Here is a 72089-nt window from a genome sequence, read left to right on the forward strand (position 1 = left end):
GTGCCCTTTTTACACCGATCACAGGAGTCTCGAGCATATCTTCAAGCAGAAGGAATTGAACATGCGACAACGTCGATGGGTCGAGCTACTTAACGATTATGAATGCGCCATCAAGTATCATCCAGGCAAAGCCAATGTTGTGGCTGACGCTCTCAGTCGAAAAGATACTACACCTAGGCGTGTATGGGCGTTACAACTTACTATTCAGTCTAGTCTTCCTGCGCAGATACGAGATGCTCAGGTCGAAGCATTGAAACCAGAAAACGTCAGGGCTGAAGCCCTACACGGCTCAAGGTAACGATTAGAACAAAGGGAAGACAACGCCTATTATGTAACAGGGCATATTTGGATTCCACTTTATGGCAACTTACGCGAGCTTGTAATGGACGAAGCTCATAAGTCTCGCTACTCGGTACATCCAGGTTCGGATAAAATGTACCACGATCTCAGAACTACGTATTGGTGGCCTAGCATGAAGGCCCACATAGCGACTTATGTTGGCAAGTATTTGACCTGTGCGAGGGTCAAGACGGAATATCAGAAACCATCAGGCCTACTTCAGCAACCAAAGATACCACAATGGAAATGGGAGGAAATTTCCATGGATTTTGTTACTGGCCTACCTAGATCTCAGCGTGGTAACGATACTATTTGGGTGATCGTGGATCGACTGACTAAGTCTGCACACTTCCTGGCTATCAAAGAAACAGACAAGTTCTCTACCTTAGCAGACATCTACGTGAAAGAAGTTGTCTCGAGGCACGGAGTGCCAACCTCCATTATTTCGGATCGTGGTGCACGATTTACTTCAGAACTGTGGCAAGCTATGCACAAAGCTTTTGGCTCACGATTAGACATGATCACAGCTTATCACCCTCAGACGGATGGGCAGTCTGAGTGCACTATTCAAACTCTAGAAGACATGCTTCGGGCATGTGTTATCGATTTCGGCAATAGCCGGGAAAAAACATCTCCTGTTAGTGGAGTTCTTGTACAATAACAGTTACCACACCAGCATTCAAGCCGCTCCATTCGAGGCATTATACGGGCGTAAATGCCGCTCACCTCTTTGTTGGGCAGAGGTGGGTGATAGTCAGATCACAGGTCTAGAAATGGTGGTAAACGCAATGGAAAGAATTGCTCAGATACGGTAACGCATGGCGGCAGCTCGTGACCGTCAGAAAAGTTACGCTGATAAAGCGCAGGAAACCGCTCGAGTTCCAAGTTGGGGATCGAGTGCTACTCAAAGTCTCACTCTGGAAGGGTGTGGTTCGTTTTGGTAAACGAGGCAAACTCAATCCGCGGTATGTCGGACCGTTCGAAATCACAGAAAGAATAGGAAAAGTGGCCTACAAACTGAACCTACCAGCAGAACTTGGTGCAGTTCACAACGTTTTCCACGTGTCGAATCTGAAGAAGTGTCTGTCAGATGAGACCCTCATAGTTCCTTTGAAGGAGCTCACTATCGACGATCAGTTGCGATTCGTCGAGGAACCAGTTGAAATCACGGATCATGATGTTAAGGTCCTCAAGCACACCAGAATACCTCTTGTTCGAGTTTGTTGGAACTCCCGTCGTGGCCTAGAGTTCACCTGTGAACGAGAAGATCAAATGAAACTCAAGTATCCCCAGTTATTTGAAAACAATGCAACTACTACTGTGGCCGAAGCTACTACGGAATTTCCTGACGAAATTCCAAATCAACGGGGGGATGATGTGACACCCCAGGAAAACCAGTAAACTACTCAACACGACTAGCTTCCTCAGTAACCGCATGCTAAATTTGGGGATGAAATTTCTTTCAACTTGGGGATAATGTGACAACTCGTGTTTTAGAACCTCCTTGCTATGCTTTGATGTACTTGTTTGAACAATACGTGACCAGTTAATGTACTTGGTTTCAACTGAATGTTACGTTTATCATGCTATGTGTTATATGTGCTATGTGAATATATATGTATATACTAAACCGTGGTCGCACAACACTAACTTAGCCGAACAAAATCTGACCGACCGCACAACACCCTCCTTGGGTCGCATAATTCCACACGGCCACACATGATTGTACTCGGCCCAAATACAACTCAACGGAAGCCCAAGCCGGGCCCGACCCTTATAACCCTCGAATAACATGTAACTCTCATTATCTTCACAATACAAGATAAACACTAAAAACCCTAAGCTCTCTCCTTCATCTCTTGGAAACTCGACGGCAGCCCTTCCCACTCGAAGCCCTTCCTGTCGATCTAATCAACCTATTCAAACATCACGGTTAGTGTTTTGCTATTATTTGTTTGATAGATGATGTTGTGGTTGCTTTGATTGTATGTGATTACACTAGGGTTGTTTATGCTAGTAAACATGATTTGAAACTATACACTTGATTTCGGTTATATGTATATATGATGAATTAATCGGCTGTGATATGGTAGAACTCGGATGATATGTATAAATTCCAGGGTTTAATCCGATTCAATGTTGATGGGTAAATTATTGTTCATGCTTTGTTTGATTAGGGTTTATGAGAAATCGTATGGAATATGCTTGTTTTGATCGATTATTGTTCATGTTAGAAATTGTAATTGTGTTGATTGATTAAATTTCAGTTAAGGAAACTGTTATAATTGGTCAAAACGAATCGATTGAAATCAGTAACTGATTGCATGGATTAAGGAATTTGTTAATGGGTCGCACAAGTCTCTTGATCACACAAGAGGTTCCGGTCATATAAGGGAATCGTACAAGCCAGTTAAACTAGAGTACATTGACTAAAGCATCTTGTACGACCTCACTAAGCACAGTCGCACAAGATGTTGGGCCGCCCAACGTAATTTATTATGATAAGCAGTTGGGCCGATCAACCCAAATCCAATTGCACAAGTCTAACCGGGACGCACAAGGCCAATGCTTGTTATTAATTGGGCAGAAGGTTCAATGGACTTCAATTCTGAATCGCACAAGATGATTGGGCTCGCACAAGCTCAACGGCCCAATCATCTGAGTCGCACAAGTTCGAGAATGTTATGTTTTGACTGTTAACGTGAAAATACGTGTTTGCCATGATCAATACGTGTTCGTAACCTGTTAGTTATGTGTAAACTTATGTGTATTACTTGAAACCAAAACCTAACTTGTATGGTAACCATGTTAGGACGTGGTTGACCACTTATAACTCAAGTAACCTTTCTGGGTATCTGCCGAGTAAACCAAGGTGAGTTCACACTCTTACTAAGGCATGGGATTCCCGAGGTAGGGAATGGGATTGATTGACTGATTGTACTTACATGGTTATGGGAATTACGTACTACTGACCTCATCTGGGAAAGGTCACTTATAGATACTGCTAGACTAGTGATACATGGGGAAGCCCCCACTACTCTTCGCCCACATGCCTGTAATGGCCGCGATACTGATACTGATCTTCGCACACATGCCTGGAATGGCCGCGATACTGATACTAAACTTCGCACACATGCCTGGAGGGCGGTGATACGAATAAAACTAGTCTACAATATATGGGAACCCCCACTAATCTTTGCAAACATGCCAGGAGGGCCGCGATGTAATTATATACGATACATGGATTACTAAACAAACGAACGTTTTACGAAATGAACACTATTACTAAACAATCCACTGTGAACTCGCTCAACTATTTGTTGACACTCTGTTACATGCCTTGCAGGTCGTTAGGTACACATGGAGCTTGCATTGGGAGGTGCGATCGTTGTAGACAAGGATCGTGATTTCTTTGTTAAACATTATGACATTTCATATTTATATTTACGATTGGGTTTACTCTTATGCTTCCGCTAAACGTTGATATTATACTTATGTTCTAAACACCCTTCATATTGGTTTAGTTAAAATTTCATTTATTTTATATATTGTTCAATATGATTGGTGGCTTGATCCTGGTCAAGTCACGCCTCCATGCGGTGATTCTCCGCGTGTGGATTTTGGGGGTGTGACAACAATAAATGTGAATCATGTGAAGAAGGAAAAATCAAACGAAAGCTTCACAAACCGAAAACCTGTTAACTCAATCCAAAAACCACTTTAACTGCTTCACATGGATCTTTTCGGCCCAATCCATGTTGCTAGCATTGGTAGGATGTCCTATTGCCTAGTTGTCACTAATGATATCTCACGATACTCGTGGGTATTTTTCTTAAAAACAAAGGACCAAACTGCTGGTATTTTAAGAGACCTGTTCAAACAAATTGAGAAAAATTATTCACTTCCTGTTAAGAAAATCCGAAGTGAGAACGGGATTGAGTTTAAAAATCATTATATGGATGAGTTATGTCGGGAAATAGGAATAGTTCATCAGTTCAGCGCTCCATATGTTCCTCAACAGAACAAAACGGAGTTGCAGAACGGAAGAATCGTACCCTAATTGAGGCGGCCCGAACTATGCTTTCTGAATCAAAATTTCCAATTTTCTTCTGGGCCGAGGCGGTAAACACTGCATGTTATGTGTTAAATCATGTGCTTACGGTCAAAAGAGAAGATAAAACGTGTTATGAATTGTTTGAATACAAGAAACCGAACTTATCTGGTTTTCAACCTTTTGGGATCAAGTGTGTTATCAAACGCACCAAAGATACTCCTAAAATGGGGGAAGTTGGAGAATTTGGGTTCTTTTTGGGTTATGCCAATGGAACTCCCAACAAATGCGTTCATAACGTTAAGAAGCGTACAATGGAGATCGTGTTTAATATAACTCCTTTGAGTTACGATCCTCCATCGTCCGAATTCGGTCCTAAAAGCGGTTATGATTATGATAAATTATTTGATTCATTTGATCTTCCTGATGTTTCAGAAGAAGAATCGGAGGTTGTCTACACACATCTTGTGAACAAAGATGAAATGGATGTGAGCTTGAGAGCAAGTAATCCTACTAACATGTCTTCGAATGTTCCAGTCGCTGATTCTTCGATCGTAAACGAAGTTGTTGCTGAGCAGATCCCCAATGCAACTACTCAAACTACAAGTGGTGATCTTTACGTTGATTTTTCAGCATATCCAAATGTTAATACGTCTTCTGGAAATGATCAAGCTTCTAGTAGTAATGCAAATGCTGAGGGGGAGATTCGATCGAATTTGGGAAACAATCTTCAAGCTCCGGCAATCCCAGTTCTAAGAACAAATATTCATCATCCTGTTGATAATATTATTAGGAATCCAAATGCGGGAGTGCAAATGCGATGGAGTATTTCAGAGATGCAATGTCTGTTCTCTACTATCAAGAAGGAATAAATCTACAATCTTAGCCTACATGAATGTTTTATCTATCAGATAGAGCCGAAGAACTATCAGATGGCTCTGAAGGATAATTCTTGGTGTGAGGCGATGTAGGAAGAGTTAGCTCAGTTCGACAAGTTAAAGGTGTGGAATTCGGTCGATCTTCCAAAGGGCCAACATGCAATCAACACAAAGTGGGTTTTCAAGTGCAAGAAAGACGATAAGGGTGTTGTCGTCAGAAACAAAGCACGGTTGGTTGTTCAAGGCTTCGATCAAGAGGAAGGGATTGATTATACAGAAGTTTACGGACCGGTTGCAAGACTGGAAGCCATTCGTCTGTTTCTAGCTTTTGCTACACACATGCATTTTAAAGTCTATCAGTTGGATGTGAAAAGCATGTTCCTTTACGGGAAATTGCATGAAACTGTGTATGTATCCCAACCACCGGGTTTCGAAGCTCCAGGGTCTGAGAACAAAGTCTATCTGTTGGACAAAGCTCTCTACAGTCTCCATCAGGCTCCTCGGGCGTGGTACGAGACTTTATCAAGACATCTTTTGTAGCACGGGTTCTCGCGTGGCGCGATCAACTCAACACTGTTCATATTGAAGAAAGGAGGAGATTTTCTGATCGTGCAAATTTATGTTGATGACATGATTTTTGGTTCTTCAAATGAAGAATTGTGTCGTGAGTTTGAGGCGGTGATGAAGTCAAAATTTGAAATGAGCGCAATGGGCGAGTTATCGTTCTTTCTAGGTCTTCAAGTGAGTCAAGAAAAAACCAGGACATACGTGTATCAGACAAAGTATGTCCACGAGATTCTCAAAAAATTTGGATTGGAAGATAGGTTACCTTATGACACGCCTCTGCCGACAAATCACAAGCTTTCACCCGATAAGCAGAAAGATCCTGAAGTGGATCCGACTCTATATTAAGCAATGATAGGTTGGCTAATTTACTACTTCACGACCAGATATTTTGTTTTCCGTTTGTTTGTGTGCTAGGTTCCAATCGAGACTCCGAAAGAGTCTCACATGAAAGCGGTCAAGCGTATCTTCAGATACCTGAAAGGGACGCCTAAGCTTGGATTGTGGTATCCAGCTGAAGGTGGTCTGGATTTGCTGGCGTATGCTGACGCAGACTTTAGAGGGTGCTCCGTGAACAGAAAGTCAACCTCTGGAGGCGCACAACTTCTTGGGAACCGTCTTGTCTCTTGGCAATGCAAAAAGCAAGTTGCCATTTCTTTATCCACGTGTGAGGCCGAGTACATTGCTGCATAAAGCTGTTGTGCTCAGGTCTTGTGGATTCAGCAGCAAATGAAGGACTACGGTTTGAATTTTACTCGAACTCCTATTCTTGTCGATAACAACTCTGCCATTTCCATAACTAACAATCCAGTTAGTCACTCACGCACTAAGCACATAGATGTTAGGCATCACTTCATTCGCGACTGTGCTGAGAAGGGTTTAATAGAAGTGGTTAGGGTAGAAACCTTGGATAATCTTGCCGACCTGTTTACGAAGACATTCGATCACGCAAGATTTGAAAATCTGGTCCGAATGATCGACATGATCAACCCCGAGTAAAATGCTTTTCAAAACTCGCATAGGAACTCTATTTTATTTTTTATGTACAGTTCTTACCGCTTTTCAAAAATTGAAAAACTCCAAAAATATTTTACTTAGTTGTAGGATAAATTTTAAGAAAAATACAAAAACATTTGAAAAATATAAAATGAAGTCGTGTTGAGATATAAGGGAAATGATAGTACATCGGCTAGTCATATCTGGTGTAGTATTATAGTAATATATAAAATTAACCGTTAACTGTAACAGCTTCATTATACGTTGCTTTGGTAGGTTTGACGCGTAAATAAGAACCTGTTTTTGGTATATAAACATAATGAACTGCGTAACTTGTGTGTTACATCTCTCGGATATATGTTCTTGGTACCGTAATTTCATTTGATACGTTGCCAAACTTCTGAGATACTATGTTTGTTAAATCTATGGGGTATTATACTTGGTATTCTGATATTGCGTGAGCAATGGCCTAGACCTCGTATAATGCTTTGCTAAGCGCTTCGTTTGTGCGCAAACCCTCTTGGTGGATTTCTTTTCTGCCACAACAATCATCACCGGATGATCTGTTCAAAATTGTCATCACCGGATGTACAACCTACAATTCTATGTTACCACCGGGTACATAGCAAAAAAAAAATAGTGCAGAAAAAGATACTAAACGATGGTACACCACCTTTAATGTCGAGCCTTCATCTCTTTGTCTGTGCGGTGGCACTAACCTGAGCTCTCAAGGCATCGCATTTTAGCCGGATACAGAGATTTTTCAGATATACTCACCTGTAAGATGTAATGTTTGGTAGCCTTGATACGGGAGTATATTCTGAGGTGGGTACACATAGTTACAATCAGTTATTAATACACTTAATCACATATCTCGAAAACAGTGTTCGAAAGCGTGCTAAAACTTAAGTGGATCACAATACCGTTGAACGTCTTGAACTATTAATATCATTGTAAGAGCTTAAACTAATAAACTATGTTCTTGTGTTGGATATTGACAGAAAAACTGATATGATCCCTTTGCTCCGATTTCACAAAAAGATAATTAGTGTAAATACGTTCTTAGGTTTAATTTCTTTAATTTTAGTCTAAACTAAAAAACAACAAAAAGATTTTGCTTTCTTGTTTCTATGTGCGAGTTATCATTCTGAATATTCTCTAAGGGTTGTGAACATTCTTTTATAAGGTGTTAAGCATCAAGTTAGGTAATCTTAAAATAAGTCTTTGTCTATAAAAATCGGTCGTGTAAGATCCATCTAAGTGTGTGGGTATTTTCCTCATTTTTTAAAAGGTGTTTGGTAAATTTGGTTCCAAGTTGTGATATTTTTCTGAAAGTATAAGTTTTGAAGTAACTTGTTCTAAATGATCATGTTTTGAAATACAAATTATTAAATGTTGGTTGTTTAATATTTCAATTTTTGTTCGGTGGTATTGGAATTTATTTTTGGGATCCAGTTGGGCCGAGAGTCTCCAGCGTTAAGATTCTTAATCTGGTGTTAAGTGTTTTAGGTCTGGATCGTTCTTCGCAAGATGGAAGATTTGAAGAAGCTGTGTGTGTCTAGATCGTTCATCTCAAGATGGAAGATTTGAAGAAGCTAAGACGTCTGCCGTTGCATTCCTTTGAAGAAGATCAATTGTTAGCTGATTAATTATGTGTGAAAAATCAGGCAGCAAGTACTCAAGCATTAACAAAGAGAAGATCCTGAGCTTTACATTGAAGATCCCGCACTAATCAAGGGGGAGTCTGTAAATGCACTTTGGGTGATAAGTGCAGACTCTCAAACTTAAGGGTCTTTTATGTAATTTGTTAAAACTATTATGTTGGTCAGGGTTTTCATGGTCTCATAGTCAGGACTTAAGAATTCAACCTAGTCCGAATTTTGGTGTTTTGTTTAGCCAGGGTTTGTTTTGTATTGGGCTTTGGGCCTTTCTATGTCCTGACTTTAGTAGTCAGGACTTCCCATTGTATATAAACTCTTAGTGATATGTTATACGCGGCGATTTCTTTTGTGGAAAGTTTGTTCTTCAAGAAACCCTAATCATTGTCACTGTGCGTGAATTGACGGCTACTGTGTGTGACGTCATTCATCATTTTCATCATTATTGTTCTACACTTTCTTGATCCAATACCATACAATAGTGATTGCTAGGTGGATTCCGCACACCTGGTGATTGTTGTCTGAGTGAGATCCTTGGGTAGGAGACTTACATGGATGAGGAATTGGTCTAAGTTGACCGAGTAAAGTGGGAAAAATATGGAGGTGAAGGCTAACGTCTGTTGCTAAAAGAAAGGAGAAGAAGAATTGGTATTTTAAGCATATGCCTTTTGTTTTATCACTATATATAGGTGTAGTTTGCAGTAGCTTTTTGTAAGTCAGTTTTTGTTTCTTTGTGAAAGTTTAATAATATAGAAAGAGTTCTTGAGTGTGTGTTTTCTTGTGTGTGTTTACGGTGTGTTTGCAAAGGGGCCTGAACCAATAGTGTGGCCATGGCCTTTTTTAAAACATGACTGGATGTGGAATAGGTAGAAATATTTGCTGATAGATCGGATTATAGGGTTGAGTCAAACTATAAGAGCATGCAATTCTGGTTGTAAGTATCCCCTTCAACTTTTATAACTGGCTACTAAGTAGCTTTATTTGTGTACTAAACCACCTCTTATAACAATTAGTATATCATGAACTCAAAATAATATCTGAAGGTCTAACTAGCGGAGGATCTAGTTGCCTAATCCTTGAATTCGAACAAACCCGGTTGTGCGGAATCCAACCGGGAAAGCAAAGCCAGATAGGAACACAAAAGCACACAGATTCAACGTTTGAACTATCAAATATATTAACACCAGAAAGTTTGTTTACAAGATTATATTACATAAAGCTCACAACTCACACTGGTGTCTCTCGTGTGTGTGTGTGTTATCTTTGTTCTATGTGTTCTCTGTAATCTCTTCTGTTTCTGTCTACTCCTTATAAAGGGACAAGGATGACGAAACAGAATGTAGGTCAACCAAACCTTGTTGAGTCGACGAATCCTCATGGCGAGGAAACAATTCAACGAAACTTCAATGTGACGAAACATGCAAGAGTTTCGTCACACTCACAAGACCGACGAAACTTGTCTTTCTTCAGCAAGTTTCGTCATTAGCATCTGTAGTTTCGTCATGATCACATTGGCAGGAGTTTCGTCAATGGTTCCATCATGAAGTTTCGTCAACAGCAAGTTAGGATCAGAGTTTCGTCATGCAGAAGTTATAAACCAACAACAGCATCTAATTGTATCAAATTAATGAAATTCTCGTTGAATGATAGCATGCATTTGAATGAAAATTCTTCACATGACATCATCATGACATCATCATGGTGATGTCATGATGATGTGTCAGCGGGAAACTGCTCACGGCTCTTCGTGCTTCGCGTGTCGAACTCTGGGGCGCACGACGGAGGAATGTCGTGACATCGGGCTTGAGCCGAACCTAACCAAGTCGAACCAAACCGAGTCGAACCGAATCAAGTCGCGTCCACATAAAGTGTACCAACAAACTCCCCCTTGGATGCTACTCGTGAGGTTCGTCTTCCATGTCTTCCATATCGGAGGATCTTCAAAGTCTTCACGTGTCGCACGCAGGAAATGTATCAACAAAATCCCCTTTTCATTTAGGAAGTGTGTTAACAAACTCCCCCTTAACATAAGCTCTCCCTTAAGTTATGCTCATGAATCAGTTGATCTTCAATTCTTTAGATCCTTGTGGTGTTGAAGAGTGGTCAGTGGCAACTCGATCATCTTTATCTTTTGAGTGCCTCCATGTCGTGTCTTCATTCTGAAGCTTGTCATCGAACATGTTCTCTTTGCCTTTAGCATCTGCACATGCAAGAAATCTAAACGCATAATGAGAACAACCGCTTGGAATATAGGCAAATTAAACAAATGACACATATGAGATCAAATCTCAATCAAACTCCGACCGACAACAGCTTGAAAGTTTAAAAATTGATCAATTTTAATCCTTTAACTTTCAAAACTTGTTAACTTCGACCATTTATGAAGATGCAATTGTTTTTGGCTTACGATCAGGATTTTAGGTAGAATAGACTCGAGTTCCAACATCGGTCAATCAAAAATAAACTAGACGCAAAATCTTTTTGGCTTTTATAAAGTTTATATTAAAACACACCTAAAATCTTTTTGGGATTTTTCATTTTTCAAATGGAAAGACGGAAAGCAATAAATAAATATATACAAAGCTTGTTTTTGTGAGAATCATATCAGTGTACGGTCACGCCAAAACGCTCTTGTTGTTCAGTTAGTTAACATTAAGATAAGCATCCTATAACGATTATCGATATTGTTGTCCACATAAGCTCAACTTATCAGATGTAATCATGGCGAGGGGATACTTTAAGGTATGATTTATACTTACCGACCGGTGTTCATCCACACACGACACATTCACGTATCAAGGTATGCACGAGAGTTCATCTTACCGGTGAGTATACCGTTTATCATCTGTTTGACCGTATAAAAATGTGAGATACTCAATTCTTTTTATTGAAAACAAGCCCTATGTGATAAAATCACTTATTGATGAGGAACTGGATTTTCATATCCATGAGGGCACATGAGCAAGTTCGTGAATAGGTCAGTACATCGTACAGCAAAGAGACGAAGTTGACTCCTAGATAAATGTGATATTTTATCACTTATTTGTTGGGACATGTGATTGTTTATCACTTATTGAGGTCGAATGCAATATGTACATGTATGTATAGTATCATGGAAGATCTAGACTTCGTCTCCGTTATTTTTCCGGTAAAAGATACAACCATGATACCCAGATGATAAGACAACATAAAGATCGAATATCTCAGAACCTCGACAATCTCTGAAACGAAATTTTGGTACCAAGACCATATGCCAATGAACGGTTCCCACCTGACTTGAAATCTCTTAGGTTTGTATCATCCTGACACATTTTAGTCTAATTGTGAGCCTACCGATACATCGTTAGTAGAGATACTTTACATTTCTAAATTTTTGTTTTTCATTATGAAGATGTTGACCAACCAAACCAGTGAATATCATCATCTTCCTTTATCCAAGAAACTCATTTTTTGGTTTTCTGATTTTTTAATTTTTGCTTTTTCAATTTTTTTGAATTTTTTATTTTTTCAAACTTAAAGACAGAAAGTAAAGACATATATTTGGATTTTTGAATTTTTGGAATGTTTTTGTATTTTCTTGAAATTTTCCCCCCCTAAAATACTAATAGTTGACGAAATTGAAAATCTTTTTGTATTTTTTGAGTTTTAAAGAAAATATTTACAAAAACGATTAGCCAAAGAAGTTACTCGGGTATCACCTTAATGCCATTGACCAAAAGTAGATAATCAAAACGTGATTTATCAAAAGCTTTTGTAAACAGGTCGGCACGTTGGTGATCGGTGTGAACTTTAACAACATCGATTAATTTTTTGTCAAAACAATCACGTATGAAGTGATATTTAATTTCGATGTGTTTGGTCTTGGAATGCTGCACAAGATTTCTAGTGATCTGTAAGGCAACATTTTTATCAACAAAAATAGGAGTAGATAGGAATTCAAAACCGTAGTCGCGCATTTGTTGTTGTATCCAAAGAACTTGGGAGCAACAACTAGAGGCAGCAATGTATTCTGCTTCACATGTTGATGTAGCAACACAGGTTTGCTTCTTGCACTGCCACGTGACCAGGTGATTTCCTAAGATTTGACATCCCGCTGTTGTTGATTTGCCATCAATTTTGCATCCGCCAAAATCAGAGTCACTGAACGCGATCAAGTCGAATCTATCATCCCTAGTGTACCAGAGACCAGTGTCTGGGCATCCCTTCAAATAGCGGAAAATCCTTTTAACAGCTGCCAAATGTGAGGCCTTCGGATTGGCTTGATATCTTGCAAGCAGGCACGTCGGATACATGATGTCGGGCCTCGAGGCTGTGAGATACATGAGAGATCCGATCATAGCGCGATAGTATGAAGAGTTAATGCTTTCACCCTTCAAATCCGGAGTAATCCCGTGATTCTGCGAAAGTGGTGTACCAATGGGTGTTGCATCAGATAGCTTAGCTGGAACCGGCTCAAGATGTCACCAACATATTTTGTCTGATGGATGAATATCCCAGACTCGGTTTGTTGAACTTGTAGGCCCAAGAAGATATTCATTTCCCCCATTGCGCTCGTCTTGAATTTTTCCTACATAACACGCTTGAATTGCCTGCACAAAGAATCATTAGTCGAACCGGATATTATATCATCAACGTATACCTGCGCCAACAGAAGATCTCCATCTTGTTCTTTGATAAAGAGAGTGCAATCAATAAGACCTCGCCGAAAACCATTCTCCAGCAGATAATTTGATAAGGTTGCATACCAAGCTCGTGGTGCCTGATGTAAACCATAAAGAGCTTTGTTGAGTAACCAAACCCGATCCGAATGAATAGGATCTTCAAAACCCGGAGGTTGTTCGACGTACACTTCTTCATCAACCACACCGTGTAAGAAAACACTTTTGACGTCCATCTGCTAGACTTTGAATCTTTTGACGAAGCATCTGCAGCTGCTCGAATGTTACTTGAAAGCGACAACGTGGCTGATTCGCCATTGGTGAGACCAATTGTTGTTGACCCTCAAGCTTCTACTTCGGTTAATAACAATACGGTTCAAAATAAGGAATTTGAAGATGCTACTGATTTCAACGAGTCGTCGGAAGATGATGAATATCATGATACAAATGAAGGAACTTCAGCTCCGGTTGCTCCTGTTCTGAAGCAACCCCTCATGAGGAGAATGTAGACATTGCTGAAGGGAATGCATCCACTTCTATGCCTATACCTGGTTTGGATTTGGTTGTCGATCTTAATCTTAACAATTTGGGTATCAAAACTCGTGTTCCTGATGTTCCTGAATCGAGAATTCACGATATTCATCTGCAGCAGAATATTATTGGAGATGTCCATCGCGGTGTGCAGACGCGTAATCAGCTGAGAAACAACCAGAATGCTGGTTTGTATTCGGCCATTAGAGAATCTGATCTTCAAAATGATTGGTCCTTTGCGTGTTACGTTTCACAAGAAGAACCAAAATCTTGGAAGGAAGCCTTAAAGGATAATAGCACTTGTTGGTCCCGATTCTCGGAGGATCGATTAACGAAACCTAATCTTGTTTATCACAAACACGGTCACTAGTGCGGAATCCCAGTGACGGTGTCAAACCAAACATAGATAATCAAGACACAATATAACCAATGAATCACAGTCAATTGATTAAGAGGATGAGAACAACGTTCAAACGGATACATACACAGTTTGACACAAAGCTTACAGACAGTTTATGCTCTCATGGTTTCAAAGTGAAACCATGTTGTGTTTATATAGCTGACCAGGCCCAACACTCGACGAAACATCAATGGGCTTGACGAAACTGCATGTGGGCCTGACGAAGCCTCCTGGACAACGAAACTCTAGGAGTTTCGTCATCCATCACGACGAAACATGAAGTTTTGGGCGTTTGGGGTTTCGCCATGTATAGCTCGACGGAACTCTAAGGTTTCGTCGAAGGCTGCATTTGTTGAATGGTTTGCTGCAAACATACAGTTTGCAGCAAAACACATAAACACACAAACATACATATAAACTTACATGCAACATGCATTGTTCATTAAACATACATAACAAACTGAGACAACTTGTCGGACACAAGTAGGATAGGAGGATATTCGACTTGGTCGACGGCGAAGACTCAATAAACATAAAAGACCGTACAAAATACATCGCTAATAAAGACAAGTGACAGACACCAAAATAATGCACCAACAATATCCAATTAAAGTTTCATTAATCTGGAACAATGATCTAACTTTACAACTGCAAAAGCTCACTACTGTCTTGTTGTTTACAAAACTTTGTCAGAAAGATACCGATCTACACAAGTTAAAATGCTCCAAAACGAGAAGCGAGATCAGTGAATACGTCTTCACTACATGGTATCGTGATCCCGCCCATGGGATGGTTGTATCCAAACTCTTGCTCTTACTGATGCAGTAACTCTTGAAATATAGGCTCGCTTAATATTGATACAGGGACCACAAACCGCTTCTTCTCTTGTTCCCCAACATAAATGGCAAAATAGCCTTTGGGGATATCGATAGATGCGGGAGTGCTGCCACCATTAGAGAGGGATCGTTTGAGAATTTGTCTTGCTTGAATGATACGAGGCATACGGATGGCCATGTTTTCAAGGAAGCTAGAGGATGTTCACGGTAAAGTGTTGTTGAAGGAAGGAAAAAAATTCAAAGAATCACTTCTTTCTTAATGAGTATGTAGATTAATTTCTAGGAAGATGTGGTTGTATTAGGCATGTAGAATGGTATATATAAGAAGGCATACCAAGGTACTAAATAGTCTGGGACATATGAACAAGAAAAGAAGCGCACATGGTATCATATCTTCCAGAATTGTATTATAGAAGATAAGTGGATACCAATCTTGGGGAGAAATCCAAACACGAGACATACATGAAAAGCTATAGGGCTTGATTTCATATGGCAGTAAGTTGTGAAGATTAGGACCAAGGTCACATGCTTTTGGCTTGATGATGGAGTCCACTATTAACATTTGTTGGACAACGTGTTTTCCAACCTAATTACCTATTGCGGATATAGTTTATCCAGTTTGGTACTAAAAAACCATCTCGGATTCATCCTTCTATAGCTCTAACTCATAACTGAGTAGTTTAAGAAAATATATATAACAAGATAGATTTCCCGCCATTTCAAGATAGCCAGTTGAGAGTATCAAACGCAAATTATCCATTTCTCGTATTATTTAGTATTCAAGTAAACAGAACCAGAACCAGCTGATAAATGTTTGTTACCCGCCTCAGTCACACTATTCATAATAAAAGTACACTACAAATTATGGAATGCATGCGTTTAAATCGTATCATGGAACCTTTATGAACTTAGGTAAAGTTTTTGTCTATCAATTTTGTTTTTGTTTTATATTTCCGAAGCTCATTCAAGGATCTATTACCAGCCTATGTGTTCACTGTCATGTGTTTATGTGGACGCAAAACGGTAATTAATCCATGAGCACCAACAAGTTTATTAGGCAGGACAATTTCTTTGACAGTGGTAATTTATATATTTGGAGTTTCAAGCAGCAGAAACATTCAAACCGACACCGTATTGTCAACCAAGGTTACAACTTATACATGTGTAACCATTGTTGGTTCAGGCCCCAAAATCACACACTCAAACTCACCAATGAAATTTGCAAGCTGTTGAAAATTATCTTACTTATTTTAATAGAATGAAAGTACACTAAAAAATATGCAATACATGCCTTTAAATAGTAAAAAAAAACAAACAAACTAGTCCTACTAATATGGTCCACATGCATAAAACAAGCCCACGTATTCCTTTGTTGCAGCCACACTCCAACGTTCGCATCCCTTCTATTTCGGTCAGTTTTGACTAGCTCTATACATGTGACTAAAATAAAATCCAGCAAACCCGTTTAGTTATTCGACCCGCAACTGACTTGACCCATACTCAACCCGAACCATTAAGATTATCCCAACATTCACCCCCTTAATCTTGATGTCCGTCTTTCTTCTTGCTACACTTGCTACTTACGATACGAACCACACGGGTCTAGTCTTCGTCTTTCTAACGTGAACTCTTTCAGTCTTCGGTTCACAACTCGGTCTAATGTGAACTCTCAGTCTTTGTTTACAATCTCAGTCTTTCTTTCGGTCATTCGGTCTACGCTTTCTTTCGATAAAAGCTTATTTCAGTCTACGATCTTTCTCGGTCTATCTTGGTGTGAACCTTCGGTCATGGTCACACTTACGGTCTCGGTCACACCGTTCGGTCTTTTGCGGCTTTTCGGTCTATAGCGGTCTTCTTTGTTTCCCACCGGAACTCTCTTTCCGGCAGTGGTCAGTCACGGTCTTCTCCGATGTAAGCTTTCGGTCTCTGGCTCACACCTACGGTCTTCTTGGCGAGAGTTCTTCGGTCTGATTTTCAAGCCACCGGTCAATTATGGCATTGTTCTTCTCGCCAACGTCGGTCTCTCTCTCGGTCTTCTGACTTCCTTAGCGATTCACATGAAATCATCCACTTTCTCATTCTTTTCTTTCTCTGCAGTTAGAGGGCTGCTTCCCTTTCTTTCTTAGGGTTAAAACCACAATTTCTTGCTTCCAGCAACAGCAGCCAAGGCTGCCGCCTATCTTGCTCGGAGTCCTTCTTTCGACTATCAAAAATGTTGGTGCACTTACAAGTGCAACAAACGGAGTCTGGGATATTCATCCATCAGACTAAATATGTTGGCGACATCTTGAGCCGGTTCCAGATGTCTGATGCAACGCCCATTGGTACCCCATTGCCAACCAATCACGGAATTACTCCTGACTTGAAGGGTGAAGCTGTTAGCCCCTCAAACTATCGCGCAATGATCGGATCTCTTATGTACCTCACAGCATCAAGGCCAGACATAATGTACCCAACGTGCCTGCTTGCCAGATATCAAGTTAATCCGAAGGCCTCACATCTTGCAGCTGTCAAAAGGATTTTCTGTTATTTGAAGGCGTACCCTGACACCGGTCTGTGGTACCCTAGAGATAATAACTTTGAATTGGTAGCTTTCAGTGATTCTGATTTTGGCGGATGCAAAATCGACGGCAAATCCACAACGGCTGGATATCAGTTTTTAGGAAATCGCCTAGTCACATGGCAGTGCAAGAAGCAGACGTGCGTTGCTACATCAACATGCGAAGCTGAATACATTGCTGCCTCAAGTTGTTGCTCCCAAGTTCTTTGGATCCAACAACAAATGCGGGACTACGGTTTTGAATTCCTAACTACTCCTATTTACGTTGATAATTCTGCTGCTTTAGATATCACTAGAAATCCTGTGCAGCACTCAAAGACCAAACACATCGAAATCAAATATCACTTCATACGTGATTGCTTTGAGAAAAGGCTAATCGATGTTGTTAAGGTCCACACCGATGACCAACGTGCCGACTTATTTACCAAAGCATTTGACAAATCAAGATTTGACTTTTTTACTATTGGTGAACGGCATTAAGGTCAAGCAAGAGTAAAACCAACATTGGAAAATCATTTTTGTAAATACCCTTGTGTTTTAAATTTATCTTAGTTTATTGATTTTAGGGGGAGTAAATCCAAAAATCTGAAAATCCAAAAACATTGAAAAATTTCAAAAACACAAAAACAATAGAAAAACAAAAATGAGTTTCCTGGCGAGCAAAAGAGAAAATGATAGTATATCAGTGGTCTATCCAAACCTCTTTAAACCTTAAAATGAAAAACGATAAGCAGCTCTATATAAGATGTATCGGTAGGCTCACAATCATTTTAAAGTGTGCAGGGTGATATAAATCTTAATCGACTGAAGACCAGGTGGGAACCATTCATTGGCATATGGTCTTAGTACCGAAATTTCGTTTGATAGATTGCCGAGGTTCTGAGATATTCGGTCTTTATGCTGCTTATCATCTGGGTATCATGGTTGTATCTTTTACCGAAAAATAACGGGGACGCAAGTCTAGATCTTCCATGATACCATACATACGTGTATATAATACATACTGCATTCGACCTCAATAAGTGATAAACAATCACATGTCCATAACAAATAAGTGATAAAATATCACATTTATCCGGGTGTCAAGTTCGTCTCTCTGCTGTACGGAAGTACTGACCTGTTCACGGACTTGCACCTGTGCCCTCATGCATACGAAAATCAAGTTCCTCATCAATAAGTGATTATATCACATAGGGCTTGTTTTCAAATCAAAATAAGTGAGAATCTCACATCATATACGGTCAAACAGATGATAATCGGTATACTCACCGGTAAGATGAACCCTCGTGCATACCTTGATACGGGAATGTGTCGTGATATGGATGAACACCGGTCGGTAAGTATAAATCATACCTTAACGTATCCCCTCGCCATGATTACATCTGATAAGTTGAGCTTAAGTGGACAACAATACCGATAATCGTTATAGGATGCTTATCTTAATGTTAACTAATTGAACAACAAGAGCGTTTTGGCATGACCGTACACTGATATGATTCTCTTACCCTCGAAACTCGCAAAAAGAATGTCTGTATATATATTTATTTACTGTTTTCAGTCTTTACATTTGAAAAATTCAAAAATACCAAAAAGATTTTATTTCTACTTTATTTTCGATCGTACGATGTTTAACCTGACTGAAAACCGAACTGACTAAATCTTCATAAACGGTCGAAATTTGCAAGTTTTGAAAGTTAAACTAAAATTGACAAATTTATTAAACTTTCAAACTGTCGGACGGTGTTTGATTGAAACATGGTCATACGTGTGTCATTTGTTTATGCTAACTATATTCCAAGCAGTTGTTCTCATTACGCGTTTAGATTTCTTGCATGTGCAGATTCTAAAGGCTAGGAGAACATGGTCGATGACAAGCTTCGGAATGAAGACACGACGTGAAGGCACTCAAAGGATGAAGATGATCGAGTTGCCGCTGGCCATCATCAACACCACAAGGATCTCACTTCATAAAGATCAAGTCATTCACGAGCATAACTCAAGGGGGAGCTTATGTTAAGGGGGAGTTTGTCAACACACTTCCTACATGATACGGGTAGTTTGTTGATACACTCTCTGCTTTCAAGACGTAAAGACTTTGAAGATCCTCCGACATTGAAGACTTGAAAGGACATTAGAGTCTTGAAGACATGAAGATCAAAGATGATCAATATCGAGACAAATTTACAACCATCGAAGTTCGAGACAAAGCTACAGCCAAGGGGGAGTTTGTTGGTGCACTTGTGTCTGTACTTTGTCTGTATTCGGTCACGATGTAAACGATGTCCTTGTCAGTCCTGTAAGTTGACCAAGTCAACCGTCCTCCTGGTTTGACTTGGCCAACAGTTAGTAAATTAGTTATATTGTTCTGTGCCGAAGGTTGGTCCATCGAAGGATTGATTCTATCCTTCGATGACCTCGAAAGATATGTTACGAAGGATGATGTTGGACTTTGAAGGATATGCCATCCTTCGAAGTATATGTGAATCCCTCGAACACTTTGTCATCGATAGATGATCCTTCGATCATCTATCGGATCCTTCGACCAGACATGCAGTGTATGGGTATATATACCCATGCAGTGTGTTGAGAACAGATAGATGCACACAGATAGAAAGATAGAGAGTTTGAGAGCATTCTGTCCGAAACACACACACACACTAGAGAGTTTGCAAAACACATTTGTGAACATTGAGCTTGTAACCGGAACCTTTCATTCGTATTAATACAAGTGGTGTTAATCGGTGAACCGTGTGTGTTTGTGTTTATACTTGTCTCATCCCGGTTTGCTTGCTAGCTTGGATTCCGCACTTGCTAGTGGGTTAGTATAACAAGGTTTAGGTTCGTCATCCTCCGAGAAGGGACCTACAAAAAATAGCCTCATGGTCTTCACCTCGGTTCCTCCTACTGCTGCGTTTTGCCTTTCAACGAAAAGGGCTGCACTTTTTCTCGCCACCGACTCTCAAAACGGCCCTCGTTTCTCACCCGCTCTGATACCAAATGTTGGTTCAGGCCCCAAAATCACACACTCAAACTCACGAATGTAATTTGCAAGCTGTTGAAAATTATCTTACTTATTTTAGTAGAATGAGAGTACACTAAAAAGTATGCAATACATGCCTTTAAATAGTAGAAAAAACAAACAAACTAGTCCTAGCTAGTAATATGGTCCACATGCATAAAACAAGCCCACGTACTCCTTTGTTGCAGCCACACTCCAACGTTCACATGCCTTCTATTTCGGTCAATTTTGACTAGCTCTATACATGTGACTAAAATAAAATCCAGCAAACCCGTTTAGTTATTCGACCCGCAACTGACTTGACCCGTACTCAACCCGAACCATTAAGATTAACCCAACAACCATGGCCTTTTTTAAAACATGACTGGATTGTGGAATAGGTAGAAATGTTTGCTGAATGATCGGATTATGGGGTTGACTCAAACTATAAGAGCATGCAATTCTGGTTGTAAGTATCCACTTCAACTTTTATAACTGGCTACTAAGTAGCTTTATTTGTGTACTAAACCACCTCTGATAACAATTAGTATATCATGAACTCAAAATAATATCCCATTAAAGTTTCATTAATCTGGAACAACGATCAAACTTTACAACTACAAAAGCTCACTACTGTCTTGTTGTTTACAAAACTCTCTCAGAAAGATAACGATCTACAAAAGTCAAAATGCTCCAAAACGAGAAGCGAGATTGGTGAATACGTCCTCACTACATGGTATCGTGATCCCGCCCATGGGATGGTTGTATCAAAACTCTTGCTCTGACTGATGCAGTAACTCTTGAAATCTAGGCTCGCTTAATATCGATACAGGGACTATAAACCGCTTCTTTTCTTGTTCCCCAACATAAATGGCAAAATAGCCTTTGGGGATATCCATAGATGCGGGAGTGCTGCCACCATTAGAGAGGGATCGTTTGAGATTTTGTCTTGCTTGAATGATACGAGGCATACGGATGGCCATGTTTTCAAGGACGCTAGAGGATGTTCACTGTAAAGTGTTGTTGAAGGAAGGAAAAAATTCAAAGAATCGCTTCTTTCTGAATGAGTATGTAGATTAATTTCTAGGAAGATGTCGTTATCTTAGGCATGTAGAAAGGTATATATAAGAAGGCATTCCAAGGTACTTAATAGTCTGGAACATATGAACAAGAAAACAAACGCACATGGTATCATATCTTCCAGAATTGAATTATAGAAGACAAGTGGATACCAATCTTCAGGAGAAATCCAAACACCAAACATACATGAAAAGCTATAGGGCCTGATTTCATATGGTAGTAAGTTGTGAAGATTAGGACCAAGGTCACACGGTTTTGTCTTGATGATGGAGTCCACTATTAACACTTGTAGGACAACGTGTTTTCCAACCTGATTACCTATTGCGGATATGGTTTATCCAGTTTGGTACTAAAAAACCATCTCGGATTCATCCTTCTATAGCTCTAACTCATAACTGAGTAGTTTAAAAAAATATGTATAACAAGATAGTGTAGGACCGTGATTCGTCGGACCGAAACCCATGAGTAGTGTGTGACTATGTTCAAGACGGGAGAGATTAGATACGGATAAACAAAACTTCCTTGTATTAAATCGGTAGCATAACATTACAAAGCGGCCTGATTGCAAGCTAACCGAAACATACCAAAGGAGCATACATCTGGGGAGAGACCAAGTGGTGATCTCACCCCCAAAGTCTAAAACCTTCATCTAACTCTTTGCTTGCAAATGAACAAGGGGTTGGTATTTATAGCCACACCCACTTGTCTTGCAAACACACACGGTCAAACACATAACCCTCTAGTTTGACCACTTCAAACGAGCGGGTCAGTACACGTTCGTTTGACCGTTTCACTAACTATTACATAATAAGCATAAAATAAAACTAATCTATTCGAACAACATCGGACACAAAAACTGCACCAACAAATTCCCCCTTGTCCGTTGCTGTCGAATGCTGAAATGCAACTGCAATCCATCTTTTGTCAAGTATTTGTTCATGTTGTCTTCTCTGTGTTAAAAAATTCCCCCTTGACCGATAGTCCAGGTAAGTAGTATCTTGACATGAGTCTTCATAGCAATACCAAAACCTTGAAGCTTCTCGTATAATATTTCCCCCTCAAAGTACGCGTATCCGTGTTGGGTGTTGTGCAATCTCCTCGCAAGGAAAAATTGACCGATCTTCCGCTGATCTTCCAATACTCCAACCGACATTTGATAAGGGTTCCATTCTTTAAAAACTGCATCAAGTCTTGATCTTGTCATAAGAACTCCATTTCATTCAAGCATACTACATTGGTAGAGTTTTCTGGTGAACTGTCTTCTGTAAACCATCTTTGTGGAATCGACCAAGTAATGCACTTTGATCATCAGCATCAACACTCAGGAAGTCAGCTAGACCGAGTATATCACTTGCAAGCTCAACCAGCATGCTTAGTTGAACTACATCCAGATCTCATTGTCTCGCCTTTGTGTAGTTGACCACGTAATGCTCTACGGATCTTCAGCATCAGTACTCAGGATGTCAGCTTGACCAAGTACATCGTTTGCGAACTCAACAAATTGAATTACACCCAGATCCCTGTAAAATCTCATAAAGATTCCCCAGGTCTTTAGTGAACAACGTTTTGAAACTACTGTAGACTTTAGATACCTGTATGTTTCCATGCAAAACCCTTCACGCTGGCTGGAGAATTAATTAAAATCCTCAAATATGTGTCTGTGCAAAACATTCCACGCAGAACCTTTGGTATCACCAGAAAATCACAAACTCTACTACCTGTGATTGCGTTTAGAAATTTACGTAAGAAATTCAACATATGAAAATTTTTATCCCCCCATTTCTTTGGTAAAATCTCTAAACCTTGACAAATTCCCTCCACTGAGCAAAGCTGTCGTCAACTTCACTGAACAGATTCTCTCCATTGAGCAGAATCTTTCAAATGTTCTTGGTTTTTTGAAAAATCACCAAAGCAACTTTCTTCTTTGCATTTTCTAGTTGATAAAGAAAGTCCCCTAGCCCCATAGGATCCAACTTGTATCCCCCAAAGTTCTGCTAACACCTAATTCGGAAACTTCCATCATAGGCATAACTCTTTGACTTTGTGAACTCGTTACGACCATTCTTGGCTCTCTAGGTTCCTTCAATCGTTACTAAATACGAGAATATGACAATAAACAAAATTCTTTCAAGCATTTATAAACAACGATAACAAAACAAATTTTCACGTGCGGAAATGATAGTTATGATCCTATCATTCCTCTATAAGTTTTTATATCTATAGGTTTTCCTTCTGGATCAGAATCAAGTTTATTTCTAGTGGCCCTGGGAGTTTTTGAAGATGAGCAGTTTTCTAGTGAATACTTTTTCAAAATTGTTCTAACATACTTTGATTGACTCAAAAATATGCGGTCACTTAGTTGTTTTATTTATAAGCCAAGAAAAAAGGTTAATTCACCCATCATACTTATTTCAAAATGGCTGGTCATAAGTTTCTCAAACTTTTTGCATAATTTATCATTAGTGGATCCAAATATTATGTCATCAACATAAATTTGAACCAAAAGTGTGTGCCCCTGATGAGTTTTTAGAAAGAGAGTTGTGTCAATTGTACCTTTAGTGAAGCCAGAATTGATCAAGAAGTTGGATAGTGTTTCATACCAGGCTCTTGGAGCTTGCTTCAATACATACAAGGCTTTGTTTAGTTTGTAAACATGATTTGGATATTGAGGATCAACAAAGCCTTCTAGTTGATGCACATATACTTCTTCTTCAATTTCACCATTTAAGAAAGCAGACTTTACATCCATCTGATAAAGTTTGATGTTGTTTGAGGCAGCATAAGCCAGGAATATTCTAACAGCTTCAAGCCTTGCAACTGGTGCAAATGTTTCATCATAATCAATTCCTTCTAGTTGACAATAACCTCTGACCACAAGCCTTGATTTGTTCCTTATTATGATACCTTGTTCATCAGACTTGTTTCTGAATACCCATTTTGAACCAATGATACACTTGTTGTTTGGTTTGGGTACCAGATCCCACACATGACTCTTTTCAAATTTGTCAAGCTCTTCTAGCACTGCTTGGACCCAATCTCAGTCATTTAGTGCTTCTTTGACAGTTTTTGGTCAATTATGCTTAAGAAGCCAGCATAGAGACATTCATGAGCTGTTGCAGGTCTAGTCTTAACACCTTCTTCAGGGTTTCAAATGATGTCTGCAAGTGAGTGTCCCCTGATCCATCTTAAGTTGTTGTGTGAGCTTGTACTTGGTGATGGATTTGAAGCTTCCCCCTGACCTGTGACCTCAACGTTGTCAATCAGACCAGAATTATGTTGATCAATAACATTTTCTGATGAAATAACATAATTCTGATCATTTTGCACATTTTCTGTTGGAGGTTCCAGATCATCTGCAGGGTTAGTACATGATATGTTCTTGTTTGATATATTTATCATATGATCATGTTCTAATAATTCGTCAGTTAGCTTATTGAGAAGACTTTCAGAATTTTCAGGTTGTTTTGAGAGATTTATATCTTTCATAATTTCATTAGAAATTTTGGTTTCTAGTGAGTCATCAAAGGACACATATAAACACTCTCTTTTTGTCCTTGTGTTCAAAAGAAAAATCCTGTAAGCTTTTGAGGACAATGAGTAGCCTAGAAATATTCCTTTTTCTGCTTTTCTGTCAAATTTTTCCAGACTATCAAAATCATCAAAGACAAAGCAATTGCAACCAAAGGTGTGTAAAAATTTAACACTTGGCACCCTTTGGTTGATAATTTGATATGGGGTTTTCTGATGTCTTCTCTTAATGATAGACCTGTTTTGAGTAAAGCATGCATTTGAAAGCCCTTCACATTGATTTCATTGTCATGAATTTTCTGTTTTGAGTAAAGCATGCATTTGAAAGCCCTTCACATTGATTTCATTGTCTTGAATTTTCTTGTAAATATTTTTTCTCTCTTTTCATATTCAATTTTTGAGTCTTTTATCAAAATTTTATCAATAAGTGATTGATTTTCAACTTTTGCTTTATTGAGCAATCTTTGCAGATCATTAGATTTTGTGCTTTCTAATGAGGTTTTGCTTTGTAGAAGCACAAAATCCTGCATAAGTTTGTTCAGTTGTTTTTCTAAATCAAGATTGTCTGAACTCACTTTTTGTTCTCATGATGTGGAGCAACCATCAGAAGTTGTGGCCATCAGAAAGAAATTAGCCATTTCCTCCTCTTTTTCATCGGAAGAATAATCGGTTAACCAAGTATCAGTACCTGCAATTAAGCTAACTTTCTGTTGTTGTTTCTTAGCTTCTTCAAGCTTCTTTTCATAGTATGCCACATCCTTTAGCTTCTTATTCTTGCATTCAGAAGCATAGTGCCCCTTTTGTCTACATTTATAGCAAACAACTTCTGTCTTCCCCTTTTCCCTTGGTTTTCCTTCCATCCTCCCTCTATCACTTTTCTGAAACTTACCACTTCCCCCTCTTAGCCTTTGCCTAAATGTCTTTGTGAGCAGTGCTATTGCCTCAGCAAAGGCAGAAAAATCTGATGAAGCCTCAGAAATTTATGTGTTATGGTAATGAGAGGTTTGATGATCTGAAGCTGGTGAAATTTGTGTGTGTTGGGTGTTTGAAACTAGAGCTATAGGTCCCCCACTTTGGTTTGAGTTTTCATAGATTTGTTCCTCTCTAGGGACTAAGATGCTATAAAGGTCATGCAAGTTCATATTCCCTAATTCAAGAGTTAATGATAGAGTCATTGTTAAACTACGCCACTCTCTTGGTAGTGCATCTATGAACTTAACATTCTTTTCACCGTTTGATTTCTCAATACCAAATTTTTTTAGTTCGTTTAAAAGCTTGGTAAACCTATTATATGTCTCAGAAAGGGTCTCATTTTGGAGCCTTTTAAACCTTCATAAGAACAGACACAGTTTGTTCTCTTGTTTCTCTTCATTCTTTCACCTCCTTCACACAAATTTTCCAATTGATCCTATATTTCTTTAGCAGATGCACAAGCATCTACCTGTGAAAATATGTCATTTGGAAGTGCCATAATCAGAAGTGATTTGGCCCTTTCATCAGCTGACACTAGATCCTTGTCTTCTTGAATCCAGTGAATTTCACTTTTTGGAGCAAAGCAGGCAGGGGGATAGCTGGGGTTCGATCAACAGCTTCTATTTCAGTAGGTGGTATATGTGGACTCCTCACAAGGGATGCAAACAGAGCTCGATTATGTCCATTAAGGAAGTTGATCATCCTGATTTTCCATTGTGGGTATTCCTCTCTGACCAAGGTCGGAGGTTTAGAAACAAGGGCCAAACAACCACCCAAGAATGGAATCGTCGAATGAAAACACTTGACAACCTTCGGGAAGCAGCTTTTCTTGCCACCAGAACTTTCTCCATTAATTAGGAATCTGATGCCGTCACTAAACACATTCCTTAAATTGTAGCCATTTTTTAATGTTTATTTTTTGGTGTCTAATCCACATATATATCACCATTGCTCTTGATATTCTTGACTGTATATCTCTTAAATGTCAACATATACACGTGTGATTTAGTTTACGAAGATTTTTCAATGCCGAGAACCTCAATCAGAGAGTAAACAAGGCGTAAGGTTCACAAACTAAAATGAGATATACCGGGCTAGGATTCGAGTTACATGAACAATGGCCAAACCAACCACCCTAGAATGGAATCGTCGAGCGAAAACACTTGACAACCTCCTGGAAGCAGTTTTTCTTGCCACTAGACCTTTCTCCATTAATTAGGAATCTAATGCTGTCACTAAACATATTCCTTAAATTGTAGCCATTTTTTTAGTGTTTATTTTTTGGTGTCTAATCCACATATATATCACCATTGCTCTTGATATTCTTGACTGTATATCTCTTAAATGTCAACATATACACGTGTGATTTAGTTTACGAAGATTTTTCAATGCCGAGAACCTTGATCAGAGAGTAACAAAGGCGTAAGGTTCACAACGGTGTAAAACTAAAATGGCATATACCGGGCTAGGATTCGAGTTACAGGAATAAGGGCCAAACCAACCACCCAAGAATGGAATCGTCGAACGAAAACACTTAACAACCTCCTGGAAGCAGTTTTTCTTGCCACCAGACCTTTCTCCATCAATTAGAAATCTGATGCTGTCACTAAACACATTACTTAAATTGTAGCCATTTTTTGAGTGTTTATTTTTTGGTGTCTAATCCGTATATATATCACCATTGCTCTTGATTTTTTTGACTGTATATCTCTTAAATGTCAACATATACACGTTTGATTTCGTTCACGAAGATTTTTCAATGCCGAGAACCTCGATCAAAGAGTAAAAAAGGCGTAAGGTTCACAGTGGTGTAAAACTAAAATGGGATATACCGGGCTAGGATTCAAGTTACTGAAACAAGGGCCAAACCAACCACCCAAGAATGGAATCGTCGAGCGAAAACACTTGACAACCTCCTGTATGCAGCTTTTCTTGCCACCAGACCTTTCTCAGTCAATTAGGAATCTGATGCCGCTACTAAACACATTCCTTAAATTGTAGCCATTTTTGAGATTTATTTTTTGGTGTCTAATCCGCATATATATCACCATTGCTCTTAATTTTCTTGACTGTATATCTCTTAAGTGTCAACATATACATGTGTGATTTAGTTTACGAAGATTTTTCAATGCCGAGAACCTCGATCAGAGAGTAAAAAAGGCGTAAGGTTTACAATGGTGTAAAACTAAAACAGGATATACCGGGCTAGGACTCGAGTTACTGGAACAAGGGCCAAACCAACAACCCAAGAATGGAATCGCCAAGCGAAAACAGTTGACAACCTCCTGGAAGCAGATTTTCTTTCCACCAGACCTTTCTTCATCAATTAGGAATCTGATGCCGTCACTAAACACATTCCTTCAATTGTAGCCATTTTCTGAGTGTTTATGTTTTGATGTCTATTCCGCATTTATATCACCATTGCTCTTGATTTTCTTGCCTGTATATCTCTTAAATGTCAACATATACATGTGTGATTTAGTTTACGAAGATTTTTCAATGCCGAGAAACTTGATTAGAGAGTAAAAAGGCGTAAGGTTCACAATGGTGTAAAACTAAAATGGGATATACCGGCCTAGGATTCGAGTTACAGGAACAAGGGCCAAACTAACCACCCAAGAATAGAGTCATCTAGCGAAAACACTTGACAACCTCTTGGAAGCATATTTTCTTGCCACCAGACCTTTCTCCATCAATTAGGAATCTGATGCCGTCACTTAACACATTCCTTAAATTGTAGCCATTTTTTGATCTAGTTTTTGGCGTCTAATCCGCATATATATCACCATTGCTCTTGATTTTCTAGATTGTATATCTCTTAAATGTCAACGTATACACGTGTGATTTTTTTTACGAAGATTTTTCAATGCCGAGAAACTCGATCAGAGAGTAAAAAAGGCGTATGGTTCACAATGGTGTAAAACTATAATCGGATATACCGGGCTAGGATTCGAGTTACAGGAACAAGGGCCAAAGCAACCACCCAAGAATGGAATCGTCAAGCGAAAACACTTGACAACCTCCTGGAAGCTGCTTTTCTTGCCACCAAACCTTTCTCCATCAATTAGAAATTTGATACCGTCACTAAACACATTCCTTAAATTGTAACCATTTTTGAATGTTTATTTTTTGGTGTCTAATCCGCATATATATCACCGTTGCTCTAGATTTTGTTGACTGTATATCTCTTAAATATCAACATATACACGTGTGATTTAGTTTACGAAGATTTTTCAATGCCGAGAAACTTGATCAGAGAGTAAAAAAGGCTTAAGGTTCACAATGGTATAAAACTAAAATTGGATATACCAGGCTAGGGTTCGAGTTATAGGAACAAGGGCCAAACCAACCACCCAAGAATAGAATCGTCGAGCGAAAACACTTGACAACCTCCTGGAAGCAGCTTTTCTTGCCACAAGACCTTTCTCCATCAATTAGGAATCTGATGCCACTAAACACATTCCTTAAATTGTAGCCATTTTTGAGTGTTTAGTTTTTGGTGTCTAATCCGCATATATATCACCATTGCTCTTGATTTTCTAGACTGTATATCTCTTAAATGTCAACATATACACGTGTGATTTTGTTTACGAAGATTTTTCAATGCCGAGAACCTCGATTAGAGAGTAAAAAAGGCGTAAGGTTCACAATGGTGTAAAACTAAAATGGGATATATCGGGCATGGATTCGAGTTACAGGAACAAAGGCCAAACCAACCACCCAAGAATGGAATCATCGAGCAAAAACACTTAACAACCTCCTGGAGGCAGCTTTTCTTGCCACCAGACCTTTATCCATCAATTAGGAATCTGATTCTGTCATTAACACATTCCTTAAATTGTAACCATTTTTTGAGTGTTTATTTTTTGGTGTCTAATCCGCATTTATATCACCATTGCTCTTGATTTTCTTGACTTTATATCTCTTAAATGTCAACATATACACGTGTGATTTAGTTTATGAAGGTTTTTCAATGTCGAGAACCTCGATCAGAGAGTAAAAAAGGCGTAAGGTTCACAATGGTGTAAAACTAAAATCGGATATACCGGGATAGGATTCGAGTTATAGGAACAAGGGCCAAACCAACCACCCAAGAATGGAATCGTCGAGCGAAAACACTTGACAACCTCCTGGAAGCTGCTTTTCTTGCCACCAAACCTTTCTCCATCAATTAGAAATTTGATACCGTCACTAAACACATTCCTTAAATTGTAACCATTTTTTGAGTGTTTATTTTTTGGTGTCTAATCCGCATATATATCACCGTTGCTCTTGATTTTGTTGACTGTATATCTCTTAAATGTCAACATATACACGTGTGATTTAGTTTACGAAGATTTTTCAATGCCGAGAAACTTGCTCAGAGAGTAAAAAAGGCTTAAGGTTCACAATGGTATGAAACTAAAATTGGATATACCGGGCTAGGATTCGAGTTATAGGAACAAGGGGCAAACCAACCACCCAAGAATAGAATCGTCGAGCGAAAACACTTGACAACCTCCTGGAAGCAGCTTTTCTTGCCACAAGACCTTTCTCTATCAATTAGGAATCTGATGCCGTCACTAAACACATTCCTTAAATTGTATCCATTTTTGAGTGTTTAGTTTTTGGTGTCTAATCCGCATATATATCACCATTGCTCTTGATTTTCTAGATTGTATATCTCTTAAATGTCAACATATACACGTGTGATTTAGTTTACGAAGATTTTTCAATGCCGAGAACCTCGATTAGAGAGTAAAAAAGGCGTAAGGTTCACAATTGTGTAAAACTAAAAGGGGATATATCGGGCATGGATTCGAGTTACAGGAACAAAGGCCAAACCAACCACCCAAGAATGGAATCATCGAGCAAAAACACTTAACAACCTCCTGGAGGCAGCTTTTCTTGCCACCAGACCTTTCTCCATCAATTAGGAATCTGATTCTGTCACTAAACACATTCCTCAAATTGTACCCATTTTTTGAGTGTTTATTTTTTGATGTCTAATCCGCATTTATATCACCATTGCTCCTGATTTTCTTGACTCTATATTTCTTAAATGTCAACATATACACGTGTGATTTAGTTTATGAAGGTTTTTCAATGCCGAGAACCTCGATCAGGGAGTAAAAAAGGCGTAAGGTTCACAATGGTGTAAAACTAAAATCGGATATACCGGGCTAGGATTCGAGTTACAGGAACAAGGGCCAAACCAACCACCCAAGAATGGAATCGTCGAGCGAAAACACTTGACAACTTCCTGGAAGCACCTTTTCTTGCCAAGACACCTTTCTCCATCAATTAGGAATCTGATGCCGTCACTAAATGCATTCCATAAATTGTAGCCATTTTTTCAGTGTTTATTTTTTGGTGTCTAATCCGCATAAATATCTTCATTGCTCTTGATTTTCTTGACTGTATATCTCTTGAATGTCAACATATACACGTGTGATTTAGTTTACAAAGATTGTTGATGCATGGAGTGTCTGTTGACTACGTCTGCATTAAGTCTTAGCTCAAGATAGGTCAACATAGGAGCTTGAAAGTCAAAATTAGGTTATTATGTTGAGGTTTCGCTTATGTGAACAATTAGAGTAGGAGGTTTGTTAGGATCTGGGGCTATCATGATTGTGTTTGTTTGCATAAAACGAATAATAAGTGCAGCGGAAATGAGTAGCAAACTTTGTAAACACAATCAAAGGAAAGTATAGATTGATAAACAATTGTTTTTCATTGAGTCAAAAGATTTACATAAAAGCAAAAGATTACAATGCAAGCTTACAATCTAAACTCCCCCTCAGCCTGATACACCAGAGTTGGTTGCACAAGATGAAAGGTTGAATTGAGGAGGCGAACTCACTCAAAACAAATCAAGTATAACAGTACAGAATACTGTCATATTTATAGGCAAACCAAACTACTGATGAGCTTCAGCTGACGTCACCATGATAGTGACATCTAACGACCTAATAAACTATAAACACTGTTCTATACAAACTACTGACATGTAACATCTGATAAGTAGTAAAATGCAAAGCTAAGGAAAACTACTGCTTCACGTTCCACTGTTGTAGCCTGAGCACAGATGTTGAATCTTCAGTGCATTCTTCAAAGGTGATCAGTCTTTGAGAGAGCAGTGCTTGAGTCTTCAACAGTACTCAGAAAACAGCAGTAGATAGAGCATCAGTGTTTGTCTTCAGCAGTCGTTAGATAATCATCAGAGTTTGGTTTATCAGTTGTTGTAGTTGAGCAGCACTTAAGATCCATCAGCTGTTAGATAACCACTGTCAAGGGGAGAGCTTAGAGTAAACTTCTGCTTATTGTGAATCCATTTTTATGATTAGGTTTTGGCTTTACATTATCTGTTCCTCTGATAGGGTTCAATCCCAACAATCTCCCCCTGGAACAGATAATGCCAAAACCTGTCTTTATTTAGGATCTTTATTCTTCATCAGAAGTTCCTCTGCTTTTCTTTTAAATTCTTCTTCAAATTCTTTGGAACTTGTATCATCCTCATCCCTGCACAGTGAGAGCTCAAGGAGATCTTGTAGATCTTCAACACTTAGGCCTAGTGCTTGATTCCTTGATATCTGTCTCACTTCTCCATTGGTTCTGTTCAGAGTCAGTACATGGGTCTTTTGATCAGAGAGCCACTTTAGTATTTTAAAACCAAATGGCTTTCTTGGGAGAGGTTTATTTACTGATGAACTTGAAATGATTGGCCTGGAAAAGAAGTGCAGAGCAGTATCATGAGCTTCAGACACTCGTATGAATGCTTGTTCAATAATCTTATTGGCTGCAGCTATGTCTGCTTCAACTTCTTTGTCAATCAGCTCACTGTTTGTGACACCTGCTGATGACTTTTGGCTTACTACTTTGACATTTTTGGCAAGGGCTTGTAGTTTTGCCAATCTTTCTTTATCTGATGCTATTTTCTACATAGCTTCTTCTATCTGTTCAGCTTCTTTGTTCTTTTCTACTCCAGCAGATAGCATTTCTTTCTTTTCTTTTCTCAATTTTGTGACAAAACCTTCTACTGTGCTGATCTGTGTTTCAAAAATTTTGACTTGCTCCTGTAGCTTTTTGTAGTCAGACTTTTTGGGAGGGTTAGAGGCTTTCAACCTCTGCTTCTCAAGCCTTTCATAAGCTTCATCAATTTGCTGCTTTGACCATTTTCCTATGGCCTCCGCAGTATCCACCTTTACCTTCACCAACTCCTGCTTCTTCCTTTTATGCTCGGAAATAAGATCAGCTATGAATTTGTTGTATTTATTCCAATTTGGAGCTGTCTTTTTCTTCCGTGGATCAAGTTTAATCTTTTCAATTCTGTCAGCTTCAAGCTTCAATGCAATGAATGGCCAGTAGTCTTTGAACTCTGTTTCTTCAGCAGAATAGAACTTTTCTTTCATTATGTATGCAAGATATTCCTTTCTTAATTCATTTCGTTGTTCTGCTTTAGGAAATAAGCTTGACACCTCTTTGTTCAATTCACTTGCATATTCTGCTATTTGTTTGACCTTGTTGAGCAGAAATTCCCTTCTTTTCAAAATGGCTTCATCGTCTTGATCCTTGCATTCAACTTTGGCTCTTATCCTTGCTTGTCTTGCTTTTGTTTCAAGATATTCATTGATGTTTTCTGGAATTATGAAACCTATGAGAGAAGGAAATTTCCTTTTTGTAAAATCATCTATGGTGTAAAACTGCTTCATCTCATTTTTCACAGCTTCTAATTCCAATGGATACTTAGCCGCAACAGGATCATACTTTTCATCAGCAGCCTGTGCTGTTTCTCTTTTTCTTTTGAGAAGCTTTGTAGGTTGTGGTGTTGGAGTGATGAGATCAGTGGTGGATTTTTGACCAACAGTGGTTGAAACAACTGGTTTTTTATCCACTGTTGTCATTACAACTGTTGATATGTCAGCAGATGTCTTCTGCTTTTGAGCAGGGGATGATGGTGATGGTGGTGGTGAATCATCATCAGGAATGAGAACCCTTCTCCTTTTTAATGTAGGAGAGGCTGATGATGTTTTGGGTGGATCAGTGGTTTGAGATTTGATGGCAGTGGTTTGTGATTGTGATTGACTAACAGTGGTTGAAACAACTGGTGTTTCAATCACTGTTGTCATTACAGCAGATGTTGTAACATCTGCTGTCTTCTGCTTTATGGCAGGAGGCAGTGGTGGTATGATTTTAGATGATGATGGTTTGGTGGTTTTTGGTTTTGATGAAGGTTTTTGTGCTGTGGACACAGGTGGTGGTGGAACAGTAGTTGTGGTGGTGTGTGTTGGTGGTGTGTGTGTTGATGAGATGGCAGCTGTTTGGCTACTGACAGCAGTTTTTGTAACTACTGTTGTATCAGTTGTTTAAGTTGAAGTTTTTGAGGTTTTTGGTTTCTCTGGTTCAATGTACAACCCATCTTCTATACCTTTCTTTTTCAGCTTGGTTTTCTCCCCCTTATTGGCATTATCTGCCAGGGGTGTATCCATGAAGAAAATGGCAGATGGAACTTTCTCACTCTGAGCAGTCTTTTGTATGTTAGCTTTTATGGCCTTGATGTCTGCTTGAGTGTCTTTGAACTGAGATTCCACCATGTTTGTGACAACTCGAATTTCCAAGATTTCTATTTCGCATTTATTGCACGTTCTGTTATTGTTTAGTTGTTTACTTGCACAATTGGTTTGCTATGAAACTGTATACGTTTTGATACCATAAAGTGTTTTGTGGTTGTGCATGGTTATGTGCTACTTGTAAAAGATTTGTCAAATAATGGAATGTGGTGTTGAAACTGTAATAAATAATACTTAAGGGTGTTTAGGGTTAATAGTGAAACCTTAACAACTCATAACCCTAATTCCCTTCCCTAATCATTCACTAATCATTCACAAAGAATCAAAACACGTACTTTCACCTCCCCTAATCCTCTCTACAACCATCTCCTCATCAATCTTGGATTCACAAGTTCTTTTGCATCAAGTTGATTACCAATCCATCTAGAAACAATCCAAGGTAATTGTTAATGAATTGTTGTTGTTCTTGATTCTTGATTATGTGATTCATGTTAAAAACCCTAGTTCTTCATATATGATAGTTCTGTGGCTACCGAGTGAAATCTGATTGTTGTGAAATAATATTGATCAGTGGTGTAATCGTCTGCTTAATGTCAAGATGCTATAACTGTTGAATGATAATGGGATTGATGCTAGACTGCCACAATGTAATTAGGGTTTTAAGATCGTATGAATATAAGAACGTAACTGATATAATCACGTTGAACTTGAACATTCGTATGTATGTTGTTTCTAGTCAGAGTTTGTATTGTTAAACTGTCTGAGTTTTGTGATGTTGTATGTCCGAGTTTTAATTACACAATGTTGTCTGAGTTTCTTGAAGAATACTTCTATGCCCCGAGTTTCTAATACAAACATGCATGTCCGATCTTTTTAATCATGTAATCAGGTCCGAACTCTTAAAGGATTGAGTGTGGTCCGAATTTTATAACCTCAGGCATGTGATCCGAGTTTTAAAAGGGACATGAAGTCCGAGCTTTATACATAATCATATAATCCGAGTTTTAAATAACCTACATGACCGAGTTATTTGCTTGTTTTTGTTGTCCGACCTTTAATGACTTGTAGAAGGTCCGAGTTTTATTATATCAGGACAATAGGTCCGAGTTTCAACCCCCACACACCCTGTCCGAGGTTTAAAACCCTCCCCCCTTGTTGATAATGTCCGAGTTTTGGACAAGGCCACCTTGTCCGAATTCTTTTAATGCAAAGGGAGTCCGACTTCTTGCTTGGATCAATAAGTGGCCGAGTTTTTGATCTAGGGCCTTTGTCCGACTTTTTAATCCCAAACCTTAATGGTCCGAGCTTTAAGCTACCACCCTCAAGTCCGAGTTTCATGCTTAGACTTGGCCAACTTTTAAACAGGGCAAGCCCCCCCCCCTCCCACACTTGTCTGTCCGAGCTTTGATTAGGGCAAAGCTCTGTCTAATTTTATATGATGTTAAATTGAAGCTGAATGTATGTTATTAGATATTACATGATTGAACCTGTTAAGTGTGACGGTGTTATATTAGCCAGATTGTAAAGCATGCAACTACTGTTTAGCCTGATGATCCATAAAGCGTGATATTGATTTACTACGTTAGAATTGACCGATGAACGGGAAATATAACTGTTATGCGTTGCTTGATGATGATTGCTTTAAATACACTTCGTGACAAATATTGCATGCGAATCAATGCGAGCTTAACTGATTGTGTATGCATGCATAACTATAGGACGTGATTGATTATTCGTGAGCACATAGTTAACATACCGAGCAAACAAAGGTGAGTTCACACCCTTACTAAGGCATGGGATTCCCAAGGGCTTGGGAATGGAATTAAAGGAAAGAGGTTGACTAGATTTGTACATACACTGTTACTAGACTACCATACCATCGTCCTCGGTTGTGCAGGACACATACGTAAAACCTACGTATACTTATGCTACTCGCTATCCTCGGTTGTGAAGGATACTCACGTAAAACCTACGTGAACTTATACTCACTACTGCCTCGGTTGTGTCAGGCACTTACGTAAAACCTACGTAAACCCCCGCGTACTCCTATCCTCGGTTGTGAAGGATACTTACGTAAAACCTACGTAAACCCCATACGCGCTACTGTTCTCGGTTGTGAAGAACACTTATGGTTACGCATAGTCTAGTGGATAAATAACATGGGAAGCCCCCACCAATAGAAACCAATATCAGCCCAGTAGAGCCACCTGATACTCATGAACTTACTATTACGCATTTACTTTCTGTGAACTCGCTCAACTAGTTGTTGATCCTCTGTTACATGCCTTGCAGGACGTTAGGTACTTGGAGCATGCACAGGGAGGCGCGGTCGTTGTGGACAAGGATCGTGTTTACTTTGATTTGAACATTTTGACAAATACACACTTTATTTATGATTGGGCTGTTATGCATTTGCTTCCGCTAAACTTTGATATGATACTTATGTTTTGGAACACCTTTCATATGGATGGGTTTGGTTTAATACAATTTCTTTTACTTTATACATGGTTCTATATGATTGGTGGCTTGATCCTGGTCAGTCACGCTCCCAAGCGGTGATACTCCGCAGGTGGATTTTGGGGTGTGACAATGTTGGTCAGCATTTGTACTTGATTAGCATGCTTTTTAGCAGCCATTTGTTGCTATTGTTCAAGCATGGGCTGGAAGATATTCCAAAGCTCATTTGCAGCAAATGCTTGTGGAGCAGGTGCTTGAGCAGGAGGGGCAGATGATTGGGCTTTTTGAGCTTCTAACAGCTGCTGCACCATATCTTTTATCTCTGCAACTGAAGATTCCAGATTTTCAACTCTGGCCGTCAATTCGTTGTATTTTGAATCATCACCTGAATTAACAGGATCATCTGAATCCCCACCAGCAGTGGTTGTATCAATGTGTGACTTAGGAACTGTGGCCCAAAAGTCATCCATTGATGCCCCTTTTTCTTGGTACTGTGGACTTCTTTCTTCAGTACTCGATAATCCTTTGATGTTACAGCAGTTAAAGGTAACTCACTGGTGGTTACCGATGTTGCCATGGAAGAAATTGCCTTCAAGAGAGTCTTAGTAATGTAACAACTGTCCAACTGAAGATCTGTTGATCCATCAGTTGTAGTTGCTGCTTCACTTGAACTACCACCGAGAGTTACTTGTAACTCAGGGGGTGTAACCTCCTCAGCTGTTGCTGGGTTAGCAGAGGCATGAGCATCAGACCCAGTCACTTGTGGAGGTATACTCTCAGTAATAGGTGATAGAGAGGAACTGGTTTGTGTCTGTGCCATATCAACTGCATGCAACAGGGGTATTATTGATTGTGGCAATATGATTGGTGAGGGTATGGGTGTTGAAAGAGACATGTCCTTGGGATCAGGACTGTGGAAGATGGATCCGAGTGGATACAGAGCTTCATAATTTGGTGTCCCTGTGCTTACAACCTGATCCTTTTGTGAGGATGCAGGAGGAGTTTTAGGCTGGGGTTGAGATCTTTCTTCCAACTGCTGTGAGGAAGTAGCAGCAGTGGTTTCATGTGACTTTTGTGTTGTCACTGGCATTGACTCTGGGATCTCATCTTCCAGAGTTGCCTTTGGTGTGGGTTTGGTGGGTTTTCTGGTTGTTTTTCTTTTGAACTTTTTGGTGGCAGGTGTTGGTTTCAAAGCAGTGGGTGTGCTACTTTGATCACCTGGAGCAGTGGGCTCGGCAGTGGTTGCTTGAGGATCAGTAGCAGTTTCTAAAACCTGCTCAGCCTCCTTTGTTTTTAATTTTATTGGTGCCATCATTCTTGAAAATGTTTCAATTGTTAAACGGTTTATTTTGAATGAGACACCTTGTTTGGGCAATTCTGCATCTTTCTCTACAAATTATTGTTCAAAATAGTAGCTTAGAAATCTTGGAAAGAGCAGAAATGCTTTATTATCAACGTTCTTTACCAAATCATCAAATATTTCCTGGGAGTAGTTATAGTTTTTATCATTTAAAATTGCATACCCCAGGCATTGGATTTTTGTGGGTATCTCATTAAAAGACGTTGTTTTATTAGAAACACACATGAGCAGTGTGTGGAATAAAAATCTGGGTGCAGAAGGGAAGTAACCCTTTTGTAGGGTATCCCTATTTGGTTGTTCTGCATAGCCCCTTTTCATGAAATCCTTTACCAACTCATCTTTAGTAAATGAGGTTTTTCCTTTCAAATCATCGAGTTTAAAGGTTTCAGAGATGGATTTTGGTGAGATTTGTACCTTCTTACCCTGTATTGAGGAGTTGATGGCGGCGATGATATCTCCTTGTTTTTCAAGGGTGGCATTTTTCCAGAACTCTCTCTGGGTATCAAGGTAAATAGGAGCGTCTGCTGTTATCAAAGTTTTGTATTTTGATGCAGAAAGGATGTCAAGGATGGAGTTGAAGGTGTGGTTATCGGTAGGTTTTGTGAGTATACCCACATAGTTGTGAGGAGCTTTGTAGCGAATCTCCGGTGTTTCAGCGGCCATTTGAGTGGCATCTGCTGTTGTGGAAGAAGATGATGGTTTTGATTTTGTTTTCGATTTTGGTTTCGTCATTTTGGTGAAGAAGATCGAAGAAGATTTTTGGAGTTATGAGAGGGAAACTGCTTTGTGAAGAGAATGTTTGGAATTCAATTCGACAGTGTAATCCTCTGTTTGGGTTTAATCAGGGTTTTATTTAGGGAAAAAGTGATTGCTGATGTGGCAGCGGTTATTTTGATCTGAAGGCTAAAAAACTGACCACGTGTCAAACATCTGATGGAATGGTAAATGATGGAGGACAGTTGTTTTGACAACTACTGATGGATCAAGTATCAGTAGTTACAACGGTAATAAGTGATTTCGCTTATTTGTTACAAAATTGATATTTCGCTTATCAGTCACTGTTTTTCAAAATCTCGAAAATTTTTCTAAGTGTTGGCTGTTTTTGCCGGTACATTCAAGATGGATGATATATTCTTGAACCCGTTCAGTGATATGTACGCATTTTCTGGAAATTCCGGAAACGATGATACTTCGTCAAGCAATGCGAATGAGAATCCACCAAATGCGAAGAAAAAGATAACGGAAGCTTGGGAATCTGAAAGTGCCTTTGGAACATTCAATAAGCCTCCAAAGCTAATGGCTATCGAGGAATACAGTCGGTGGTCAAGAAAGTTTGAAGATTGGTTGATGGCATTTGTATTTCCTAGCTGGAAGAGTCTGAAAGTGGATATGTCAATGGAAACAAAAACGGTGAAACTCTCACATCAGCTGAGGAGATGGAATCATTTGTGGCTGAGCAAAAATGTGTAGCTTTGTTATTTCAGTCCGTCCGGGAGGACATAATCTCATTGATCGATTATTCAAATGCAAAAGATCTCTGGAAAAAGCTAGAAACAAAATGTCTAGGAAGTGCCGAAATTGTGAAAAGTAAAAAGAAACTACTTAGGAAAGAGTTTGATATGTTTGGTTGTCTTAAGAATGAATCAGTGTCAAAGATGATTGAGAGGTTTGGGCATTTGAAATTAGAACTAGCTAGACATGATATTACGTATTCCGAAGATGAGCTAGTAGACAAGTTGTTCGATTCATTGCCAGACGAAATGGATTGGAGGTATTATGCGCTGATGCTGAAGAATACAATCAAAGCGCCAGAAGTGTTGACTGTGGATTTGCTGATTGAGAAACTCGAGAGTCATGAGTTGGAACTAAAGAAGACATACAAAGTCAATCACTCATCTTATCAACAGAATTTGGATTTATATTATCCGAAAAGCATGATGCCAAAAGCAACTTCTCCCAAGACTGCGTTTTCTGCTGAGAATGTGTCCACAGCAAGCAAAGAAACCCAAAGTAATCAAAGCAGTGGAAGTCACAGTGGTTATCACAGTGGATCTTCATCATCTGGAAGTCATTTTGATGCAAAGAATCGTTTTCAATGCAACATCGCAATAGACTTGAAGAATGCTCAGAATTTTGATGAGGAGTCGGCTAAACAACAGATGATCTTTCTAGCATCGGTGTTGGAATCATATGAAGGATTAGTAGCTGGGAAGATAGGCAATACCAATCTCACGAAAGAAGATTATGATCAGATAGATCCTGAAGAAATGGAGCTGATCGATATTCGTTGGGCTATGGCCAGTGCTATTCGCCGTGCACAGCGTTTCATGGAAATTACCGGCAGGAAGACAATTGGTGGTCCATCTACTAAATTGGGATTTGATAAGTCCAAGGTGACATGTTTCAAGTGTAAGCAGAAGGGTCACTTCAAACGAGAATGCAGAAACGCATATGCTGATGAGTCGGAGAACCCTTTCAGAGATGATTACTACAAGAAGGCGATTTATCACCAGAATAAACCTGAGCTGCCTAGATTGAAGCAGGTTGAAGACAACAAAGAGAAATCTAGAGCTCTTGCGGTGACTTATGATGATGAAGGGTATGACTGGAGTAAAGAGATTCTACCGGAAGAAGATGCGATTGGTTACACATTCATGGCGAAAAACGAACCTATTCCTTGGAAAGATAACCGAACTGAAGAGCAGAAGTATAGATACAGAAAAATGTTGGCTGAAAACAGAATCATTAGAATTTCTGGTATCTATCTGGAAGCGAGGAGAGCGAGAAGATGGGATCCGGACAGGGAGTGTTATCTTGACCCATATGGAAATATTGCGATCGATGACAAAACGCTTGATATCGAAGCCATAATCAAGGAGTACAAAGAAGAGGATGAGTATTGGCAGAATAAATGGTGGGGAACTGGAGACAAGAAAGAGAAAGAAGAAAAAGAGAAAAAGGAGAAAGAAGAGCAAGAGAAATCAAAGAAGATTGATACTGGAGTTATTGATACAACGCAGGAGTTGAATGTTGAGAACCTAGGAAAAATGGCTGACAAAGTGCTGGCTGCTAAGGCACTTGAGGTAGACTCTAAATCCGTTTCTGAGTCAAAAAGCCAGGTCAGTTCAAACTTGTCCACAAATGCGCCAGGTAAACAAATTAATGGAAATGTTGATTGCAAAAATTGCAATAAAGAGTGCAAATTTTGTAATACTGTCACGTATCTCAATGGTAAGAAAGTTGAAGATCTGACAGCAATTGTCAGAAGCGTTGAGAATCAAATTCTCGATCGTGACAAAACAGTTTAAGCTTCAACTGAACGGATAAGAGAATTAACTAGCCAAATTGAAAATGATAAAATTGATCATGAAAAAGTTAAAAAGGAAAATGAAAAGTTAATTCTTGAAAACCGTCAGATTTCTGAAAAGTTTGAAAAAACTCAAAAGCACAATGAAAGATAATGATGATCGAAATGGTAAAACATATAAAGAAAATGTTCAACTAAAAGTTGTGCTTAGGGTCAAAGAAGAATCAATCAACCAACAACTGGATGAAATCACTAAACTGGAACTTAAATTGCAACACATTGTTCCCAAACCCATCGGGAAAAACAAAGCTGGTGAAGATGTCTATTCTGATGGAACCGGGGTGGGTTTTCACAGAGTTCCACCGTCGATTTTGGATAATTACACGAAAAAGCAATCTGGGTTGGTTGAAATTGAAGAAGAAAGTGAAATGAATCTTCCAGATTCAATTGATGTCACGTTCACATCTTCCAATGACGATAGTGTCCAAAATGATATTGTAAAAGGTGTTGTTGAAAAAGTGCTAAAAACGGATAGTGACACTACTGAGGAAGATGGGTGTTTCTTGGACAAATACATTCCGAAACAAAAGTCCAAGAACAACTTAAATGAAGAATCAAATCTTGTCATGTACAAGTTGTTGGGTTCAGATAAGTTGTTTTTGGATTCAGAGTTTCCGATTGAGAATGTAAACATGAACAAATTGATAAATGTTTTTAAGCTGGTCAAAGTTGAATTGTCAAAAGTGAACAATTTGAGTCAAAAGAAGAGAAAAATGAGTTTTGAGAAAGACAAAACTTACAACAAGAAATCTGTTAATCCACCACATTTTAATAATAACAATCGAAACAACTGGTCGGGTGGTTATCAGGGTGGTAGGAATTATCAGAAAAGAAATGTTCCAAACAAGAGGTTTGCTGAAAAGAAAAAGTTTGTGAACAGTTCGAGTTCACTTGCTGATGAGGAGAAAGAAATTTTTTCAAAATCAAATGAAGAGTTCCTCGAGAAAAGAGCTTCACAGGCTCAGTCTGAAGGCACAAGTCGAGTTGTTGATACTCGAACATGCTTCAGATGTAATCAAGTTGGTCACATTGCACGAAAGTGTACTAATGCGAAGTCTAAGACTGAAACTGTGAAGGTTCGACAGAAGAAAGTTGATGTGAAGGGTAAAACACAAATGGTTGTTGAGAAAAAGAGTGTGAAAAATGATAACACCAAAGTGAAAAATGAACCCATAAAGAAAGTTGTAACTAAAAATGACAAGTTTTATAAAAGGGTTGCATTATCTCAACAAGTGTGGAAACCAAACACAGAGTCGAAAACTTCAACTTTTGAGGTGTAAAAGGCTGAAGATTCAATTTCGATTGATTATGATGCAAATTTTCCACCTCTTAAGGCTGAAAATTTCAAAATTCAAATTGAAAGAGTCAAGGTTACACCTAAGGCTGATGAGGCCTGGGTGGACTCAATGTTTGATTAAACAGTTTGAATTGCCGGAGCTTCCTGGATCGCGAAGCATGAATCGGCATCTTTATTGAAGTTGGTTAAGTCAAAGTTTGCTATATGCAGGATCTTTCAAGACTTGTATCCAGATGGATCATGGATAGTGGAAATTCAAGACATATGACAGGGAAGACTGCGTTGCTGTATGATGTGAGAAACATAAATGGAGCATACGTAGGATTTGCTGGTAATCAAGGAGGAAGGATTATTGGTGAAGGAACGTTATCTAACGGGATTGTAACGTTTGAGAGAGTTAACTACATTGCTAAGCTGGAGAATAATCTGCTGAGTATCTCCCAGATCTGTGATAGGATGTATACTACTCACTTCACTGATAAAGAATGTTTGATCTTGAAACTGGGATATGTAATACCTGAGGAATGGATTATCATGAGGGCACCGAGAGTTAATGATCTGTACGTGTTGGACATGAGCGTAGCTACTACAACCACGGGTCAAGCTCATTGTTTTGTGTCCAGAGCAACCGAGAAAGAATCGAGATTGTGGCACCGCAAGATGGGGCATATACATCTTAGAAAAATGAATCATTTGGTGCACAATGACTTAGTTCTTGGAGTTCATGTCAAAGGTTTTCATCTGGAAGGGGAGTGCATAAGCTGTGTCAAAGGGAAGCAGAAGAAAAAGTCGCACCCTACAAAGCAAGTCAATTCAGTATCGAGACCTCTGGAAAGGCTTTACATGGATTTGTTTGGTCATGTGAATGTTAAAAGTATTATAGGAGATTACTACTGTTTGGTCGTTACTGATGATTATTCCAGATTTTCGTGGGTATCTTTCTTGAAGACGAAAGACGAAACATTTGACTGTTTAATGACGTTGTTCAAGAGAATTGAGAATCTGTATCAAAGGCGTATCAAAAGAATTAGAAGTGATAATGGTACTGAATTCAAGAACAGCAAGATGGAAGAATTGTGTGATGAAAGAGGTATATTACATGAATTTAGTGCTCCGTACACTCCGCAGCAGAATGGAGTCGCAGAACGCAAAAACCGGACGCTAATCGAGACGGCTAGAACTATGCTCGCTGATTCAAAGTTACCGATTAATTTTTGGGCTGAAGCTGTTTCCGCCACATGTTATACGCTCAACAGGGTTCTCACTGTCAAGAAGTTCAACAAAACATGCTTTGAGCTAATCAATAATCGCAAACCGAATTTGAAGTATCTAGAACCGTTCGGGTCACCCTGTACAGTTATAGAGCCTCATGGAAAGTTTGGTCCGAAGCATTGAGGGAATATTTGTTGGTTATGCAAATCCGATGCGACGTGTCTTCGTTCCAAGTGAGAAGCGAATTACTGAAGCTGCAAATGTTGAATGTCAAGGTTATACGATGCCGCCACAGAATCCTGGTGATTCATGGCGTTATCATTATGACAAACTGTGGGATTCGTTTGACATGAAAGAAGAATCAGAAGAAGATGAGGATTTCTTTGATGAGCTGGATATTTTGCGAGAGTGTGAGTCGCAACAAATGTTCCCAGCTGAGTATTCTAGAAGACCTCGGGAAACTTCAAATGATGATGAAGCAGGTCCTAGTAATGCTGGTGAACAAGATGATGAAGTCAAACAAACCAAGTTAGTGAACAAGATGCAGATCAGAATGTTACTAATCTGGAGGGCAATGTAGTTGTTCCAAGAGAAGTAATGCCGCGAACTCTTTCGTATCATCCAGAGGAGTTGATCATAGGAGAATTGCAATCAGGCGTTCGCACGAGACGTCAAATTGACCAAGGCCTTACATGTTTTTATTCTACAGTAGCACCTTTACAAACTGAATTTTCATTAAGTTGTTTCATTTCGCAGATCGAACCGAGAACTTACAAAGAGGCGCTTACTGAAGACTCTTGGGTCATAGCGACGCAAGAAGAGTTAAGTCAGTTTGAAAAGTTAGGAGTGTGGAAGCTAGTGGATTTGCCGGATGGTCATAGAAAAATCAATACAAAATGGGTATTTAAGTGTAAGAGAGACGACAGAGGAGTTGTTGTATGAAACAAGGCTCGAGTCGTTGTTCAGGGCTTTAGTCAACAGGAGGGGATTGATTTTACAGAAGTTTATGCTCCTATGGCACGACTAGAAGCAATCAGAATTTTCCTAGCATTTGCGTCTTGGAAGAATTTTAAAGTATATCAGTTAGATGTAAAATCGGCGTTTCTTTAAGGGAAGGTCAAAGAGGAGGTTTATGTCGGTCAGCCGCCGGGCTTCACCGATCCTATCCACAAAAATAAGGTCTACTTATTGGACAAAGCGCTGTATGGTTTACACCAGGCCCCGAGAGCTTGGTACGAGACTTTGTCTCAACACCTACTAGCCAACAAGTTCATTCGTGGAAAAGTGGATGCCACTATCTTCAATAAAAAGAGGTCGACGGTCATCTTCTGATAGTACAGATTTATGTAGACGATATAATTTTTGGGTCGACAAATGAAAGTCTATGTAAAGACTTTGAATCAGTGATGAAGAAAAAATTCGAAATGTCATCAATGGGGGAGATGAAATTCTTTTTGGGATTACAAGTTGAATAACTACCTGAGGGAATTTTCATTCACCAGATGAAGTACGTTCATGATATTCTAGAGAAATTTGGGACGTCAAGTTTTACTTCAGCTGCTAGCCCACTTGCAACAAATCATGGGATTCACCCAGATCTCACCGGAGACAAGGCTGATGAAACGTTCTACCGATCCATGATAGGTTCATTGATGTATTTAACGGCTTCACGTCCTGATATCATGTACCCAACGTGCCTCGCAGCAAGATATCAATCTAACCCGAGAGCTTCGCACATGATTATTGTGAAGAGGATATTACGCTACCTGAAAGGAACTCCTTCATTGGGGTTGTGGTATCCTAGGAAAGGCGACTTTACGCTCGAAGGGTATTCCGATTCGGATTTTGGATGCTGCAAAGTCAATGCAAAATCAACAACTGCAGGATGCCAGTTCTTTGGACCTAGGTTGGTTACCTGGCAGTGTAAGAAACAAACGTCTGTGGCACTATCTACATGTGAAGCGGAGTACGTATCTGCTAGCAGTTGCTGCTCTCAGGTCCTGCGGATACAGCAACAGATGCGCGACTACAGTTTGCAGTTTCTTAACACACCTCTTTTTGTTGATAATGAGGCCGCTATAAACATAACAAAGAATCCATTACATCACGCTAAAACTAAACACATAGAAATTCGTCATCACTTTATTCGCGATTGTTTCGAGAAAAAGTTGATACGAATTGAGAAAATCCATACTGACGAACAAAAGGCTGATTTGCATACCAAAGCGTTTAATAAAAATCGGTTTAACTATTTTTTAAAATTGAATGGTATAAAATTGATGGGATTGTGAGCGTTGATGAGAGTACTGTTGCGGATGAAGACGAAAAACAATCTGCAATGGTTTGTCGATTTTTTACCTGTTTTGGTATTTAGGAGGAGTAGATAGATGTATATAGCTTATTTTCAGAAAATACAAAAACAGTAAAAAATGCAAAAATACAAAAACATGATAAAAATCAAAAATCTAAAAACATGATAAAATCTGAAAAAGAGCTTGTGTATAAAGGGAAAATGATAGTACATCGGCTAGACAATTACTGTATGCTAAAGAGTTGTAAAGTTTAAATGAGTTAAACAGTCTCACTATTCATGTGTCGATAGGTTTTCGCACATTTAGTAGATTTATTCGGGATATACACCTAAAATTTCAAACTTGCGAAATTTGTGGGGAACACTACTTGGATATATAGGTAACCGCTGAAATCTCGTTTGAAAGGTCTCGTATTCTGATACACTAGGTTTTTATACTCAATGATGTCTGGGGTATTATTTCGGGACTTCTGCTGAATGGAAATTCTGACCTAGTCCTTGGATAATACTTTCCTCAAATAAACCCTCAGCTTGCAGATGAAACAATAAAATTGATAGTCGCTGCTATTGTAACTAAAAGATCCTCTAAAGGGGACATACTGAAAAGTCAAAGGTGATATCTCTCTGCGCATACGGAAGTATCGACCTGAGATCCCTCGGCCCTCGCATTACCTAATTTATGTACAGATATCATTGTAGTATACTCACCTGTAAGACTGAATATCGGGATTCTGGATACGAGAGTATATTCAAGAGGTGGGACACATGAATGAGCTAAGTTCATAAGATATCTAAATTGTATCCTGAGTAAATTGAAAATTGTGTGAGAATTTAAGATGGATCAGTATATCGACAACCGAGGTGAATTATTTAAGTTTGAATATGCAATGAAGCTTAACGGTACTAGTAATTTGTCTGAAAAACTGATATGATTCCCTGACACGCTCGCCAAAAATAAATTTGTAAATAGTTTACTTTGTTTACTTTCTACAAGTTTAACTTTTCTGTATTTCATTTCTTAGTTTAGAACACATTATAAAATCCAAAAAGATTTTTCATTTCTGCTTTATTTCTGACAAACCAAAGTGGAGAGTTGATCGTTGGATTCTCAGAAGATTGAAGCAGATGCAGGAGATTCTGGACTGAAGAATGAGGAGAGCTTATCTTATTGGAGTTTGATTTATTAAAAAAAATCAAAAACAAGTTCATTAACTTGATACTTGTTATTTTCAGAAAAAGTTTGAAAATGTTTTCAAAATCAGTTTGATTCGTCAAATGATCAACAGGGTTCATTAAGTTGAACTTGGTAGATTAATCGAGTAATCAGAGTCATTAACTTGGACCTGAATACTTGAGTGGATTTCTAAAGCTGATTGAATTTGTGATTTTGTGAAAAGATAAGTTTGTAATGTTATTGGTTGAGTCACATGTTTTGGACTTCATTATTCCCAACGGAAGTTAATTGTCAAAGCTTGAACCAGATATTTCAGATTCTAGCAAATCGGGAGGGGGAGTCTGTGAAAGGCGGAGTCTGGATCAACAGTCAAAGGGAAGTCTGAAGATGAAAGTCAGGACAAGATTGTAAACTTGTGAAGTTAGAGTGCTTATGATGAGAAGACAGAGAGTTGGAGAAAAGACCAAGACTGAAGACTAGGAGCTGAAGACTTCGTCAACATCCAAGGGGGAGTCTGTTGATGCATGGAATGTCTGTTGACTATGTCTGCATTAAGTCTTAGGTCAAGATAGGTCAACATAGGAGCTTGAAAGTCAAAATTAGGTTATTATGTTGAGGTTTCGCTTATGTGAACAATTAGAGTAGGAGGTTTCGCTTATAGAGACATATGGTTTCGCTCATGTGGTTAGTTGGTAGTTTTGCTTATATGTCATGCCATATAAGCGAAACCACTTGAACTATATATAGGGATTTGGAGCAAAACCAGGTCATTCAGTCGTGTACATTGGAGCGGAACCTGGTCATTAGCTTTGTAACGAAACTCTGTCAAAATCATTCTAGAAAGCTTATAAAGAGAAGGAATTGAAACGGAAAAGCTGTGTAACTTCATGTGTATTGATTCCGCCTTTGTATGTGAAGATGAACGTTCTCAACTGACTGTTTAGGGTCGCAAACCGGTCCAACAAAGATTTTTCAATGCCTAGAACCCCGATTAGAGAGTTAAAAAGGCATAAGGTTCACAATGTTGTAAAACTAAAATCGGATATACCGGGCTAGGATTCGAGTTACAGGAACAAGGACCAAACTAACCACCAAAGAATGGAATCATCGAGCGAAAACACTTGACAACCTCCTGGAAGCAGCTTTTCTTGCCAAGAGACTTTTCTCCATCAATTAGGAATCTAATAAGGAAGCTGATGCCGTCACTAAACACATTCCTTTAACTGTAGCCATTTTTTGAGTGTTTATTTTTTGGTGTCTGTTCCGCATAAATATCACTATTACTCTTGATTTTCTTGACTATATATCTCTTAAATGTCAACATATACACGTGTGATTTTGTTTACGAATATTTTTCAATGCCGAGAACCTCGATCAGAGAGTAAAAAAGGCGTAAGGTTCACAAACTAAACTGGGATATGCCAGGCTAGGATTCGAGTTACATGAACAATGGCCAAACCAACCACCCTAGAATGGAATCGTCGAGCGAAAACACTTGACAACCTTCTGGAAGCAGCTTTTTTTTGCCACCAGACCTTTCTCCACCAATTAGGAATCTGATGCCATCACGAAACACATACCTTAAATTGTAGCCATTTTTGGAGTGTTTATTTTTTGATGTCCAATCCGCATATATATCACCATTGCCCTTGATTTTCTTGACTCTATATCTCTTAAATGTCAACATATACACGTGTGATTTAGTTTACGGAGATTTTTCAATGCCGAGAACCTCGTTCAGAGAGTAAAAAAGGCTTAAGGTTCACAAACAAAAAAGGGATATACCGAGCTAGGATTCGAGTTACAGGAACAAGGGCCAAACCAAACACCCAAGAATGGAATCGTTGAGCGAAAATATTTAACAATGTCCTGGAAGCAGCTTTTCTTGCCACCAGACCTTTCTCCAGCAATTAGGAATCTGATGTCGTCACTAAACACATTCCTTAAATTGTAGCCATTTTTTGAGTGTTTATTTTTTGGTGACTAATACGTATATATATCACGATTACTCTTGATTTTCTTGTCTGTATATCTCTTAAATGTCAACATATATACGTGTGATTTAGTTTACGGAGATTTTTCAATGCCGAGAACCTCGTTCAGAGAGTAAAAAAGGCGTAAGGTTCACAAACAAAAATGGGATATACAGAGCTAGGATTCGAGTTACAGGAACAAGGGCCAAACCAACCACCCAAGAATGGAGTCGTTGAGCGAAAGCATTTAACAATGTCCTGCAAGCAGCTTTTCTAGCCACCAGACCTTTCTCCATCAATTAGGATTCTGATGTCGTCACTAAACACATTCCTTAAATTGTAGCAATTTTTTGAGTGTTTATTTTTTGGTGACTAATACGTATATATATCACGATTACTCTTGATTTTCTTGACTGTATATCTCTTAAATGTCAACATATACACGTGTTATAAAAAAAGGGTTAAGGTTCACATTGGTGTAAAACTAAAATCAGATATACGGGGCTAGGATTTGAGTTACAGGAACAAGGGCCAAACCAAGCACCCAAGAATGGAATCATCGAGCGAAAACACTTGACAACCTCCTAGAAGCAGCTTTTTTTTGTCACCAGACCTTTCTTCATCAAATAGGAATTAGGAATCTGATGACGTCACTAAACACATTCCTTAAATTATAGCCATTTTTGAGTGTTTATTTTTTGGTGTCTAATCCACATATATATCACCATTGCTCTTAATTTTCTTGACTGTATATCTCTTAAATGTCAACATATACACGTGTGATTTAGTTTATGAAGGTTTTTTAATGCCAAGAACCTCGATCAGAGAGTAAAAAAGGCGTAAGTTTCACAATGGTTATAAAAACTCTCTGAAAATCCTTAAAACACCCCTATACGTCCTAAAATACACCCCGTATACGAAAAACGAACCCGAATAACCTTTAATTTAATAATAACTCGCTTATGCCCGCGACAGATGAAGCTAAGATCGGTCGCGGGGCGCGACAGCATGGCGCTAGGCGGCACCCGGTGCTCCCACGTGTCCCCCTCCATGTCGAATCTAGCTGGTGAGTCGCCAAGCCTAGGCCCTAGCCTATGGTCCTCGCGGCCCGCGAGGTACTAAGCCCATGGGCGTCGCGGGGCATGACGGACTTCGGAAAACCCTATAAATTGAGCAGCAGCGCCGCATTTCACAATGGCTCAAAATCTCTTTCTCTCTCAAATATAAAACTCGAAAATCTTGGGTATAATACGCCCTAAAAAGCGAAGCTCTGCCTCGTTGTAAGTATTATAACTCCCGGTTATGTATTAGTTACTCTGCCCGATTGATCTAGAGCTTTGTAACGCATGTTGAGGCTCTGGCTGACTTAGTCATTGGAGTTCTGTCTCGGGGGTATAGCTAATGTAAATTGGGTTATTGTACTAATACATGTGCATTATTTATTTTAATAGATTATAACCAGGAAGTCACCAGAAAGCAGTAGTATTGTCTAAAATAGCGATGTGAGTACATCTTATTTTTGTAACTCTTTTTGTGAGTACATTCACTTTTTGTAAACTGTTTTTACAAAACCTCAATGGTTTTAAAGTATATTTAGCAGTGATTGAATCTATGTATTCTACAATTACTGTCGGTATGTTGGGGTTTTGTACACATTACTTGTTACTACACTGTGAGTAGTAGCATGACCACAAGTCAGGATTGACAGTACCGTGGGTGGTAATTGGGTAGATAAAAACATTGTAATCACTTTCAATACTGTAAAGATATAAAATTCTATTTTGATTAAACTGGGATGCACTCGCTAATATTTCTTGCTGATAAAACCTTTTAAAACACGTTTCAGGTAACAAAATGTGAAAGCTAAATAGAACCCAGCTGGAGAGCACTGAAGGCTTGGAAAAATGGCTATAAAAGTTACCTAAACAAGAAAGAAGTTTTATTTCACTAAATTGGGATTTATCCCTATAAACATATTTGTAATGGAAACTTGGGTTTTTCCCATGTATTTATTATTTATAAAAGTGTGGTGTTTTAACTGTGATAAACTATTTCCTAACTACGGTCGTGTTGTATTTTCCGCTGCCAAATTAATAAACACCGACACATCAAAGAGAGTGGTATCAGAGCCACAACCACTGGTTTAAGCCACAGAAGTGTTCTGCTGACACCAAAATTTTATCAAATATGTTAGGAAATAATCTTTGTGATTATGTGTATATCTGTATATTATTGTTTTGTGTTATTTGACAATCTGTTAGTTTACAGTATGAGTGATCAAGGTACGTATGAGGCCTATCGTCACCTAGCTAGTTCTCCTAAATGTGAAGGAACTTCATCACATCCTACTCCTTCGGGGTATTCTGCTGTCACTAAAGAAGGAATCTTCATCTCTAAGGCACAATCCGAGGAACCATTCCCTTCGAAAAAGCGAGGATGGTTTAGTAAGGGAGCATACGAAAGGAGAAAGCGAATGAGAAAGTTACAGAAACAAAGAGCATTTGCAGCAGCAAATAGGGAAGTAAATGCCCAGACCCAGGAAGCAGTTAATAAGCGACTGGCTAACTTTCATATACTAGCCACCACTGCAGCAGATCCAAACTTAGATCAGATAATTGCACCACAACCACTACCACTATTCCGAACCCAACCAATGGAGATAGAACTTACCCAAGGAAACCGATTATTTCTATTAGTTATTTACGTTTTTATGTTTTTTGAAGTGTTTTGGGCATTTTATTTTTGGGCTTGTGTTTGGCCCGTTGGCTTTTTTAGGCCCATTTCGAATTTCTATTCCTATTTATATGTTTCTCTAGTAATTGGAAAAGGCAGACTTGAATTTTGGAATAACTCATTTTTCACTTCAAATTTTGTGCCCTTTGGGTTGAATATTGGGGGTTGGGGAAGAGCTAAACGGGTATTCGTAGAATCAACGTGTTTGATCTCAATATCATTTTACACGCTACATCAGTTTATGTGGACCCAAAACAGTAATTAATCTATGAGCACCAACAAGTTTATTAGGCAGGACACTTTCTTTGAGGGTGGTAATTTATATAATTAGAGTTTCAAGCAGCAGAAACATTCAAACAGACACTGTATTGTCTACCAAGGTTATGACTTATACATGTGTAGCCATGGCCTTTTTTAAAACATGACTGAATATGGAATAGGTAGAAATGTTTGCTGATAGATAGGATTATAGGGTTGAGTCAAACTATAAGAGCATGCAATTCTGGTTGTAAGTATCCCCTTCAACTTTTATAACTGGCTACTAAGTAGCTTTATTTTTGTACAAAACCACCTCTTATAACAATTAGTATATCATGAACTCAAAATAATATCCAATTAAAGTTTCATTAATCTGGAAGAACGATCTAACTTTACAACTACAAAAGCTAACTACTGTCTTGTTGTTTACAAAACTTTGTCAGAAATATACCGATCTACACAAGTCAAAATGCTCCAAAATGTTGATACAGATTCTGTGTCCGATGCTTGTCGAATAGATTAGATTTATTTTACGCTGAATTTGTAATAGTTAGTGAAACGCTCAAACGAATGTGTATTGACCCGCTCGTTTGAAGTGGTCAAACGAGAGGGTTATGTGTTTGACCGTGTGTGTGCAAGTGAAATGGGTGTGGCTATAAATACCACCCATTTGGTTCATTTGCAAGAGAGACAGAGTTAGAGAAAGGGTGAGCTCATTTGAGAGTTCCCTATGAGTTGTTTGGTTTGGGGGAGAGACCACCACTGATGTATACTCCTTTGGTATTAGTTCGGTTATCTTGTAATCGGGCCGATTTGTAATGTTTTACTACCGATTAATACAAAGAAGTGTTTGTTTAGCTCTCTAATCTCTCCCATCTTGAACTACTCTCACACTAATAACGGTTTCGGTCCCGAAACACTGTCCTACAATTGGTATCAGAGCCATGGTACCCGATTTAGTAAATCTAACAGTTTGCTAAGTCACATGTGCTCCAGATCTGTGATTTTAGTGATTTTTGTTGAAGATGTAAACATGGTGAAAACGTGAAGAAAACCCAGATCTGGACCGACAGATGGATCTGAGCTGAAACGGATCACACCCGAGGTTTAGGTTTTTGGTTTTACACCAAACAAATCAAGTTTTCATCATCAAATATCACTTTTGAAGTGATTTTCGTCATGTCATGGGAATGAACAGTGGCTGTGATCTTGAAGAGGGTGTGGCGGCTGTTAAGAAACTTTAGGGTTCCCTCATATCAAGTCCGACGAACCCCCCCCCCCACGAAACTCCTAAATATCTTGTTGTTGACGAAACTCCTACTCTTCATGCCTTGACGAAACTCCTGCATGACCAAACACCTAACCATGATGTTTCATCGGCTCATGATGTTTCGTCGATCTGCACTATGATTCGTCGTCCTTGTCCTTATATAACAGCAGCAGACAGAAGAGAAGAGGAGGATGACTGATAATGGTCGGAGAATCTTCAGATCCGATGAAGAATCAGAGAATAGAGGGTAGAAGCGGATTGTTCCAGTCAGATCTTGGAACAGAGGACAGTCTCCAACCACCAGAATCAGCAGCATCCCAAAGTTTCTGCACAATCGCCTCCTTTTGCGTGTCGTTTTGGGTGTCGCTCGCATCATCATCGACATCGGAAGGAGCTGCAGCCGGGCTAACCACAACCATCCCGACATCTTCACCAGTTTTTAGTTTTTAACACGGATGGTTAAAGTGTGATGTGAATAGATCGGAAATAAAGGGGTGTAGTTGTGGATCAAGGTTTTGATGGATCAATTGGATAACTGAATGTTTGATTTTAGTGGTTTGGGTGGCAGATGCACAATTAATCAAGTCTTCCATCGAACTCAGTATTGATGATGGCAGATGCAAAATTTTCTTTGAAGGTGGAAATGGATGTCTGTGTATCGAAGATACAAGAAAGAAAGAAGTTTGTCTTGTTTGTTCTTCATGTATTGCAGAGAGAGATAGACTTCTTGAAGTTTGTGGAGGCTGCACAAGGGATTTCTTTTGGGGCTTGGTGATGGGAGTGGTTTTTCTATTCAGACTTTTAAATTATTAATCAATATTGGGCTATGGATCTAAGGTTATTCTATTGGGCTCACTTGTGCAAGATGAAAGTTTGTTTTGAATTGTTTGACCGATCAAAAGGCCCACAAATGTTGGAGCTAATTAATTGATTGGCTAAATTAATTTTGGGCTTCTTTAGTCACTAGTTTGGGCCTTAATTGATACTGGGCTCTAAAAAGTGACAGGTATGAATTTAAGTTTGATTGGGTCGTGATTGGTGTATCATAAATTTCTGGGCCATGCACGTGGGGTCGGGTGTTCGCGAATTTTATCTGAACCAAGCTTGTATGTTTCAACGCCAAATTCGTACGAGTTCGGGGGCGTTCCAAAATAGTTTGGGATGATGAAAACATGATTTTTGTTAAATGTGGGGTAAACCTCAAATTTGGTGACTTGACTACTATGGGCCAAAAAATCAAGAACGGTATGTTCACTTCCGCACGTCAATGTTTATGATTGTTATCGGTTATTCGTAAATGTTCGAAAGAATTTTGTTTATTGTCATATTCTCGCATTTGAAAACGAACGTATGAACCTGGAATGTCAATGCCGGTCCTAACGAGTTCACAAAGTCTTTGGAGGGATACAAGTCGGATCCTACGGGGTACTAGGCAAAATTTCTTTATCAACTAGAATATGCAACCAAGAAATCTTTTTGTTTATTGAAAAATTCTCGCATTTGGTAACGAATGAATGAACCTAGAATGTCAATACTGGTCCTAACGAGTTCACAAACTCTTTGGAGGGATACAAGTCGGATCCTACGAGGTACTTGGGGACGTTCTTATTCAACTAGAATATGCAAAGAAGAAAGTCGTTTTCGTGCTTTTTCGAACAACCGAGAACATTTAGTGAAGATTGATGACAGTTCCGCTCAGTGGAGGGAATTGGTGAACATTTGAAGATAAATTCTACTCAGTGGAGAGAATTTGTTCTGTGAAATTGACGACAGTTTCTTTGAAGTGGAGAGAATCTGTTAAGATTTAGAGATCTTACCAATGAAATGGGGGGATAAAAATTTTTCATATGTTGAATTTCTTTGGTAAATTTCTAAACGCAATCACAGGTGGTAGAGTTTGTCTTATGACAGATCAAGACTTGATGTAGTTTTTAAAGAATGAAACCCTTATCAAATGTCGGTTGGAGTATTGGAAGATCAGCGGAAGATCGGTCAATTGAGCCTTGTGAGGAAATTGCACAACACCCAACATAGATACGCGTACTTTGAGGGGGAACTATTATTCAAGGAGCGTCAAGATACTACTTACTTGGATCATCGGTCAAGGGGGAATTTGTTAACACAGAGAAGATAAATACTTACTGAAGATCGATTGCAGTTGCATTTTCAGCATTCAGCATTCGACAACAACGAACAAGGGGGAATTTGTTGATACAGATTCTGTGTCCGATGCTTGTCGAATAGATTAGATTTATTTGACGCTGAATTTGTAATAGTTAGTGAAATGGTCAAACGAGAGGGTTATGTGTTTGACCGTGTGTGTGTGTGCAAGTGAAATGGGTGTGGCTATAAATACCACCCATTTGGTTCATTTGCAAGAGAGATAGTTAGAGAAAGGGTGATCTCATTTGAGAGTTCCCTGTGAGTTGTTTGGTTTGGGGGAGAGATCACCACTTGGTCTCTCCCTGGATGTATACTCCTTTGGTATAAGTTCGGTCATCTTGTAATCGGGCCGATTTGTAATGTTTTCCTACCAATTAATACAAAGAAGTGTTTGTTTATCTCTCTAATCTCTCCCATTGAACTAATCTCACACTAATCATGGTTTCGGTCCCGAAACACGGTCCTACACAAAACGAGAAGCGAGATGGGTGACTACGGCTTCACTACATGGTATCGTGATCCCGCCCATGGGATGGTTGTATCCAAACTCTTGCTCTAACTGACGCAGTAACTCTTGAAATCTAGGCTCGCTTAATATTGATACAGGGACTACAAACCGCTTCTTCTCTTGTTCCCCAACATAAATGGCAAAATAGCCTTTGGGGATATCCATAGATGCTGGAGTGCTGCAACATTAGAGAGGGATCGTTTGAGAATTTGTCTTGCTTGAATGATACGAGGCATACAGATGGCCATGTTTTCAAGGAAGCTATAGGATGTTCATTGTAAAGTGTTGTTGAAGGAAGGAAAAAAATTCAAAGAATCGCCTCTTTCTGAATGAGTATGTAGATTAATTTCTAGGAAGATGTGGTTGTATTAGGCATGTAGAAGGGTATATAAGAAGGCATACCAAGGTACTTAATAGTCTGGGACGTATGAACAAGAAAACAAACGCACATGGTATCATATCTTCCAGAATTGTATTATAGAAGATAAGTGGATACCAATCTTTGGGAGAAATCCAAACACGAGACTTACATGAAAAGCTATAGGGCCTGATTTCATATGGCAGTAAGTTGTGAAGATTAGGACCAAGGTCAAATGTTTTTGTCTTGATGATGGAGTCCACTATTAACACTTGTAGGACAACGTGTTTTCCAACCTAATTACCTATTGCGGATATGGTTTATCCAGTTTGGTAGTAAAAAAACCATCTCGGATTCATCCTTCTATAGCTCTAACTCATTACTGAGTAGTTTAAAAAATATATATAACAAGATAGATTTCCCACCATTTCAAGATAGCCAGTTGAGAGTAACAAACGCAAATTATCCATTTCTTGTATTATTTAGTTTTCAAGTTACCAGAACCAGAACCAGCTGATAAATGTTTGTTACCCGCCTCAGTCACACTAATCACAATAAAAGTACGATACAAATTATGGAATGCCTGCGTTAAAATCGTATCATGGAACCTTTATGAACTTCGGTAAAGTTTTTGTGTATCAATTTTGTTTTTGTTTTATATTTCCGAAGCTCATTCAAGGTTCTATTACCAGCCTATGCGTTCACTGTCGTGTTTATGTGGACCCAAAACAGTAATTAATCCATGAGCACCATCAAGTTTATTAGGCAGGACACTTTCTTTGACGGTGGTAATTTATATAATTGGAGTTGCAAGCAGCAGAAACATTCAAACGGACACTGTATTGTCTACATGACTGGACGTGGAATAGGTAGAAATGTTTGCTGATAGATCGGATTATAGGGTTGAGTCAATCTATAAGAGCATGCAATTTTGGTTGTAAGTATCCCCTTCAACTTTTATAACTGGCTACTAAGTAGCTTTATTTGTGTACTAAACCACCTCTTATAACAATTAGTATATCATGAACTCAAAATAATATCCAATTAAAGTTTCATTAATCTGGAACAACAATCTAACTTTACAACTACAAAAGCTCACTACTGTCTTGTTGTTTACAAAACTTTGTCAGAAAGATACAGATCTACACAAGTCAAAATGCTCCAAAACGAGAAGCGAGATCGGTGAATATGTCTTCACTACATGATATCGTGATCCCGCCCATGGGATGGTTGTATCCAAACTCTTGCTCTGACTGATGCAGTAACTTTTGAAATCTAGGCTCGCTTAATATTGATACAGGGACTACAAACCGCTTCTTCTCTTGTTCCCCAACATAAATGGCAAAATAGCCTTTGGGGATATCCATAGATGCGGGAGTGCTGCCACCATTAGAGAGGGATCGTTTGAGAATTTGTCTTGCTTGAATGATACGAGGCAGACGGATGGCCATGTTTTCAAGGAAGCTAGAGGATGTTCACTGTAAAGTGTTGTTGAAGGAAGGAAAAAAATTCAAAGAATCGCTTCTTTCTGAATGAGTATGTAGATTAATTTCTAGGAAGATGTGGTTGTATTAGGCATGTAGAAGGGTATATATAAGAAGGCATACCAAGGTACTTAATAGTCTGGGACATATGAACAAGAAAACAAACGCACATGGTATCATATCTTCCAGAATTGTATTATAGAAGATAAGTGGATACCAATCTTTGGGAGAAATCCAAACACGAGACATACATGAAAAGCTATAGGGCCTGATTTCATATGGCAGTAAGTTGTGAAGATTAGGACCAAGGTCACATGCTTTTGTCTTGATGATGGAGTCCACTATTAACACTTGTAGGACAACGTGTTTTCCAACCTAATTACCTATTGCGGATATGGTTTATCCAGTTTGGTACTAAAAAACCATCTCGGATTCATCCTTCTATAGCTCTAACTCATTACTGAGTAGTTTAAAAAAATATATATAACATGATAGATTTCCCGCCATTTCAAGATAGCCAGTTGAGAGTAACAAACGCAAATTATCCATTTCTTGTATTATTTAGTTTTCAAGTTACCAGAGCCAGAACCAGCTGATAAATGTTTGTTACCCGCCTCAGTCACAGTAATCATGATAAATGTTGTGTATCAATTTTGTTTTTGTTTTATATTTCTGAAGCTCATTCAAGGTTCTATTACCAGCCTATGCGTTCACTGTCATGTGTTTATGTGGACCCAAAACAGTAATTAATCCATGAGCACCAACAAGTTTATCAGGCAGGACACTTTCTTTGACGGTGGTAATATATATAGTTGGAGTTTCAATCATCAAAAACATCCAAATGGACACTGTATTGTCAACATATACACGTGTGATAAAAAAAGGGTTAAGGTTCACAATGGTGTAAAATTAAAATCAGATATATCGGGCTAGGATTTGAGTTACAGGAACAAGGGCCAAACCAAGCACCCAAGAATGGAATTATCAAGCGAAAACACTTGACAACCTCCTGGAAGCAGATTTTCTTGCCAAGAGACCTCTCTCCATCAATTAGGAATCTGATGCCGTCACTAAACACATTCCTTAAATTGTAACTATTTTTGAGTGTTTATTTTTGGTGTCTAATCCGCATAAATATCACCATTGCTCTTTATTTTCTTGACTATATATCTCTTAAATGTCAACAGATACACGTGTGATTTAGTTTACCCAGATTTTTCAATGCCGGGAACCTCGATCAGAAAGTAAAAAAGGCGTAAGGTTCACAAACTAAAATGGGATATACCGGGCTAGGATTCGAGTTACATGAACAAGGGCCAAACCAACCACCGTAAAATGGAATCGTCGAGCGAAAACACTTGTCAACCTACTGGAAGCAGCTTTTTTTCCACCAGACCTTTCTCCATCAATTAGGAATCAGATGACGTCACTAAACACATTCCTTAAATTGTAGCCATTTTTTTGTGTTTATTTTTTGGTATCTAATCCGCATATATATCTCCATGGCTCTTGATTTTCTTGACTGTATATCTCTTAAATGTCAACATATACACGTGTGATTTAGATTACGAATATTTTTTAATAGCGAGAACCTCGATGAGAGAGTAAAAAAGGTGTAAGGGTCATAAACTAAAATGGGATATACCAAGCTAGGATTCGAGTTACAGGAACAAGTGCCAATCCAACCACCCATGAATGGAATCGTCGAGCGAAAACACTTGACGACCTCCTGGAAGCAGCTTTTTTTTGCCACCAGACCTTTCTCCATCAATTAGGAATCTGATGATGTCACTAAACACATTCCTTAAATTGTAGCCATTTTTGAGTGTTTATTTTTTGGTGTCTAGTCCGCATATATATCACCATTGCTCTTGATTTTCTTGACTGTATATCTCTTAAATGTCAAGATATACACGTGTGATTTAGTTTACGAAGGTTTTTCAATGCCAAGAACCTAAGAACCTCGATCAAAGAGTAAAAAAGGCGTAAGGTTCACAATGGTTATAAAAACTCTCTTAAAATCCTTAAAACACCCCTTACGTCCTAAAATACACCCCGTATATGAAAAACGAACCCGAATAACCTTTAATTTAATAATAACTCTCTTATGCCCGCGACAGATGAAGCTTAGATCTGTCGCGGGGCGCGACAGCATGGCGCTAGGCGGCACCCGGTGCTCCCACGTGTCCCCCTCCGTGTCGAGTCTAGCTGGTGAGTCACCAAGCCTAGGCCCTAGCCTAGGGTCCTCGCGGCCCGCGAGGTACTAAGCCCAAGGGCGTCGCGGGGCGTGACGGACTTCGGAAAACCCTATAAATTGAGCAGCAGCGCCACATTTCACAATCTCTCAAAATCTCTTTCTCTCTCAAATATATAACTCGAAAATCTTGGGTATAATACCCCCTAAAAAGCAAAGCTCTGCCTCGTTGTAAGTATTATAACCCCCGGTTACGTATTAGTTACTCTGCCCGATTGATCTAGAGCTCTGTAACGTATGTTGAGGCTCTGCCTGACTTAGTCATTGGAGTTCTGTCTCGGGGGGGTATAGCTAATGTAAATTGGGTTATTGTACTAACACGTGTGCATTATTTATTTTAATAGATTATAACCAGGAAGTCACCAGAAAGCAGTAGTATTATCTAAAATAGCGATGTGAGTACATCTTATTTTTGTAAATCTTTTTGTGAGTACATTCACTTTATATAAACTGTTTTTACAAAACCTCAATGGTTTTAAAGTATATTTAGCAGTGATTGAGTCTATGTATTCTACAATTACTGTCGGTATGTTGGGGTTTTGTACACATTACTTGTTACTACACTGTGAGTAGCAGCATGACCACAAGTCAGGATTGACAGTACCGTGGGTGGTAATTGGGTAGATAAAAACATTGTAATCGCTTTCAGTACTGTAGAGATATAAAATTCTATTTTGATTAAACTGAGATGAACTCGCCAATATTTCTTGCTCATAAAACTTTTTAAAACGCGTTTCAGGTAACAAAATGTGAAAGCCAAATAGAACCCAGCTGGAGAGCATCGAAGGCTTGGAAAAATGGCTATAAAAGTTACCTAAACAAGAAAGAAGTTTTATTTCAATAAATTGGGATTTATCCCTATAAACATATTTGTAATGGAAACTTGGGTTTTTCCCATGTATTTATTATTTATAAAAGTGTGGTGTTTTAACTCTCATAAACTATTTCCTAACTACGGTCCTGTTGTATTTTCCGCTGCCAAATTAATAAACACCGATACCACTATACTGTCCTCGCGGCCGCCCGCTCCCGGGGTAGGAGTTGGGGGTTGCGAAAGAGAGTGGTATCAGAGCCACTACCACTGGTTTAAGCCATAGAAGTGTTCTGCTGACACCAAAATTTTATCAAATATGTTAGGAAATAATCTTTGTGATTATGTGTATATCTGTATATTATTGTTTTGTGTTATTTGACAATCTGTTAGTTTACAGTATGAGTGATCAAGGTACATCTGACGCCTATCGTCACCTAGCTAGTTCTCCCAAATGTGAAGGAACTTCATCACATCCTACTCCTTCGGGGTATTCTGCTGTCACTGAGGAAGGAATCTTCATCCCTAAGGCACAATCCGAAGAACCATTCCCTTCGAAAAAGCGAGGATGGTTTAGTAAGGGAGCATACGAAAGGAGAAAGCGAATGAGAAAGTTACAGAAACAAAGAGCATTAGCAGCAGCCAATAGGGAAGTAAATGCCTAGACCCAGGAAGCAGTTAACAAGCGATTGGCTAACTTTCATATACTAGCCACCACTGCAGCAGATCCAAACTTAGATCAGATAATTGCACCACAACCACTACCACTATTCCGAACCCAACCAATGGAGATAGAACTTACCCAAGGAAACCGATTATTTCTATTAGTTATTTACGTTTTTATGTTTTTCGAAGTGTTTTTGGGCATTTTATTTTTGGGCTTGCGTTTGGCCCGTTGGCTTTTTTAGGCCCATTTCGAATTTCTGTTCCTATTTATATGTTTCTCTAATAATTGGAAATGGCATACTTGAATTTTGGAATAACTCATTTTTCACTTCAAATTCTGTGCCCTTTGGGTTGAATATTGGGGGTTGGGGAAGAGCTACACGGGTATTCGCAGAATCAACGTGTTTGATCTTCAATATCGTTTTACACGCTACATCAGTTTATGTGGACCCAAAACAGTAATTAATCCATGAGCACCAACAAGTTTATTAGGCGGACACTTTCTTTGACGATGGTAATTTAATTAGAGTTTCAAGCAGTAGAAACATTTAAACGGACACTGTATTGTCTACCAAGGTTATGACTTATACATGTGTAGCCATGGCCTTTTTTAAAACATGACTGGATGTGGAATAGGTAGAAATGTTTGCTGATAGATAGGATTATAGGGTTGAGTCAAACTATAAGAGCATGCAATTCTGGTTGTAAGTATCCCCTTCAACTTTTATAACTGGCTACTAAGTAGCTTTATTTGTGTACAAAACCACCTCTTATAACAATTAGTATATCATGAACTCAAAGTAATATCCAATTAAAGTTTCATTAATCTGGAACAACGATCTAACTTTACAACTACAAAAGCTCACTACTGTCTTGTTGTTTACAAAACTTTGTCAGAAAGATACCGATCTACACAAGTCAAAATGCTCCAAAATGTTGATACAGATTCTGTGTCTGATGCTTGTCGAGTAGATTACATTTTTTTACGCTGAATTTGTAATAGTTAGTGAAACGGTCAAACGAATGTGTATTGACCCGCTCGCTTGAAGTGGTCAAACGAGAGGGTTATGTGTTTGACCATGTGTGTGCAAGTGAAATGGGTGTGGCTATAAATACCACCCATTTGGTTCATTTGCAAGAGAGAGAGTTAGAGAAAGGGTGAGCTCATTTGAGAGTTCACTATGAGTTGTTTGGTTTTGGGGAGAGATCACCACTTGGTCTCTCCCCAGATGTATACTCCTTTGGTATTAGTTCGGTTATCTTGTAATCGGGCCGATTTGTAATGTTTTACTACCGATTAATACAAAGAAGTGTTTGTTTATCACTCTAATCTCTCCCATCTTGAACTAGTCTCACACTAATCACGGTTTCGGTCCCGAAACACTGTCCTACAATTGGTATCAGAGCCATGGTACCCGATTTAGTAAATCTAACAGTTTGCTAAGTCACATGTGCTCTAGATCTGTGATTTTTGTTCAAGATGTAAACATGGTGGAAACGTGAAGAAAACCCAGATCTAGACCGACAGATGGGTCTGAGCTGAAACGGATCACACCCAAGGTTTAGGTTTTCTGTTTTACACTAAACAAGTCAAGTTTTCATCATCAAATATCACTTTTGAAGTGATTTTTGTCATGGGAATGAACAGTGGCTGTGATCTTGAAGAGGGTGTGGCGGCTGTTAAGAAACTTTAGGGTTTCCTCATATCAGGTCCGACGAACCCCCCCCCCCCCAAACTCCTAAATATCTTGATGTTGATGAAACTCCTGCTATTCATGCCTTGACGAAACTCTTGCATGACGAAACACCTGACCATGATGTTTCATCGGCTCATGATGTTTCGTCGATCTGCACAATGTTTCGCCGTCCTTGTCCTTATATTACAGCAGCATACAGAAGAGGAAGAGGAGGATGACTGATAATGGTCGGAGAATCGTTAGATCCGATGAAGAATCAGAGAATAGAGGGTAGAAGCAGTTTGTTCCAGTCAGATCTTGGAACAGAGGACAGTCTCCAACCACCAGAATCAGTAGCATCCCAAAGTTTCTGCACAATCGCCTCCTTTAGCGTGTCATTTTGGGTGTCGCTCGCATCAGAATCGACATCGGAAGGAGCTGCAGTCGGGCTAACCACATCCATCCCGACATCTTCACCGGTTTTTAACACGGATGGTTAAAGTGTGATGTGAATAGATCGGAAATAAAGGGTTTGGGGTGTAGTTGTGGATCTAGGTTTTGATGGATCAATCGGACAACTGAATGTTTGATTTTAGTGGTTTGGGTGGCAGCTGCGCAATTAATCAAGTCTTCCATTGAACTCAGAATTGATGATGGCAAATGCAAAATTTTCTTTGAAGGTGGAATTGGATGTCTATGTATCGAAGATACAAGAAAGAAAGAAGTTTGTCTTGTTTGTTCTTCATGTATCGCAGAGAGAGATAGACTTCTTGAAGTTTGTGGAGGCTGCACAAGGGATTTCTTTTGGGGCTTGGTGATGGGAGTGGTTTTTCTATTCAGACTTTTAAATTATTAATCGATATTGGGCTATGGATCTAATGTTTTTCTATTGGGCTCACTTATGCAAGATGAAAGTTTATTTTGAATTGTTGAACCGATCAAAAGGCCCACAAATGTTGGAGCTAATTAATTGATTGGCTAAATTAATTTTGGGCTTCTTTAGTCACTAGTTTGGGCCTTAATTAATACTGGGCTCTAAAAAGTGACATGTATGAATTTAAGTTTGATTGGGTCGTGATTGGCGTAGCATAAATTCTGGGCCATGCACGTGGGGTCGGGTGTTCGCGAATTTTATCTGTACCAAGCTTCTATTTTTCAACGCCAAATTCGTACGAGTTCGGGGGCGTGCCAGATTAGTTTGGGATGATGAAAACATGATTTTTGTTAAATGTGGGGTAGTCTCAGTTACCGATGCAAACGTCAAATTTGGTGACTTCACTATTATGGGCCAAAAAATCAAGAACGGTATGTCCACTTCCGCACGTCAATGTTTATGATTGTTATCGGTTATTCGTAAATGTTCGAAAGCATTTTGTTTGTTGTCATATTCTCGCATTTGAAAATGAACGTATGAACCTGGAATGTCAATACCGGTCCTAACGAGTTCACAAAGTCTTTGGAGGGATACAAGTCGGATCCTACGGGGTACTAGGCGAAATTTCTTTATCAACTAGAATATGCAACGAAGAAATCTTTTTGTTTATTGTCACATTCTCGCATTTGGTAACGAATGAATGAACCTAGAATGTCAATAGCGGTCCTACGAGTTCACAAAGTCTTTGGAGGGATACAAGTCGGATCCTACGGGGTACTAGGGGACGTTCTTATTCAACTAGAATATGCAAATAAGAAAGTCGTTTTCGTGATTTTTCGAACAACCGAGAACATTCAGTGAAGATTGATGACAGTTCCGCTCAGAGGAGGGAATTGGTGAACATTTGAAGATAAATTCTACTCAGTGGAGAGAATTTGTTCTGTGAAATTGACGACAGTTTCTTTGAAGTGGAGAGAATATGTTAAGATTTAGAGATCTTACCAAAGAAATGGGGGGATAAAATTTTTTTCATATGTTGAATTTCTTTGGTAAATTTCTAAACGCAATCACAGGTGGTAGAAATCTATCATCAATTCGGATATTGTAAGACCACGAAAAATTTATGGGATGCATTAGTAGCGAGAGGAGAAGGAAATGCAGCTACTAGAAAGATACGCCATGATTTATTGATGAAAAAGTTTGAATCATTTCAATTCTTGGAAAATGAAACCATAAATGATATGACTTCTCATTTTTATCATTTGATTAGTGAAATGAGTTCTTATAATGTTAATGCAACTCATCAGGATATGATTGCACGATTTGCTGATGCTCTACCTCCTAAGTGGAGTCCATTCATTGAGCTTCTAAAGCATACGGGCGCTCTGGATGCAGCCAATGTCAGTCTCTATGAATTCATTCAGAAGTTGGAGCACAAGAACGAAGAGGAAATTCGGAAAGCTAAAAGGATTGCAATTGCACCTCCTCAAAACACAGAAATGTATTTGCCTGGTTTTGGTCCTTCAGCTAGTTCTAGTTCCATTCAGCAACCCAAGCTTCAAACGGCGTTTGTATCCAATACAAGCTCATCTTCGTTTCAATAGTTCGATGAAAGTGCTTATCTTTCACAATCAATACCTCCACCTCAAGTTACCACTACTCAACCACAGTTCAATCAAAGTGCTTATCTTTCACAATCCATACCCCAACCTCAAGCCCAACCACAACAACAACAAGGACAATATACCAACAATTCTTCACCCCAAAACACCAACACTGTCAGAATTGATACTTCGAACCTCTCAAATGTTAGCATTGAAGTAGCAAAGGAGCATATGGAACTCATTAATACAATGGTCAGTGCTTACTGCGGTTTGGTTGCAGGTCAAATTGGAAACATCAATATGACCAATGAAGATTATCAACAAATCGACCGTGATGAAATGGAGTTGATGGATATAAAGTGGGCGTTTGCAAGTGCTGTTAGAAGGGTAAAGGATTTCATGACTCGAACGGGAAGAACTTCGTTGGAAAGTAAGAAGGATACGAAGTACGGGTTTGATAAAGATGCGGTTACATGTTTCAATCGTGGCGAAAAGGGTCACTTCAAACTTGAGTACACCCGATCAACCAAACAAGGCAATCAGAATCCGTTCAGAAATCAGACGAGTACTTCTAATGCAAATCAAGACAATCGTGAACGAAGGAGAGTAGCGGTGAACAACAATCCAAATCCGAGCCAGAACCAGTCTGGACCTTCAAACACCAACAGAGCATTGGTTGTTCAAGCTGATGAAGGGTGTAATTGGTCTGTACAATTTGTGAAAGGTGATCAAGAAGGAGGAGGAACAGCGTGTTATGCAAAGATCATCAATCACATCAAGCACGTTCACAAGGAAGAATTTTCTGAAAGTGACGACAGTTCGGGTTATACCGGGAGTTCTGATGAAGAAAGTTCTATTTCGGGCGATTATCATTCTGAATCTGATGTGAAGGAAGAAACAAGTTCTGATGTTGATGACTTATTAAATGAAGCAGAGGAGTTGAAATGTCAGAAATCAGTTCTCAGTTCTGTTCTGATCAAGAAGGCTGTTGTAGCATCTAAAGAAATGGAGAAGTTGTTCTCTAAAGACAGATCTTTTTCTTTTCAAACTGCCTTTATGGCAAATGTCTCAGCCTCTATGAGTCAGGTAAATTTTGAAACTCCTGCTCCTAGTGTTTGTAATTCTTGTGCAGATTTGAAGCTTGAATCTGAACAAGCTTCATAGTCATAATCAAAGTTTGGTTATTGAAATGTCTAAGTGCAAAGAGGCAAATATGGCTCTGGTTAGAAACGAAAAGGAATTTAAATCTGTAATTGAAACCTTAAAGAAAAGTGTTTCTGAAGTGAACAAAGTTGTTTATCATAAACAAGTTAGTATTAACGATTACATTAACATCGTTAAGGAAACCAAAATGGAACTAGCCATTGCCAAATGCGAGCATGATGCAATCAAGCTCAAGTTCGAGAGTTGTTCTAACTCCCGATGTAACACCCCGAAAAATGCAAATTTTTATTCGTTTTATATAAAGTGAATAAATAAACTAGTTAACTAACTAGGATTTAAAATAACCCAGTTAGGTGAAAGCCTTGTAGTAACCTACAAATGGGTTAAAACGCTAAAATTGAATCAAAGGAAAGTTTAGGGACCAAGTGTGTTCAAAATGAAACTTATATTAATAAAATCTAAATAAATAAAACACAAACACATTTGGTCTATGTTTGGTGGAGATCGACCAAAGAGCAGGGGCGACCCCAAGCTCCAACAAAACCCTAGTTCAGCATAAATCTCCAAATTGAAGGATCAAACTCAGTCCAAATCAAAATCCGAACATAGATTAGTGATCCTCATCACAAGAGGGTTACAAGGTATGTAAAATTTGATGTTAATTCTCTGTTTGAAGTTCTCATAAAATTGGGAAATCTGAAATTAGATGATGCATGTTTGTGATTTGGTTAGCTTAGTGATGAGATGGTGTCTAGAAGTAAAACCTAGACAACTACATGTGAAAAATTGTCCAAATTCAGGAAATCCCATGAACACATTGAAGGTGGGTTATGGGTTTTACAAGATAATGATGAACACTAGGGTTTAGAATGACTATTCCAGTGTAATTTGATCATAGAGAGTGATTTCAGAAAAAGTATGATGTTTAGGGATAAACCCTATATGATTGTTGTCAAAATCTTGCATGATACTTGTAGGGTTCATAATCACCATTGTAGGTGATTAATAAGTTGTAGAAACTTGGTAAACACTAAGATCATGATTCTTGTTCTAGTGTGATCTGAGTTTTATGAGGTACTTTCTGAAATTTGGAAGTTAAAACATGAGTAAATGTGACTAATTGAAGTTGATCTAGATGATTATTACAAGTCATGAACTTGATTTTGATGATGTAAAAAGCTGACCTGCTAGGTGTTTGTTAAAATGCCTAAGTGGGGATTAAAATGTTAAAAATCAGATGAAAACGCAGATTTGATTATTATAGAGAATTATGCGTTGATGATTATGAAATGAGTTCTAAGTTGATTGTGAATTGAACTCTTTAGGCAAAGAATCTGGATCGTCAAGCGGACAAGCCGGAGAGGATACGCGTTTGAAGGGTGTGCTCTAAAGGTACGCGACTTGTCGTCTCGTTACATTTACGTAGATAAGCCTAGTCGTAAATAAGTCTAATGTTGTTATGGCAAAAATAGTTGCGTTTGGTAAGTCTAAGAAGTGATGGAATTCACTCGACAAACCAAACGGGTCAAAAGAAATAGTTGAAATAGGTATGATGTCGAAATAGTGAAATTGGAACCCTTTGGTAAGTCTAGGAAGTGATGGAATTCACTCGACAAACCAAACGGGTCGAATTATGGTGTAAATTATTGTACTAGTGTTTTAAAGAGTGAAAAGGGTGATAACAATCACAAGAGCATTAAGCCATGAGATCGGTAAAGAAATGCGGGTGATAACAAGCCCCGGATGTTGGGTATAAAGTGCCATAAGCTTCCTAGTTATATGATAGTGAAATGAGTAAAGTTAGGACGGGTTGAATAATCAATTTATGCGTGGCAAATGTTTGGTAATATAGATAAATGGCCTTTGTCTTAATTAATAAAGGACATAATAAAATGCGAGAAATTAACATGTTGTTTTGATAGAACGAGAGATCCGAGGATTTGGTTTGGCCGAAATAAACAAAACAACCAAATCATGAACTTACAGGGACTACCGTAAGTTACGGTGGTACCGTAACTTACGGTAGACATAAGAAGGCTTACGGCAGTCCTTTACTGCCTTACGGCAGATCTGGATTTTCCAGCAACCACCGTAACTTATGGTGGTACCGTAAGTTACGGTAGATTCTAAACATTTTTGTCTAAATTATTTTATATCCAGCTAATCGTATCCGTTTTTAAGCGTAGTTTCAATTAAGAAATATTTCTAAGAATTCTAATGCTAAAATTTGTTTAAAACCTCCAGTTTCAGGTATTTCAAGTATGTGGACGATGATCAAGCATCTTTTGAAGAACCGAACACGAACTTTTGAAGCTTCCGCGTTAAACTTAACTTTGTCTAGACTATGGTTATGATGTAAATGAGTTGTCATCCACGTTTGAAATGTTTTTTTTTTATTAGTCGGTAGTTGACTAATGTTTGGTCTCTTTGGACTTATGTTTTAATTTAGACGCACTTTATATATAAAATCATATGTATTTTGATTAAAGTCGAGTAGTAATTAGAAGGGTGTTACAAGTTGGTATCAGAGCTTAAGGTTGTCAACAAAGTGTTCGGTTCAAGCTTGATCGATCGTCCGGTAAGGATTAATTATTTATTTCAGTAAATCTTATCCTATTTAAGTGAAAGAGATGGAAATTAATGTGCACGGGAAGAGTGCGTTAATACACTCAAACCCAGAAAGTGCACTAAATGAGAACACTAAATGAGAACGGTCAATGCAAGTTACGAACTTAGCTAAACCGAAGCAAACAAAGTTATGTTACAAAATGAGATGTTTAATAATTGATGTAAACATTTCAGTTTCAAGACATCCGGTAAGAGCTACTTATAAATTGAGATTAAACTATATGAATTATGTGAAAAGTGTATGGGAGGGGTGTATAAATACGCTCGAACCTGGGAAAATACACTAAGTAAGAAAGGTAAGGCAAGACATGTACTTACCAAACCGAAAAAGAATAACACATTACTTATGATTAAGTAAGTGTGATATAAATTTCCGTATAATAAAATGGAAGAGGATGAAATAATTATTGATTAACCATATGGATGTTTCAGTTAAAGAAATGTCTGGAGTAGCCGGAGATGATGCGACATCTCAATTGACCGAACAAATGAAAGCTAAGATTTCCGAGGCAGTCGGAAAGGCTCTAGAAAATAGTCTATCACATTATATTGATAGATTACAAACCACAATCGTGCCGGTGGTGGACGATATGATGGCTGAATTGAAAGACAGCATATTACAAGAGATAGAAGAAAGGAGGGTGTTGGATATCAATCCAAGTTCCGTAAAGAAATCCAAGTCTAATAAAGCTCCCAAGAAGGGAGTTACAAAAAGCGTGTTACATCAGTGCAAATTTTGTAAAAAAATTCACAAGGGCACATGTGGTAAGCCAAGACATAAGAAGTCTAAATGTCCAGAGAGGCTTAGAACCAAGGACACAACCGACACAGAGTCTGATGCCCAGAAATCAAGGACAAAGTTGTTTTATATAACAGCCACAGGGGCCAAAGCTGAACCTGATGTCGCATCAGGTATACTCTTATAAATTAAATTTCAGCATGAATTTTTAATTATTACGAGTGCAAATAAATCAATTGTTTTATATCGATTTATTCAACATCCTACATTCGCGTGAACGAAATTACCTATGCTTTGAGAAATAGAAATAGGTAATAATAAAAGTTCTACTCTTTATAAGAAGTGCGGAGACTGTACATTGAGCATCGAGGTAAAAGTAATCTCGATAGATATTGCAATGGGAAGGAGTGCATGTACACTCGAACCCGGAGAGGCAATGAAAGACAAGTGTCATAATGGGAAGGAGTGCGTGAACACTCGAACCCGGGAAATAAAAGAAGTGAATAAATTTTGTATTGGGAAGGAGTGTAATTACACTCGAACCCGGAAATTGCATTAATAATAAACAACGAAGACAAGATTATAGACTTCGTCGAACTAAATAAAACGCGTAGGAGCGTCATTTACATCAACAAATGATGTAGATAAATTTTATGCAACGATAAACAATATTAAAAAATTAAATGAATTAATTCTGTTATTGCTTCAATGGGATTATGGTTAAAAGATGAGAAATTAAGATTCGGACCGAGAACGTCCGTGAAAAAGAAGTTAAATGAATGATACGTATTATTCGCACTATGATTAATAAAGTATCAATAAATGCAAACTTAGAAACTTGGGTATGGGTAACCATCCAAGTAATATATTATTAATCAAATCCTCATGAGGGAGAAAGATGATCGTAGTGATGAATGTGATTATATAAAAGCCTAGTAAAATAAACTTTATGAAAGCATTAGAATAATAACGAACAAACCCCAAAAGCCGTATAACCATAACAGTGGTTTTACCAAATAAAACTCAAGAAATAGGCTTTTGAAATATTAGAAAAAGAGACAGACCTAAGGGTCGCTAACAACAAAAAGGTGGTGTTACGATCAAAAAAAAAAAAGCAAAATGCTTAATAATAAAAGTAAACAGAATACGC

The 72089-nt window shown here is 38.7% G+C and overlaps 2 protein-coding genes and 1 pseudogene across 2 annotated transcripts; all 3 read right to left on the reverse strand.

Annotated features, from left to right (window-relative positions):
• Positions 1–14789: 14789 nt before the first annotated feature.
• LOC110925198 lies at positions 14790–15109 on the reverse strand (annotated as a pseudogene).
• A 10552-nt stretch (positions 15110–25661) lies between these two features.
• On the reverse strand, positions 25662–54429 carry LOC118488841. Its single transcript, XM_035986235.1, has 3 exons — positions 54312–54429; positions 33237–33907; positions 25662–26048 (listed from the first exon to the last, which is right to left on the reverse strand). The coding sequence occupies exons 1-3, from the start codon at positions 54427–54429 to the stop codon at positions 25662–25664; spliced, it is 1176 nt and encodes a 391-aa protein (XP_035842128.1).
• Positions 54430–58076: 3647 nt separating this feature from the next.
• Positions 58077–58679, reverse strand: LOC110922322 (auxin-responsive protein SAUR20). The gene has a single exon (XM_022166637.2). It carries the CDS (start codon positions 58488–58490, stop codon positions 58191–58193), a length of 300 nt encoding a protein of 99 aa, XP_022022329.1. The 5' UTR covers positions 58491–58679; the 3' UTR covers positions 58077–58190.
• Between the last annotated feature and the right edge of the window lie 13410 nt (positions 58680–72089).

The sequence above is a fragment of the Helianthus annuus genome, chromosome 17, assembly GCF_002127325.2.
Source record: "Helianthus annuus cultivar XRQ/B chromosome 17, HanXRQr2.0-SUNRISE, whole genome shotgun sequence".
Lineage (NCBI taxonomy): Eukaryota > Viridiplantae > Streptophyta > Magnoliopsida > Asterales > Asteraceae > Helianthus > Helianthus annuus.

Excerpts from the sequence above, each read along its gene's own strand:
- LOC118488841 (XM_035986235.1), bottom strand. The coding sequence starts at position 54,429 with ATGGTTGTGGTTAGCCCGGCTGCAGCTCCTTCCGATGTCGATGATGAT. Across the intron at positions 33,908-54,311 it reads TTGGGATGCTGCTGATTCTG|TTGTTTCAACCACTGTTGGT; the intron begins GTGGTTGGAGAC and ends ATAAAAAACCAG. Across the intron at positions 26,049-33,236 it reads AGAAGCAGGAGTTGGTGAAG|GCTTCATCAGATTTTTCTGC; the intron begins GTAAAGGTGGAT and ends TAAATTTCTGAG.
- LOC110922322 (XM_022166637.2), bottom strand. The coding sequence starts at position 58,490 with ATGGCCATCCGTCTGCCTCGTATCATTCAAGCAAGACAAATTCTCAAA.